This window comes from Meriones unguiculatus, chromosome 8 (genome assembly GCF_030254825.1).
Source record: "Meriones unguiculatus strain TT.TT164.6M chromosome 8, Bangor_MerUng_6.1, whole genome shotgun sequence".
NCBI lineage: Eukaryota > Metazoa > Chordata > Mammalia > Rodentia > Muridae > Meriones > Meriones unguiculatus.
In genome coordinates, this window is record NC_083356.1 from 19,276,299 (window position 1) to 19,343,440 (window position 67,142).

Here is a 67,142-nt window from a genome sequence, read left to right on the forward strand (position 1 = left end):
GCTTGAGGGTGAGGCCAGCAGCTTTCCTAGGGGTGAGAGCCCTCGAAACCGTCGTGGCACCACAGGGTCTTAAGGACCTATCTCAACACCTGTCACCAAAGCAAGAATTGTCTGACTTGCTGCACAAGCCAGTCACACTTTCCTCACAGAAACCAAAGAGTCTTGACTCCTGTCTGCAGTTTGTCGCCAACCCAGCGGTTGTGGAGGGCTCTTCACCTGTGATGCAGGGTTAATCACAGAGCAACTACCTCTCTTCTTACCTCGTCTCTACTCTTCCATCTTTCCTCCCTTTCATCCTCTCCTCTTTCCCTTCATCACCCAGCCACCACCCACCCATCGTTTAGAGAAAGGGTCTCATTAAGTAGTCCAGGCTCTATAGACCATGCTGGCCTTGAATTGCAGTCTTCCTGCCTCATCCTCCAATGTGCCATGCTGACAGAGATGTTCTTGTCCCAATAGATTCTTCTCATTAAGGTTCCTCATAGGTTGGGCTGAAGCAGAGGGAGGGAAAAGACTAATTGTAGACTGTTGACCTGGGACACAGCTGAGACTAGGATGGAGATTGGACCAGAGTCTGAGTTGAGGCTACAGAACTTGTTTATTGAACATGAATCAGCCCAATCTGGGGGCAGGAGGGAGCTACTGGCCCTGCTAGCGCACGACTGCACAGAGTTGGTAGGGCTTTGGAGTAACTGGCAATGTGAAGATGCCATAATCACTGGGCTGGGGCTGTCCCTCAGGCACCGAGAAGCTAAAGCGCTGCAGGAGGCAGGTGAAGAACAGGAAGAGCTCCATGCGGGCCAGGGGCTCCCCCAGGCATACTCGGCGGCCTGTGGGTGGGAGAGGGGCTCTGTCAGCCTGGGACCTCCATCCTCCATGGCACCCTGGGAAGACACAGGGAGCCAGGCACCCCACAGGCACCTGCTGAGAATGGCATGAAGGCCTCATGCTTCACAAAGTGGCCCTGAGCATCCAGGAAGTGTTCAGGATGGAACTGGAGAGGCTTCTCCCACACAGTCTCGTCCTTCAGCACGGAGGACAGGTTGGGGATGAGGGTGGTCCCCTGGCAGGAGACACATGGTGTGGACATGGACTGGGGCTGAGATGTGGAGACCCTGGCCACCATGATCACATTCGAAGTCTCTACCTCACACACTGGCTCCTTTCACTCACCCTCAACCCCGGAGCTTCTCACCACCTTTTCCGGTACCATTCAAGGCCCTGAATGACAAAGCCCCCTGTGTGCTGTGCTTCCTAAGATCCCTGAGGCTCACTTCCTTGGGCATCCCTCTTCCCTGGGATTCTTGGGCAATGGCTGCAGTGTACTCACAACCAGGTTGGTCCTGTCACCATGTGGAAATCCAGGATGTTGGTCTTGTTCTTTGCTGCCCTTGTTTGCCTAGAGCGATCCTGGAACAAGGGTGCCCATCCCTACCTTGGGGATGCGGAAGCCCTGCACTTCGATGTCACGAGAGGTCAGGTGTGGCAAATTCATTGGGGCGATGTCCGCAAAGCGCTGCACCTCATGGACCACAGCATTGGTGTAGGGCATGTGGGCCTGGTCAGCCATCTCTGGACGCCGCGCCTGCCCTATGACTTCATCGATCTCCTGTTGCACTCGACCTGGATGGACAGCTGCCCCTCAGTGAAGGGGCAGCTGTCCTTGACCTTGCACTACTGGGTGAATAGGTGGGCTAATATTCCCATCAGACTGAGTGCATGTGGGTCAAGCCAACGCTGGAGCCACTCGTTTCTCAAGTATGTCTATCTTTCTTCCCTCACCCTCCCTCACAAGCCAGCCAGGCTCACGCTGCACATCCGGGTGCAGGATCATGAGCAGCAGGGCCCAGGACAGTGTGGTTGACGTGGTCACCATCCCCGCCGTGAACAGGTCGGCCACCACTATGCGCAGGTTCCTTTCATTGAAGCTGCTCTCAGGATTCCCCTTGGCCTGGGCCAGGCAGAAAGGGTGGGCTCAGTGGGGAGAGGAAGTCCCACAATGGCCCCCCATTGTTCCCAGGCAGCCCAGGTGCAGAGTCAATATGGTGATACACAGGACCCCACCCATCTGGCCTTACAGCTCACAGGACCTCAGCCCACAGCCCCTGGTCCCATCTTTTGGAGTTGCCAATCACCTTCTCCACCTCAGCCAGGAAGGCATCAGTCAAATCTCGGGGTGGCTTGGTAGGATCCCAGGTTGTCTTGTGCTCAGTCAACATTGTATCCAGTGAGGCTATGAATGAATTCACCTTGGGGAAAGCTTTTTGAGGCAGCCCAGGGATTCGAAGGAGCATTGGGAGTGCATTCAGCACCTGGGAAAGAAACAGAAGAGGTCTAGTTGCTTTTATTTCTAATTAAAAACTTATTCTCTGCCAGAGAAACCCTGTCTCAAAAAAATCCACTGTTTCACGTGGGTGTGTGCCCAGCCTGTGTGTATTATCCCATGTGCTCATGTTGGTGGTCAGACAACAATGAAGAGAGGAAGTTCTGTCCTTCATATGGGTCCCAGGATCCAGCTCAGGTCTCCAGCCTTGCTTGAGAAGCTCCTTCACCCACTGACCATCTATCTCTCTTGTCCCTGTTTCTGCTCAGTTTTCCCTTGGACCAGTCTCAACTCCCAGCCTCTGCCACAACAGGCTCAGGCTTTGACTGTCCCCACCATCACCTGCCTCCTCCTCAGCTGCAGCCTGTAGGCTCTCTTGTAGCCAAGGTGAAAGAAATGTTCTACCCTGCAAACCTAACAGGCTTGTGTGGTTTGCTTGTAGACAGAGGGCAGAGGCTCACACCTTTCTAGAGCCCTTGACCTTTGTCCCCTCCAGCTCTCTCAGGTTGGTCAAGGTCCAGGACTCTCTCCCTGCCTTTGCCTATCACGCAAGGCCCTCCCCTCATTCACCCTGAATGCTTGCTTACTTTGACAAGATTTACAGCATGAAAGTGGCCATGCCCACTGCCCTGAGCCTCATACCTCGCCAATGAAGCCAGTGTCCTCTCCAAAACTTTCCTTCAGGGTTTTGAGCATCCAGTTGAAGAAAGGGTCTTCATAGTCATAGCGACGGGCATAAACGAGGGACGCAATCACATTGCTCACAGCTTTACTCAGCAGGGTGCTGGGGTTGAAGGGGTGTTCTGGGGACAGAGATGTAAGCAAGTCATGCGTGCTCATAAGTCCCTGCCCACACCTTGACCCCTCAGCCATCACCCACCAGCCTCCTGGATGAAGGCGTCACAGAGGTGGCCAGCCTCCTCTGTCACCCACTGCTCCAGAGACTTCCTGCCCAGGCCGAAGTCACGCAGGGTGGACACAGAGAATCTCCGCTGCTCTCGCCACTCGGGCCCATACGGTGCAAAAACGACACCTGCAGACATATCTGTGTGTGACCAAGCACACCTGGCCATGCTGTCTCCTCAGTTCCCAAAGCTCCCTGAGGTCAGTCCTAGCTACCAGATACAACCAGCTGCCACCCTGGAGGCTCTTCCCTCCATTTCCATGAGAGTCCCTTACATTGCCTGACCACATCTCCTCCATCAGAACATCTGCTCACTGCTCCTCACGCCCTAGTCTGTCTGCCCTGTCCCCTCTTTAGCTCTTTGCCTTTTGATTTGGGCCCATAGCCCAGGTGATTGTAGATGGGCACTGGAGGGCGGTCAGAAGTGTCCTCTCCACAGGTCACCAGCACTTCCCGCACGGCCTTCAGTCCATTGATCACAACCACAGGCTTCCAGGCCATCTGCAGGCTGAACACGTCACCATAGCGCTGTCGAAGCTGAAACAGAGAGGCAGAGTACGAGGACTAGTAGAGGTCCCAGCAGAGTGGAAGATCAAAGCTCCCCACACAAATCTCTGCCTCTGTTTGTGTGTATGTTTTTGTATGTATGTGTATGTGTATTTGTCTGGTACTCATTGAACCTTGGTCCCAACCCATGCTGGGCAACTCTCTATCACTGACCTACATGCCCCATCTGTGCTATGACATCTTGTGGCCTAGGTGGCCATATCTTCTAAATTCAGCTAAGGTCTCACAGTTGACGTGGACATTCAGCTGTGACCCTGTAAGGTCCTTGGAGCCCTTCCTACCCCAACCCCCACAAGAGGAGAGTCAGGTTCCTGAGATGGGCAGCCAGGCCTGAGACCACACAGCAGCCAGAGATGATAGCAGGCACAGCCCCTCCCCACTTTGTTTTCCCAATAAGCCTTCTGCCTCTTGGGGGCCATCTTCCTGTCTACCTGTGTCTCCAGCACCACTCTGTGTGCTTAGGGGCAGCATGGCCTCTACTGCACTCCAGCACCATCTCTCTCACCTTGGACATGGTATATGGCATGTTCTCGAAGTCCAGCTGAAGCAGGTTTCCCAGCCCAGGGAGTGGCATGGGGCCTGGAGGGTAGCGGGAGGTCCAGAACTTGGGCCGGTGCATCAGGTCCAGCAGAAGCAGGAAGATGGCCGTGAAGATGAGCGCAGGCCACAGGTTCTCTCCAGCCAGCAGACCCATGGCCGCTTCACTGCCTCCCAGACTCTTCTGGAAACACCTTCCTCAGACACCTAGAATCAGGACAGCTCCTCTCAGATGGATCCGACAGACAGACGGAGGACCTGGTCCTTTATAAAGGGCTTAAAGCTGCCCTGTGTCCTCTGCCTTGAGCCATGTAGCTGTGTTTACTCTTCAAACAGAGCCTCTATGAGGGGTGAGAAAAGTCCAGGGAAAGTCAACCTCGGCGTTGCTGCCCTTTCCTCTCTCCTCAGGTGCCTATCCAGGAGAGTGGCATCAGTAAAGGAGTGGCTTAGTCAGGACTCCTAAGCCTCCTAACAAGTGTACTTGTGGGCCTGGCACTGTTGGTCACACTGCACATGCCAACTTGTCACTCACTAGGGTCAGCAAAGGCTCTGACCCTGTCCTCGCTGGAGATCCAGACCTCTGAAGACCAGAGGCTCAGAAGTCCCAGTGGAATGGAGGGAGGTGCTCTCTGCTGCACCCTTCAGTGTGGCCAAGGAGGCAGGAGGTGAGTTAGAGGAGAGAAGCTGAGTCGGCAGCACGCAGCATGCATTGGTTAGGGTTGGTGAAGTTTCATCCCAGGAGGGTTACTGTGGCCCTCATGGTGTGAGACCACATTGGGACCATGGTTAGTCATAATGGATGTGACTTAAGCAATCACAGACCACAGAACCAGTGCTTGAAACGGCACAAGCTTGTTATCTAAAGAAATGTAATGCGTCGAGAACCAATCTCATATGTTAACTCCTGGAGGAGTGTTCTGTTTATTCCCGAAGCGGGAACTGAGCAGACTGCTGAGCTAGCCCATGACGCTGAACCAAGCTCAATTCTACCTTCCCAGGTTTCAGAAGTAGCTGCAGAGGGTGAAACTGTTCTGGGACCCAGATAGAACCTGAGACTTGCGGTGACAAAGAACATAGTCCGAGGGGCACAAGCATCAAAGGACTCAAGACAAACCGGGGTCTTTAGTAGCTAAAACCGTCTGTGTCTCACAGGTTACCGCCTGGGCTGCTGAGACACTTGGGGGTGGGGGATGAGGAGGTAAACCCCTGACACCCAGGCCACAGCCTGAGTGCGGTTCTGAGGCCTCATTGCGGAAGGAGGGTCCTACTCCTCCCACTTAAACGGACTTCCTCTTCCCTCGACACGCACGTGTGCAGGCCCTCCACACACACTTAGTTGAGAAAAAAAAAAAGTTCTTAAAAAGGTCACTGGCGAAAGAGGGGGAGGAGAAACCAAACCAGGAGAGAGGAAAATGACAGTCCACGGGCCCGACAAGACAGGAACAACCGGAAAGAGAGAAAAAAGGACACACGTGTCATGTCTGAAGCAAAACTCAGCCACAGGCTTGCGTTCGTAGATGTCTCTGCCAACAGAGAAACAGCCAACAAGCACAGAAGCGGCACCCACTGTCACTCTTCTTAGGACAAGGAGGCCACAAGCACGGTCACCCTCATTGGTGTCACGTCTATGGAAATAACCCCAGGCGACACGGGCTCCCGGGAGGCGGAGCCTGCACACCCATTGTCAAAGGAGCAAGCGTCAGCTGGCACAATCGGACAGCAATTCCTCAACAAGACGCCTCGGGTGCCATCACCCAGGAGTGGCCCTCTGAGAATCCACACAGGAGGAAAAGGAGGCTCCCCAAAGAGTCCTTAGACATCCGTGCCCACAGCTCCACGGTTTACAAGTGTCACCACCGGATGAGGGGACAGAACGCCAAGAGCCACTTAGGGCAGTAGGTAGCAGACCCCCTTCTTCGTGGCACTGCGCTCCCAGACCCCCCTAAAGTGGCCCGATGGAGGCAAACTCTGCCACATGCCATGGCTTGCCTCTGCGTGCACGGCTGTAAGAAAGAATAAGAGCCTCTTCAGTGCCATAAGGGCACCATGGCGTCCATAGACAGGGGTGGCAGTAGAGACAGTGGAGATTCTGAACGTGTCTCTCAAGCGTGTGCCGCACACGCTTCTTACAGGACGACGGGAGCTGACGCACTCGATTCTAGTTCCCTCTTGGTCACTGCCATCAAACACTGCGACCAAAAGAACTTGAGGGAGCACGGGGCTTACTTGCTCTGCACTCCCATCACTGAAGGAAGTCGGGCCAAGGCACTGCTCCAGCTGGACCGTGAAACAGAAATGGTGGAGGAATGTGGTTCACTGGCCACTCTCAGGCTCATGCCCGGCTAGCTTTCCGAGACACCCAAGACCACCCGCCTAAGGGTTGGTGCCACCCGCGGTGGCTGGGTCCTCCTGTATCAATTAAATAGTCAAGACCACTCTCCACTGGCATGGCCACAGGCCTCTCTGACCTCGGGGATCCCTCAGATGGAGTTTTCCTCTCAGAGGACGCTAGCCTGTGACAGGTCAGCAATTAAAGTCAACCAGCTCTCTCTACCCCTTGTCAACTCAGCGCATAAACACGAGTTTAAAGCCATAACCTTCCCTTTCCTGTTCACTAGGATCTTATGATCACATCATAATACGAACTACGGTCCACAGGCTGGAGAGGTGGCTCTGTGTCTAAGAAAGAGCAATGGCTGCAATTCCAGCAGAGCCAAGTTCAGCTCCTAGCACCCACATATGCACGGGGCCGCTCACAAGCACGTGGAACTCCAGTTTTAGGGAGTCCCTGGCCTTTGGCGGCATTGCATACATGAGGCACACAGACATTCGTGCGAGGAAAACATCAATACCCATAAAATAAAAATAAATATTGGAAACAAAAATTCCACAGTCTTTTTACCACAGTGCTTTAAAAGTTTCACGCTTCATTAAAAACACAAAGCCCCATAATCCAGTGTCCCATAAAAAACCAAATTGTGTAATTTCTTTAAAACAAAGATTATGCTTTGAATTATGTACCTGTGTGGCTGTCTGTTTGGGGTATGTGCCCATGAGTGGAGGTGCTCACGGGAGCCAGATGTGTCAGATTCCCCAACAGATGAAATTATAGGTGCTCTTTAGCCACCTGACATGGGGTTGGGACCTGAACCCAGGTCCTCTGGAAAAGCAAAACTTACTCTCTTCACCGCTGAGCCATCTCTCCAGTCCAAAGTTCTACATTTTCTTATTTCAATAGGAAAGAATCAGGGCATAAGAAAGACCAAACCAAAGCAAGCCCCAGATCCAGCGGTGGAAATACAGATTCTGTAGCTTAGTGCCTAACATGTGACCCTTACTCACGGAGTATTCTTCTGGGTCCCAAGGCTGTCCACTCCCACTTGCTCAGCCCTGCCACCCACAACACACACACTGTGTCTCACAGGCTTGGGCTGGCTCCACCCCCAGCTGCTCTTGTCCTTGCTGGACTCCACAGACTCTGACATCTCCAGCAGCCTGGGGTCTCCCCTGTAACTGAGCCTGCATCTTCAGCAGTGGCTTCTCCTGTCTCTCCTCAGAGACTCTGACTAAGCCACAGGGTGCCAGCCAAGCTGCTCCCATGAGCCCTTCAATCTTACATGACTAGGACCGCATGGGAACCTCTCACCTTGCCCTGGACGTTTGTGCTGACCATAGGATTTGCTTTCCTTTGTCCTTATTTCACCTCAGTGCCTTGGAGGAATGGCTAGTGTATTCATTGTTGCCACAAAGATGGCTCCTCAGGAGCTCACAGACTAGCTCCAGTTGAACACACCTCCCTCCGCCTGAGTTCCCTGTCAGCAGCAGCCTTAGCTGAGGCCTCGGGTGCTGCGGCTTTCTCTGTGGCTTCAGCTTCTCAGTTTCTCCAGGGGTCTGATCTCAGGTCCCAGGGCTGTGGAGATTTAGCCTCAGCTCCTCTGGAGTCCTGAGGTGTTGCTTTCAGGAGGTGTAGAGAGGCCAGCAGCACAGCCTAAAAACCCGAAAACCCCTTTCAGGGAACAGAGGGTGTGGCACCCAGGGGAGATGAAGAGCTGAAAAGGGGCCACCCAGGGAAAGATGCAGGGGAGGCCCAGAGGCAGAACTTGAAGCTGCCCAGCCTGGCTGCTGGACCTGCTCAGCAGGGGCGGGGCTGCTTTCCTGCAAAGTATACCAAGTTTGCAAAGTATGCAAAGTACGAGAGAGAAGGCTTTCCCTGATGTGAACAGCCAACAATTGTGACACGCCACTTCCCTATTGTTGTGTTATCCCTTTTATCACACGCAATAAACTCACACAATATTTAATGTGATCACAGAGTCCTCCACAAAGTGATTGCCTGCAAAGTGACCAACAGAGTCTGTCACTACACAGCTTTAGTATGGAGGGAAAGGCATCATTCGTATCCACAGGTGGGAAGGAGGCTTGAGCTAGACTCTGTCAAGGAGAAAAGAGGAGAGGAGAGGAGGGGAGGGAAAGAGAGGGGAGGGGAGAAGAGAGGAGGGGAGGGGAGGGAAGAGGAGGGGAGAGGAGGGGAGGGGAGGGGAGGGGAGGGGAAGGGAGAGGAGGGGAGGGGAGGGGAGGGGAGGGGAGGGAAAGAGAGGGGAGGGGAGGGGAGGGGAGAGGAGGGAAGGGGAGAGGAAGGGAGGGGAGGGGAGGGGAAGGGAGAGGAGGGGAGGGGAGGGGAGGGGAGGGGAGGGGAGGGGAGGGGAGGGAAAGAGAGGGGAGGGGAGAGGAGAGGAGGGGAGGGGAGGGGAAGGGAGAGGAGGGGAGGGGAGGGGAGGGGAGGGGAGGGAAAGAGAGGGGAGGGGAGGGGAGGGGAGGGGAGGGGAGGGGAAGGGAGAGGAGGGGAGGGGAGGGGAGGGGAGGGGAGGGAAAGAGAGGGGAGGGGAGGGGAGGGGAGGGGAGGGGAGAGGAGGGGAGGGGAGGGGAGGGGAGGGGAGAGGAGGAGAGAGGGGAGAGGAGGGGAGGGGAGAGGAGGGGAGGGGAGGGGAGGGGAGGGAAGGGGAGGGGAGGGGAGGGGAGGGGAGAGGAGGAGAGAGGGGAGAGGAGGGGAGGGGAGGAGAGGGGAGGGGAGAGGAGGGGAGGGAAGGGAGGGGAGGGGAGAGGAGGGGAGGGGAGGGGAGGGGAGAGGAGGGGAGGGAAGGGAGGGGAGGAGAGAGAAGGGGAGGGAAAAAGAGGGGAGGGGAGGGGAAGGGAGAGGAAGGGAAGGGATGGGAGGGGAAAGGAGGAGAAGAGAGGACAGAAGAGAGGAGAGGGAAGGGGAAGGGAGAGGGGAGAAGAGGAGAGGAGGAAGGGGGAGGGGAGGGAAGGAGAGAGAAGATTGAAGAAGAGAAGAGAAGGAAAGGGAAGGGAAGAAAAAAGAGGAGAGGGGAGGGGAGGGAGGGGAAGAGGAGAGGAGAGGTAGGAATTCAGCTCACTGAGAGAGCACTTGCCTGGCACATTCCCGGGGGCTCTGCTCTATGACATGGGCCTTGGTAGTCTGGAGACTGACCAAGAAATGTCTTGGACCTAAGGATGACCTGGTGGGGTGCCATGTATTACCAGAATAGACTTCCTAGTGTGCTCACCAAAACTTTTGAAGACTCCGTGGTAATTAAGCCTCCCCCTATGGTCATTTATCAACTGCACCTGTCCCGCTTGGTTCCTGGGGGCACTCTCTCCCCTGACTGGACAGCTTCCCACAGGCAAGACTCTGGGGCATCATGCCCTTCTTCTTGGACGCTGGCCTATCACCTGTCTCTACTGCTGTTTTCCCTTGTGATCCAGCAATAGAAACAGGGCTGAGCTCTGAGGACAGCAGCTTTTTCTGTGTGAGGCATATCAGCAATTTGTGGCAGGGTTTTAGGGACCTTCATCTGTCCCCAAACAGAAACTGTGCTGATCCACAGTAGACTCCATTCACAAACCCTTCCCACTCTGGCAGTCAGAGATGCCACCAATCAGTCACCAAACCAGTACCCACTGATGGACCTTTATGTGTGATCGGGTAAGCTGTTGTCATTCGCTGGACGCATTCACCCTTTCCCTTCTTTCTTAGTTTCCCTCTGTCCTTTCCTTTCTCTCCCATCCCTCCAGCCTTCCTTCCTTCTCTTCCTTCTTCCCAACCCCTCCCTCTTGCCGTGGTATTTTCTCTCTCCTGTTTTTCTGCTTTTCTTCTTTCTTTGTTTTGAGTGTCTTTTGTTAATCTAGGCTACTTTGGTTCTCTCAGTCTCTCTTGCCCACACTAGCTTAAAGCTCACAATCCTCCTGCCTCAGCAGGTCAACTGCACAGACTAAAGGCCTTTGCCAACGCTCTGTCTCAGCACACTTGGTTATGTTTTCTCTCAAGCTACGAGGTCCCCCCCGAGAAAGGATGAGACACTTGGTGAGGGGGTGAGCATTGACAGCTGGCTGAGAGCCCAACACAGACAGGAAGAATCAGGGCTTTTCTGAGTGACCCACACCCATCGCTGTCCACGCCGGCCCCGCTAGAGTGAGGATCACAGTTCTAGAAACCATCTGTGCAAGTTTGGGAGTCAAATGACTTTACCATCAGCTTCTTATACTACTCCTAACCTAAAAACCCCAGAGCCTCCGAGTTGACAGCCTATGGCTGTCTGCAGCCAACGTACATTCCACTCCCATTTCATGGAAACGCCTTTGTTTGTGGGCAAAGATCCAAACAGGAAAAAAACTTCCTCAGTTGAATTGCATTCAAAATCACTGAGTAGCAATCACTGTGCCATGGGAGAGCTCAGTCTCCCTCCCTGTTCTGTCTCCACCCCCTCCTCAGTTGTTTCCAGACAGCTGCATTATTTGGCAGCCCTGAGAAAGTCACTTAGGAACTCTGGCTGCTCCCATAGCTGAGAGAACCACGTCCGAGCTGCTGTCTGCCTGGATGACAAGGGGACATGGCCGAGTAGGTACAGGGCACGCATGCGCTGCACACAGATCTCATTCTGTCCACAAATGGTCAGGCTGTTGTTCTTAACTCTCTTCCCCCTGAAATAACCATAGATTAGAATTCTCCTGAAACCCGAATCAAGGTGACCCTGTATTCTAGTTTATCTGTGTCACCCACCCTGGCCTCTTTCTCTTGAAGAAAAAATTCAAACACAGGAACGAGATCTGGACTCAGAGGAGATTAACATGTCTGGAACACATCACTTGACACACACAAAAACGGTGTTGGCCAAAGACTCATGACGCCTCGTTGTAGAAGCAATGCCTGCTGTGCACCACCAATGGACACAGCAAACAGGAGGCTCATAGCACTCACAAGCCAGAAACCCCAAGAGGGCGGCAAGAAATGTGTTTGGGAAGACGATCCAGTATTGCCAAAATGCAGCACCACTGCGCTCGCGAGAGACGTCGGAATGTGGTTGACCTGTTTGCCACACTGCCTGGTTTGCCGTTGCTGTCTCTATGTCTGGAGCCTGGAGAAATGAATGCAGAGCACACACCAAGCACAGGGCACAGGTGTGGCCAGCGAGGCTCTGGGAAGACGTCTGCTCTGCCAGCCAGCTTCAAAGTGCAGAGTGGACCTCAAGTGTGGTCCGTCCAGCCTGAATCTGGGCAGCGCGGTCCCCGGATCCTACGCTTCAACACCAGGGTGTTGCCTGATGAGATTCAGAACAGGACAGGCAGGGGCATGACCCAGGGGTGGGCTGTGAGTGTCCTCCCTGAGTGAGCAGCCCTGCTGGAGGAGAGGGGAGCCAGGTGCTCCAGCTGCTGGGCAGCACTGCACTCCACAGCCCCTCCCCTCTGAGAGAGAGACTGCATCTGGAGAACTCTGACAGGGCAGAGGAGGGACAGAAGCCTGGGTGCTGTCCTAGACTCAGGAACCCTTCCTTCCTGACAGTACTTCCAAGCACCTTTCTGGGGACACAAGAGACTTCCCAGCAGACCCTCTTCTCCTCACCTAGTAGGACCACAGTCTTGCACTGAGCGTCTCACAGCCTGTCAGGACACAGGCAGCAGCATAAACTGCTCAAAACGCCAAGTGCCGCATCCCCGAACTGTATCTTCTATGAATCAAAGTATGACCCTGCCCTTCCAACAGCATTTCTGACAGAGCAGACAAATTTCACAGGGTATGTTTCTTCTCTCACGTCAGACACCTGAACAGGAGGAGGGGTCGGTTGCTTGCAGCTGAGCAAAAATGTGCTTGCAACCCAACAGTCTCAAAGCCATGACCTCTAATTCATCACCAGCAGGAACTCGCCAACTGTGCCCCAGAGCTTAGAAATCACACGTGGAAACAGCAGGTTCCCACCGGACAAGCCAATGGCATAAAGGCCTAACAAAGAGCACGCAGCCTGGGCCCCGCTCCCGTCACTGCCAGCGTGGTCCGCTCAGGCTTTTGGAAACAGTTCAATTTTCCCTCCCCTGAAACGTTTGGCTCCATAACAATTATCCCAACACGTTTTGTTCTTTGCGGTGTTTGCACGCTCCCTCTGTGTCTGACTTAGGCTCAAGCTAACTGGTGGACAGCTGCTTTGATGTCCTCCTCGGGGACCCAGTGCCCCTCTCTCAGATCCCGCAGACGTCCCTGCAGGAAAAGCCTCCAACCCCTCACAGCTTCCGAGCGGGAGGTAGAACAGCTTTCAGAACTCCAGGCTACGCAGGCATGGTAGCTTACTGTCATCCCCGCAGCTGGGAGGAAGAGGCAGGAGGATTGCAGGAGTTTGAGGCCAGCCTGGGCTCCAGTATGAAATCTGTCTCAAAAACACAAAACACACAACTGGCAAGGAAGCCAAACCTCTAGGACTTCTGCTACTTGACACGGGCAAGGGTTGTAGGAGTCTCGCTGATGGGGTCCATGCTTGGCTGTCTCAGAGGGGAGACTCCAGTGTCTGCTGCTGCCCAGACACACGCAGAACAGGCGGGCTGCTGGGGCAGAGACGACAAGCATGGAGGACAAGCTGTCACCGGGACATTCTAGTTGGTGGTCTGTGGGTGTTGACTGCAAAGCTCCTTGCATGTTCAGTGTAGGAATTCTTTTTTTCCCTTCCTGCCTTCCTCTTTTTATTTCTTTTCTTGTGTTTTGAGAGAGAGAGTCTCATGTTACTCTGGCTGTCATGGAACCCACAGAGTTCCTCCTGCCCCTGCCACCCCGGTGCTGGGATTTTATGCCCTGCTTAGGGTAGACTTTGTGTCCTTTTGTTTTTCCTACTTAAATGGGGTGAGTCCTCTAAGATAGCCAGAAGCTGACAGCAACATCCCAACTCCAGAGAGCCGCAAGCAGGGCTGGTTCTGGCGAGGGTCCACCCACCAGCCCCATCCTTCCTCCCACCCTCAGTGAGCCCCAAAGGGTAAGAAGCAGGGTCCGCAGAGAGAGGTCTGGATTGCTTAGGTACTGCCTGTACCCACGAGGCCCAGAATACACTCCAAAGGGCAAGTTATGCAAAGGGCCAAGGTCAGGTTCCACCCTGCTCTCTGGGACAATGGTCCTCAACCCTTAACTCTGGCTGCAGGCAGGTTCACCAGCTCTTTAGGCTTCCGGGGTGAGCACAAGCAACTGCCCTCCAAGACACTCAAGGTGGTTCTGGCATTCTAGCTCAGCCTGGGACAGTGAAAACAGCTTACTCCATCCTCCCTCAGGCTACAAGAGGCCCTGGGCCCCCCTCTGCCCACTCCAATGGGGGAGAAGCACTCTGCCCAGAAGGAAAGACTGCCAAGCTCTGGCGGCACCAAGGTCACCCAGCTCAGGGGCTGGGCTGGGAGCCCGTCTAGCACACTTTCGGCAACGAATGGGCAAACTTGCACACACACCACCCCCACCCCACCCCCGGCTTTACCGACGCCGATGCGATGCGTTCTGAAGCCCAGCAGAGGAGACAAGAGGTGTCCGGAGCCCCACGAGGATAGGAGGCAAAGGAGCTCAGAGGAAGAGCTGAGGAGGATCCACTCTGAGGAGGAGGGGGAGCTGTGAGGAGCCTCAACTCCGAAGGAGGGCACTTTGTGAGGAGGAGAAAGAGGAGGTAGGGGAGGAGAAGGAGGAGGAGCAACTCTGAGGAGGCGGATCCGCTCCCAGTAGTGTTGGGGACACTCTTAGAAGGAGGGGGGACAGGCACTTTAAAGAAGCAGGGGATCTCTGAGAAAGAGGCCTCAGCCTGACAGGAACTGGGTCAGAGCCTTGAAATCTCTCCAAGCCCACTGGGACTTAAACTTAGTTGTGCTCCCGGAGGGGTCAGAGCTTACAGTGGGCCACAGATGATTCTTGGGGACACTGAAGACAGAGGGAACTGCAGAGAGCATCTAAAAAGCAGTATAGAAAAGCATTCATCCTTCACACACACGGGAACCATGCAGAAATAAAGAGTTGACTTCCTATCAGAGACCATGGACAGTGGAAGGCAACAGGATAAGACACCCACATCCTGAAGAATGTCATCCAAATTTTCCTTGTCAAGAAAAAAAAAATCATCCTTCAGGAATTAAGCAGAAATTAGAACATCTCCAGATAAAAGTTGAAGGAAATCGTTAGCAGAGGACTTGCCTTACAAGGCGCGGTAGAGGGGGTTCTCCAGGCTGAAATGAAACGGTACAAGCCAGTTACCTCAAAACCACGAGAAGAGCACAGGTCAGGTAACAACACAGTGCGTTAAAGTGTCGGCAGGCGTCAGGGTTGTGACCCCTCTGCTTTTGCCCGGATGCCTGAGCGCATCAGTGCACAGACACCAATTACAAAGCTGTGTTCACGAGGAGAAGATGTGTAATGTGCCAACGGTGGCAAGAACAGTCTGGCGGGGAAGGGACAGAGAGGAAACGCTCTCTCTGTGAACCAGAGAGTGAGAGTTGTTGTTCATGTGAGGATTTTGCAGGTGCGAGGCCTTGGGGACCCCTGGGAGCGATCCTGGAGAGTGCAGTGTGGCAGAGGCAGCCGGGAGGACCCGGGCTCAGCACGGAGGAAGATGAGGACTGAATCCCAGGAGCTGTCCTCTGACCTCTACATGGGCTGTGCGCATGTCCCCAACATGTACACACCCTAATAATGAGCCTTAAAGGATGCTGACTTAGTCCCCAAGGTAAATAATGAGAAACATTTAAAAAATGGACAAAAATGAAAAGAGAAGCAAAGAAGAACACTGAGAATATCAAAAAGTGTGGAAAAGGCAAGGAGGAGGGATTATGGTGAAGATGAAAGGAATGCAGAAATTGAAGCAAGTCAAATGGAAGACACAAGTGTCTGCTTTCTCTTGCTGTGGTGCAAACACCTGGACCAAAAGTGACTCTTGGGAGGAAAGGGTTGATTCCAGCTTACACTTCCAGGTCATGGTTCATCTTTGAGGACAGCCAGGGCAGAAGCTGAGGCCAGAACCATGGAGGATGTAGCTAGCTTTCTTCTACAGCCCGGGAGCCCCTGCTCAGGGAACGACACCACCTAGAGTTGAGTGGGCCTTCATATGCCAGCTAACAATTAAGACAGGGCTGGAGAGATGGCTCAGAGGGTAAGAACACTGGCTGTTTCTTCCAAATGGTCCTGGGTTCAATTCCCATCAACCACATGGTGGCTCATAACCAGCTATATGAGATCTGGTGCCCTCTTCTGGCCTTCAGGCACACATTCAGTCAGAATACTATATAAATATTAAAGAAATAGATCTTTTAAAAAAGCAACTCCAAATGGGACTGGAGAGATAGCCCACTGGTTAAGAGCACTGGCTATCTTCTAGAGGACTCAGGTTCAATTCCCAGCACCCACATAGCAGCTCACACCTGTCTGTAACTCTGTCTAGGAAACCTGGCATCCTCACACAGACATAAATGCGGGCAAACCAGCAATGCACATAAAAATAAATAAATCTTTAAAAAAAAAAAAAGATAATCCCCAAACAAATGCAAGCAGGTCAATACGATCCAGACTTCTCTCAACTGAGACTCCCCACTCAGGTGACCCTAGACTGTCACATTGACAGCTAAAGCTAAGAGAGCAAGTATTTCCCGTCAGTAAATAGTTGAAGTGCAACTTTTATTGAGAGCAGTGACGATAAGTTGGTTAAGAAATGAGATTCAAAAAAAAAAAAGAAGAAATGAGATCCCTGTGCATGATGGTTTCAAGAGGTCATCAACTAAAATGAAATTTAAAAGTTGAAATTAAGTCTGGAAAGATGGCTCAGAGGCTAAGAGCACTGGCTGTTCTTCCAAAGGTCCTGAGTTCAATTCCCAGAAACCACATGGTGGCTCACAACCATCTATAATGAGATCTGGTGCTCTCTTCTGGCCTGCAGATGTGCATGCAGACAGAACACTGTATACATAATAAATCAATCAATCAATTTTTTTAAAGTTGAAACTAGAAAGATAGGAAAAGATATCTATGTGAAAGGTAACCAAGTTCAGGTGGCTGTGTTGCAGTCTGCGTAGATGACTAAAAGTTTAGGCCAGGAAGAAACTATGAAAATTGCAAATGCACTCTCTCAGCACATAAAGACGATGTTAGTCAAGGAGAGACGGTAAAGACATTCCCATCACAGTCAGCTTAGATCCTGCAATGCCCACAGTGTTTGCCCAGGAATGCGACAGGAAGATCACGGGGTTCTCATACCTACTGCATCCTGAAGTGACACCTGCCTGTGTGTGGGAACAGGAGACACCAAACTGGAGGGGGCAAAAGGGAAAGGTCGGAAGGAAGAAACAGCAGCACAGCAGCAGCTGAGGGCTTGACACCTGTCAACAGTGGGTAGGAAAAGCACTCAGAGGCTCCTCAAGGAAATTCTGGATTCGAACCAGTTAGTGCAGAACTGAGAGTCAGTTGGACCTGGTACACCCAGCAGGCCTCAACAGCCTCAGTGTGGGCACACTGCCAAGAGCACAGGGTCACTCTCTCGGATGGACAAGTGCTCCGCCAAACTCACTTTCAATGCCATTTAAAAGCTGGAGTCTTCTGCTGAGCATGGTGGCACAGGCCTGAGAGCCCAGCAGCAGGAAGGCTGCAGCAGGAGGATTGCTGCAAGTCTGGGGCATCCAAGGCCAGCCTGGGCTACATAGTGAGACCCTGTGTCAAACATTTTTTTCTTTTGTTTTATATTAATTACAGTTTATTCACTTTGTATCCCAGCTGTCGCCCCCTCCCTCATCAAACATTTTTTTTAAAGTTCACAACCAGGATCTTTTCTGCCTTTGTAGAATTTGGGTATAAATGTACAGTTCAGGACAAGCTTGTGAAAATGAGCAACAACATTCTCAAACAACCAGAGGGTCAATATGCAAATGAAATCAGGTCACAATCTGAGGTGAGTGAAAACAACACGATTTGCAAAAGCAAACACACCCTTCCCCCTAAACACACACACACACACACACTAAAGGTTGGAGTGTGGCTCAGAGGTAGAGCACATGCCTAGGAAGCAACAGACCCTGGTTCAAACATTAACACAGCAAAAAATAAAGAATTAAAGTCAGAGGAGAACTGGGTAGAGACTAGGGAGGAAGAGAGAGAGGAAAGAGGAAAGGATGGAGGGAGGGAGGGCAGAAGAAAGAAGTGAGGGAGGGAGATGGGAAAGGAAGTAAGAGAAAGGGAGGAAGGGAAGGAGAGAGAAGGGAGGGAGGGAGCTCCCAGGCCAACAGCTGTATCTGTGATGGAGAAGATGGCTACTGAGTAGAGACAGAGCTCCTGTAAAGCACTTATTCATTGTGCTTGAGCCAGAGTTCAAAGGTGTCACCTCTACATATTAGGATTTCCATCCCACTCAGCCAAGTAGAGCACACCTTCTCTCGTCACTCAGGGCTGTGGGTCTTTGACCGCTGGATGGTCAGAGGAGCCTGGCTGGAGCCATGGTATGTCCAAGAGGACCACAGGTAAGGTAAAGGAAGGCCTCTATCTTTGAGCAAATGTGTGGGTGCCCCGTGGTTCCCTCCCTCCTCCTTTCCCAATCCCTCCCTTCCTCTACCCTCTGCATGCATGCCCCTCCCCAAGTCCACTGATAGGGGAGGACTTCTTTTCCTTCCTTCTGATCCTAGTCAATTAGGTCTCATTAGGAGTGGCTGCATTGTCTTTATCTGTGGCCTGGTAATGCTGCTTCCCCCTCGGGGGAGGTAATTAAAGAGCAGGCCAATCAGTTCATGTCAGAGACAGTCCCTGTTCCTATTACAATAGAACCCACTTGGATACTGAACTGCCATGGGCTACATCTGTGCAGGGGTCTTAGGTTATCTCCATGCATAGTCCTTGATTGGAGTATCAGTCTCAGGAAAGACCCCTGTGCTCATATTTTTTGGGTCTGTTGCTCTCCTTGTGGAGTTCCTGTCCTCTCCAGATCTTACTGTTTCCCACTTCTTTCCTAAGATTCCCTGCACTCTGCCCAAAGGTTGCCCATAAGTCTCAGCATCTACATTGATAGTCTGCAGGGCAGAGCCTTTCAGAGGTCCTCTGTGTCAGGCTCCTGACTTGTTCCCTCTTTTTTCCTTCTTCTGATGTCCAGCCTCTTTGCCTTTCTGGATAGGAATTGAGCATTTTAGCAAGAGTCCTCCCTCTTGATTAGTTTCTTTAGGTGTAGAGATTTTAGTAGGTTTATCCTATATTATATGTCTATATGAGTGAGTATATGCCATGTACATCTTTCTGCTTCTGGGTATGGGGTTGGAGAGATGGCTCAGAGGTTAAGAGCACTGCTTCCTCTTCCAGAGGTCACAAGTTCACATTCCCAGCAACCACATGGTGGCTCATAACCATCTATAATCTGATGCCCTCTTCTGGCATGCAGGCGTATATGCAAGCATAACATTGTATACATAATAAATGAATAAATCTTAAAAAAAAAACAAAACTCTGACTATATTTGTTTTGTTTTGTTTTGTTTTCTGACAGCTTTCAGGAACTTTATTTTCCTTCCACCTTCTCCCCCTTTGCTCAGGTGTCTGCAGAGCTCAGGACCACTCTGTGGTGGCCCCAACCCACTCGGCAGCCTGTGCCGTGGGAGCTGCTGACCAGTCCTCAGCGGCTGGCTGAGCACTCCAGTCCTCAGGAGGGAACTGCTGGATGGGCACAGGGGGCGCCTGCACACCCTCAGGCCAGGCTGCCACCTCGGGCTGAGCGGCAGTGAACTCAGCAGCTGGCACAGTCCATTCGCCCTGGAATTCCTCGTTGGTCACGGCCTTCTCAGCAGCAGCCTGCTCCTCCTTCTCAGTCTCCTCCAGGTCTCTGCAGAAGTAAAGATCAGGCATAACCTCCCACGGGGGCTCACGGGAGATAGTGCCACGCATGTGCAGCACTTCCTGGGCAGCATCCGCCACATCAGACCCCCTGGGTGAGTGCCCTTGTTGTACAGGATGGCAATGTCCACATAGCGCAGAGGGGAATCTGTTGCACAGAGCAATGGTGGGCAGGTTGACCTAAGAGGCCTCTGTGAGGGGCTGGTGGTCAGCCCTGGGATCAGTCACCACCAGAAGCCATGGTTCCCTGAAGGCCACTTGGATCTGGTTAGTGAAGGTCCCGGGTGTGAAGCGGCCAGCAATTGGAGTGGCTCCAGTGGCAGCGGCAAACTTCAGCAGAGCTCTCTGGCCAGTGTTCCTGGAGGAGATGACGCTAACATCGGCAGGGTCCTCAATGGCAACAATAGCCCGAGCAGCAAGCCAACAGCGTCTCCCAGGTCCTCTTCAGATTTATGATGTAGATACCATCACTCTTCCTTTTGTAGATGTATTGCTCCATCTGAAAGTCAAGGTTGGTGCCATCTAAGTGGGTCCCTGTGGTGAGGAATTTGAGGACATCCTCCTCCTTCATCTGCAGGACATCAAGGGCTCTGGACATTGTGAAAGTTTTCCCTTTAAGTTACGCTGGGAATCAAAAACAATGTCGTATGGACCCGTCCCTGGGCAGCGCGGGGGGGGGGGGGGAAGCTTATTCCTCATGTATCTTAGTTTAATTTGTGTATGACCGCCAGACGTGTGTGGGTGCCCAGTGCCCCCGAGGCCAGAAAAGGATGTTGGATACACTGGCACTGTGGTCTTGTGCCCATGAACCTCCAGTGCGGGTGTAGGAGATGGAACTTGGATGCTCAGTAATGGCGATCATCTGAGCCATCTCCCCAGGCTCTAGTGTTTGTAAAGATGTATACACACCTGAGGTGTCCGTTATAACTCAGGCAAGGTAAGAGATTAATGTTGATAACTAGTGACAATTATCACAAACAAAAGACCCATGAAAGTTCTTCAGATGGAACTATCTCTCAGCTATCTCACCGTGCCCTCACAATCCTACGTGACATGCCTCAGGGTGACACAAGGCCTGCAGATGAGCTGGACCAAGGAGAAGGAGCACCGTGCGCACTGTGACACAGCGTGAGGACTTTGTCACCTTCTGCCCTGAACACGAGGACTGAGACACTACAGAGGCAGGCCCAGTAACTCAGACTCCTCCATGTCCCTAGTAGCATGAACAAGTGGCTCAAGGACCCCCCTCGTGTCCCCAGCATGAGTGCGACGGGGAAGAAGACAGGAGCTTTAGTGAGACTCCCTCAAACAGTGCACAGCTCAAGATCTGCAAATGGCTCGTTTCTGGAAGTTTCCGTGGATTGCTTTGGACCGTGGTGATCACTGTAATTGAAACCAGGGAAAGGCGAGCGAGCTCTGGCCGAGCAGGGTTCATTCCCACAGTTGGGCTTTAGAGAGCCAGTGTGATGCCTGCTGGACACGAAGGAGGCTTGACGACTTAAGTCAGTCACAGAGAGACAGTGCGTGAGCGCACTCTGTCAGCTCACAGAAACTGAGGCAGAAGGATGGGCGCCAGAGTTGTGCAGAGGAGAGCGAGGACAGCTGCTGTTGTGGGGTGCAGGGCTTCATGTCAGCAGATGAAGGGGTCTGGGGAGGCGCTGCAGGGGGCCGAGCACTGGGAATGACTTGTACCACTGAGCTGTATGCTGCAAATGGAGAGGACGCGCTGGGGGAGGCGCCCTGGAGTGTGCATGGTTCCCAGCACCATGAGAAATAAAACAGTCAGGCTGGCAAATATTCGTAAATGTTTTTATTTCCTCAGATTTGGGGTGGGAGGGGGTGAGATGAGAGTCAAAACCAAGTTTTAGTAATACATGGCTTGGGGTGAGCCCAGAGTACGTCTAACTATCCCTAGACCTAGGCCTGGAAGCTTCTAGCTTTTGTACAGCCTAATTTTCTGCAAGCCCAGACCTTGAAGGCTTCAGCTTCCAGGCTCTGCCTGCCAACCTAGGCCAAGAGTGTTATAGCCTCGGAGACTTACTGCTGAATTAACTCGCCCTTTCTAGTTCTTTCTGAACTCTGGCTGGTGGTTCAACTCAGCTGTTCTGGCTCTAAACTCCTCTCCAAGCTGACTGACTCAAATTGGCTTCTCTCGGTTCCTGACTGAATTGCTCTGTTTGGAAAAACTGCCTCTGAACTTCACCAGCCGATGCATGGACTCAGCCACGCTCAGCTGAACTGCACAGAACTGAGTTTTGCCGATGACACCAGAAGTTCTACAACCCTGAACTCTACTGTTCTCCTGTACGGCACACCCCTCCACTGTGCTGCCCATTCTAAACGCCTAACGTTTTCTCTGCGCTGCTCTTAAGCTCTCCGTTTGTCTGTCTGTCTCTCTGTCTCTCTGTCTGTCTGTCTGTTGGGCATATCCTCTTTCTGACTCATCCTGCCAAATCAGTGTCTGATGCAACCCTTTCTACCTTCCAATTTCAGGTCAATGTTTGGGATTAAAGGCGTGTACTGAAGGTATGTCTGTATTCCAGCCAGAGGGATTAAAGTTGAGTACCAAGGGCGTGTCTGTATTCAGCGGGATCCCACAGACCTAGGTCTTTGGATAGGATCCCTTGCCAGAATAGACATGCTCCTGGATTAAAATTCCTCTACAAATGTTAGTGAGGCCTACCCAAAATGGAAGTGAAATCTGCTCTGACAAGCATGTGGATTTGCTTTGTATGGTGAGGAGCATGGCCTGGGCAGTAGAGTGACCTCAGCTTGGGGAGTTCTGTCCTGCACATTCCAGGTCAAGTGCTTGAATCCCATCAGGCAGTGAGAGACCTTGCCTGAGAGGCTGGAACATGCCAAAAGCAGCATCTCTGCTCTTCTGGGATGAGGCCATGTGGAACCTTTGATACCACAACAGGGTTTAGGCAAGTGGCTCTGTATGTATGAGTCTGACTTGGAGGGTGTGGAGACTGGGGTCAGCCATGTGGGTGCTCCGTGTCTATGGGACCCATCAAGCCCCTGGACAGTGAGGCTCGGTGACCTTCCCTGTGAGCAATGTCCTCAACCTGAGTCACACTTCGTCCTGCCTTCTGACACATCTGGCAGACAGCTGGGAGTGTGCCAGCCTCCCTGAGCTCTGCTGTCACTTTAGCTGCTGCAGCTTTTCTTCTCTGTCATTTCTCTGCAGTCACCACTGTGAGGACAGCAGCCTTCCCAGCTCTGGGAGCCTTCCCAGGCACTCATGGTGTCTCAGGTCTTGGGGACCCCTCTGCCTGTGTCCCCGGACAGGAGTAGCGGTGATTCTTAGTAGAAGCCTTTACTCTGTCCCTGAGACCCACAGAGTCCTGACCTCTGGAGGTGCCAGCGTTGTCACCACCTGTGACCCTCCCTGCCTTCAGGAATCATCTGCTGATATTGGTTCAAGAGGGCAAAGAAGGCAGGTGTGATGGATGGGGAGTTCAGAAGCCCTGAGAGTATGGACAGAAATGATTCATCCAGGATCAACTTTATTCAAGGTGGAGAAGGGTTACATAGAATACTGGGGAGAAGGTAGGGATATCCAGGGCAGGTGGAGATCATTGGCTGGAGAGCTAAGGTTCTGAAATGCCCTGTGTACATGGAGAGGCATTCCAGGAATCACAGGTGCTTGCTGGGCCGTTTCTTATCAAGAGAAAGGGAGACCTGTACATTTTCTAAGGACTATGTGACATTCCTCAGGTAAAGGGTCTGGGGATCTGGGATCCCTGGGCAGAGAGGAGAAGCCCTGCTGACAAAGAGAGTCCTCCATGTTGCACCTAGTTCAGGGCTTGCCAGTCATATTGGACTCAGGCCTCAGCAGCAGGTTTCCCAACAACCACCCAGTCACCACTGATGGAACTATCCGTGGTGCAGGGTCAGCTGCCACCTGAACCTCAGTGTTCATTTTCTCCCTCCTCCTCCCTCCTTCCCTCTCTCCCTGCCTTTCTTTCCCTCCCTTGTACATTCTTTTCCTTCTCCTCAACCTTTAGCGCTGCTTTAGTTTTACCAGGCAGAGTCTCCTTGCTTGTATAGTCCAGGCTGACATAGGTCCTGCTGTCTATCCCAGGATAACTTCACACCCATGGTCCCCCTTTTTAAGCTTCCACATTCTGAAACGGCAGCCCCGTGCCAATGCTCCAGGCTCAGCACACTCTTTTCTCCCAGCATTTAGGTTGTCCCTTGGGAGGGTCGGGTACGAATGGGGCAGGCGGTAGAGATTGGTTGGAGACAGTTGTGTGAGGACCCAGCACAGACAGGGATTGAGGAAACAGCAGCAGCCACGAGACTGGTTCATTGTGCATAGCTCAGCGTGTGCTGCAGAGCAGGACTAAGATTAGTGTCCCTGATGGCGCATTACAGCACAGAGCTGATAGGGAGAGGGGGCAACTGGAAGAGCAGAGGTGCCATGGTCACTGGGCCGGGGCTGTCCCTCGGGCACTGAGAAGCTAAAGCGCTGCAGGAGGCAGGTGAAGAACAGGAAGAGCTCCATGCGGGCCAGGGGCTCCCCCAGGCATACTCAGCGGCCTGTGGGTGGGAGAGGGGCTCAGTCAGCCTGGGACCTCATTCACGCTCCACCCTCCACGGCACCCTGGGAAGACACAGGGAGCCAGGCACCCCACAGGCACCTGCTGAGAATGGCATGAAGGCCTCATGCTTCACAAAGTGGCCCTGGGCATCCAGGAAGTGTTCAGGATGGAACTGGAGGGGCTTCTCCCACACAGTAGTCTCGTCCTTCAGCACGGAGGACAGGTTGGGGATGAGGGTGGTCCCCTGGCAGGAGACACACGGTGTGGACATGGACTGGGGCAGAGATGTGGAGACCCTGGCCACCATGATCACATTCGAAGTCTCCACCTCACACACTGGCTCCTTTCACTCACCCTCAACCCCGGAGCCTCTCAGCACAGTGGAAAGCCCTGTAACAGATCTCCCGAGGGTGCCCAAATCAACACATACCCTTGTGTGTAATGTTTCCTACCTTCTCCTTGGGTCATTTTCATTTGACATTTCTCTGCTCTATCTACGCCAGTGTTGCCATAGTAGCATGTGCTACAGGGCGGGGGATACGCTTTCTTCGGAAATTCGCTCCCTGAAAGGTCCTTGGCAGACTCATCCCACTTGGAAAAGAGACGTGTTCTGAGATTTCTACGCTTTTTCAGTTGTGGCTCTGGGGCTGGATTAATGAGTTTTTTTATCTTTCTCTGTGACTCCTAAAACAGCACAACTAATTTTATAAAAAAAATTTATTATTAATAGATTATCAAAAGCTTTAATAAAAATAATATGTAAAAAAATAAGTTTAAAAAAAGGAATGAATTAGATTTTGTATTAATAGGCATTAAGAATAGTAAAAAATTAATAGGTTCCTTCTTAAGAAAAAATAACATGAGAAGTACAGCTGGCACGAGTTTACCCCTCCCTTCAGCGTCTTGTTCCTAGGGAAGGTCATAAAGCTTTAGCAGGACATAAGGGAGGATGGTTGACAAAGGTGTGTTGAGACTTTGGCAGGTATTCGACTTGGCTCTGAGGACTATTACAGCTCCTGACTTTCCTCTTCACTAGTCAGTGCTAATGAAACCACAGTTTGAGGTTTTTGTTTCTTGTTTGTGTTGATCAGAAAGTTTCTAGGCAGAGATTTCTTGTGGGCACTGCCCTATGTTAAAACATAAACTTTGTATCCTTGGTAAAAGTCTGAATGTTCTGGAAAGCATGCCAATTTTAAGGTGCTTCCTTGTGAGATCACTATAAAAATACTAGCTTGACTTCAGTAAAATTGCAGCAGAGCCAAAACCATCAAGGTGTCTCTGTCTGTCAATTCTTCACCGAAACCGTGTCTTCCTGTCCAAAGCCTTGTTCTCCCACAGACGCCGGGAGCCCGACTGGGCCAGTCCGTGGCATTTCTCTTTCCTGAGGACTCTCTATAGCTGCAGTGTAGACAGCCAGGTTGGTCCTATCAGCATGCTGGAAATCTAGGCTGCAGTGGTCTTGGTTTGTTTTTTTTTGTTTGTTTGTTTGTTTTTTGGTTCTGTCCTTGCTTATTAGCCTTCATGATGTATTAGTAGGAGGGCCCCTGTCTATCTTGGGGATGCGGAAGCCCTGCACTTCAATGTCACGAGAGGCCAGGCGTGGCAAATTCAATGGGACGATGTCCGCAAAGCGCTGCACCTCATGGACCACAGCATTGGTGTAGGGCATGCGGGCCTGGTCTGCCATCTCTGGACACCGCGCCTGCCCGATGACTTCATCGATTTCCTGCTGGACGCGGCCTGGATGGACAGCACCCCTCAGGGAAGGAGCCCCAGGGGAATGCCCCTTGTCCCTCTACTATACGTAAGGTAAGGGCTAGGTCCATGGGAGAAAGATGGCTTCACCCTTGAGGAGTCTGGGTCAAGCCAGTGCTGGGAGCCACAAGTGTCCCCGGTAAGCTTGAGGAGTGTGTCTCTACCCTCCTTCTTTATTCTCAGCCCCATCCAGGCTCACGATGCACATCCAGGTGCAGGATCATGAGCAACAGGGCCCAGGACAGTGTGGTTGACATGGTCACCATCCCCGCCATGAACAGGTCAATGACCACCATGCGCAGGTTCTCATCATTGAAGCTGCTCTCAGGATTCCCCTTGGCCTGGGCCAGGCAGAAAGGATGGGCTCAGTGGGGAGAGGAGGTCCCACAATATCCTCCCACTGTCCCCAGGCAGCCCAGGTGCTGAGTCACTAACATAGGACCTCACCCATGTGGCCTCACAGCTCACAGGACCTCAGCTCACAGCCTCTGGCTCCATCCCTCACTTTCTCCACCTCAGCCAGGAAGGCATCAGTCAGGTCCCGGGGTGGCTGGGCAGGGTCCCAGGTGATTCTGTTTTCAGTCAACAGTTTATCCACCATGGCCATGAAGGTCTTCTGACCTTGTAAGGCCTTGTCAGCCAGCCCTGGGACACGCAGGAGCATCGGGAACGCATTTAGAGCCTGTGACAGCACAGAGGGAGTCTCAGGGCTTCCTCTTTGTAAAATTAATTAATTATTAATTAATCACTATTGTGGACGGGGCTCATGTACCAAGGTGTGTGTGAGCAAGTGACAGGATCAATTGTCTCTACCCTGCAGGGGTCCCAGGCCTCAAACTCAGGTCTCTGGGCTGCTTAGAAAGCTTCTTACCCGTTCTGCATTTGGCTGGCCCTCGGGGCTAGCTATGCTCAGTGTCCATGTAGACCAGTCTTATCCGTCAGCCTCCCTCACAATGGACCTGGGCCATCACCTGCCTCCTCCTAGTCACAGCCTTGAGGCTCTTGCAGCCCCAGGTGAACAAAAGAAATATTTTACCCTGGAAACCACAGCCATATGTGGCTTCCGTGTCAACAGAGGGCACAGGTCCTCTCGCTCTCTAGAAACCCTGAGCTGGGTCCACTTCTCCCCTCCTGTTGTCACAGGTTTGTCAACAGGCCTATCCTCCTGCAGTTGACTCCCAGAAGGCTTCTCCCCTGGCCTTGGTACACAGCTTCCTCTGGGAGGATGGGCCACACAGAAGTGGCTCTGCGGGCTGCCCTGGGCCTCCTACCTCAAGAATGAAGCCAGAGACCTCTGTCAGACATTCCTCCAATAATTTCAGCATCCTGATGAGAAAAGGGTCTCCATACTCGAAGCAGTGGGCAAAAATGAGAGATGTGATCATGTTGCACACAGCTTTGTTCAGAAGGGTTTTTGAATTGAAGGGGCTCCCTGGGAGTGGAGATGCAAGCATGTCAAGACACTGTTTCTGTCTCCCTGTGCCCGTCTGCATCCCTCAGCCATCACCCACCAGCCTGGTGGCTGAAGGCGTCACAGAGGTGGCCAGCCTCCTCTGTCACCCACTGCTCCTGAGATTTCCTGCCCAGGCCGAAGTTGTGCAGGGTGGACACACAGAATCGCCGCTGCTCTCGCCACTCGGGCCCGTAAGGTGCAAAAACCACACCTGCAGACACACCTGTGTGTGACCAAAGACACCTACCTGTGCTGTCCTCTGCTCCCGTCATTTCCCTTCTCCTCTGGGTTCAGTCCTAACCATGAGCATCTCAAAACCTTGAAACTACAATCCAGCACATGCCTCCTGGGTAGTCTCCACCCTGGATCTCAGTCGCTTCTTGTTGAATTGCTTGGCCACGCTTGCACCCGCATGCATGCCCTGTGCCTCCTTTGCACATCACCATATCTCCAAAGCCTCCACACAGCAGTTTACCTAGGTATTTGGGCCTCAAACCCAGGTACTCAAAGATGGGCACTGGAGGGCACTCAGCAGTGTCCTTTCCACAGGTCACCAGCACTTCCCGCACAGCCTTCAGTCCATTGATCACAACCACAGGCTTCCAGGCCATCTGCAGGCTGAACACGTCACCATAGCGGTTTTGGAGCTGTAGCAGAGGGACAGAGCGTTAAGGAAGCAGAGGCCCCACACACAGACACCAATTCTAGAACCTGGTTCATTGTACAAGCCCTGGCATACTGTGAGTGTGGGCACAGGGTTCCTGTGTATGTGTGTGCCTGTGTTAGTATTACTTTGACCCTTGTTCTTCAAATATCCTGGGAAAACAGTATTTCAGTGGTTCATCAGATCCGCCAGTCATATGAAGATGACTGTGAATATTGCCACATTTGTGAGCTGCCATGCAGGAGCTGGGAACTGAACAGGGGTCCTTTGGAAGATCAGTCAGTGTTCTTAAAAGCTGAGCCATCTCTCCAGCCCAAGATATCATGTTTGACAGACAGGATGCTAAGGGACTTGGGACCTTTATGGCTGCTCTCTGTTTAACCAGTCCTGAACCCTGAGGGCAAATCCAGCCGGGACTTTGCCCCCTAAAAAAACTTTTGCCCTAGAAAGTACCAGGGACCACCCCCAGAAAGCTGTGGTCTCTCGTGGGGGCCCAGCTCCCACTGTAACCTGTGGCCTCACCCCCACAATATGTTACTATGGACACTGGAACTTCTGTCACCTCCCAGCACTAACTGCTCACTCACCTTGTACAAGCTGTATGGCATGTTCTCTAAGTCCACCTGCAGCAGGTTACCTAGGACAGGCCATGGCACAGGGCCTGGTGGGTAGCCCGCAGTCCAGTGCTGGCGCCGATGCATCAGGTCTACCAGCAATATGAAGATGACCGTGAAGATGGCCACAGGCCACAGGCCAGTCCCGCCCAGCAGCTCCATGGCTGCCCCACTGCTCCCCAGGCTTCCTAGAGAACAGTGGACCACACTCACTACAGCCCCCTTATAAAGTAATGCCAGGCTTGCCCTTTGTCCCCGCCTACAGCCACATGTCTATATGATGTTTGGCCAGGGGCAGGGAGGGGCCAGAGATGTTCAGTCCCTCCCAAGGGCTGAGCATAATGGTTCTTCTGGCTGAGCACAGTAGAGGGATGTCTAGTGGACTCAGTGGGTGACCATGGTGTGCAGAAGAATCATCTGGCATGTCACCATGCAAAGCTTGGTGGCTTGAGGACATTGCCTCAAGGGAGATCAGACCTCCCTGGACCTTCATGGAACATGTCAGGAAATGAGGTGTGACCTCACTACCAGGCAATGGCTTCTGTGTGAGTGTGTGTGAGTGTGTGTGGGTATGTGTGTGTGTGTGTGTGTGTGTGTGTGTGTGTATGTGTGTGTGAAGCAGCGGGAGGATGTCTTCTACAGCTGAGAGAAAGCGGGTGCAGCAACTGTGGGTGAAGGAGGGGTGCTGGGGGAAAGGCTGTAGAACCTGTGTCATCTTCAGTACACATCTAGGGTCACTCAGGTGATCAGGAAAGCAAGACACACCACTTGGGAATCTTTCAGCTCTAGTTTGAGAAAGCTGAGAAATGGTCTGCGAATCATAGGGAGACTACAATATGGGTCGGGTACTTGTATCTACGTGGCCTCTGTCTTTTATTCACCCATTTTTTTCTTGGTGGTTGAAGCTCTCCCCCAACAGCCTTCTATATGGACATAGGTAGGGCAGGGGCCCATGGTTAGGGTGGGTATCCATGAGGAAAAGAGAAAAATAACACTCAAGCTTTCCTTAAATGGCACTTGTGGGCCTGGCACTGCTGGTCACACTGCACATGCCAACTTGTCACACACTAGGGTCAGCAAAGGCTATGACCCTGTCCTCACTGGAGATCCAGACCTCTGAAGACCAGAGGCTCAGAAGTCCCAGTGGAATGGAGACAGGTGCTCTCTGCTGCATCAGTTAGTGTGGCAAAGGAGGCAGGAGGTGAGTTGGAGTAGATGACCTGAGACCACAGCAAGGACTGGACACTGCTCTCCTCTCCACTGCCCATGCCACCTCCTCCTTAGTTGACCTCTATGTCACCAGAGCCTGTGGGTGGCTACATGCTTGTTGCTGGCCTGAAGACCCAAGTATGCTCTCTGTTCCTGTCCAGGGCTCTTGCCCTGCCCAACTCAGTTACATAGAATGGCTCCCTTGGTTGGGACACAGGAAGGCTCTTTCTCTAGCCCCAACTTTCTTAAAAGGAGGCCTGCATGAGAGTCAGGACTGGGAGGAGGAGTCGACTGTGCTCAGGTCCCTGCTAATCTCAGGCTGCTGGCTTCCTGCTGGTTTGCTCCAGGACCCTCCCAGGGTAACTGCAGGTGACTGGGTAAACCTGGTGTCAGAATGAGACAACACATTCTGCCTCTTTTCAGGTCTCCACCTGTCCATGTGTCCAACATGACATTATGAAAGGCACCCAGTGGTGCTCACTGAGGACTGGCCCCTGGGTGGGGTAAACTGACCCAGGCCCGATTTTCCTGCTTCAGGTAGTGAACCCCTGTGAGGTAAGTACACAGACAGGTGAGGGATGTCACACACTCTGTGTTGTGAAGGGTCTCTGGTCTGTCACCAGCTCTTGGGAGGTGGCCTGGATGCTCTGATAAACGTTCATACTGGCACTGTTTGCTTCCTCCACCCTCAGTCCATGGCCTCTCAGCCATGTGAATCATGTGTCTGTCAGGATCATGTGACTCCGGGGGACTGGGGTCCTGTGTTCAAGGCAGATGCACGGGTGTGCCATGTCTGCAACAGGAAGCTGGAACTGAGTCCTGGACCCCAGGGGTCAGCAGGGGGCTCAGATTTGCAATTCTGTGTGCACATGTCAACAGGTACCTTATCACTGTCCTCTGGACTCCCCTGCAAGGGACAACCACAACCTGGGCACAGCTCTCCTGGACTCTGTCCTGTGGGCCATTCCCCTTTGCTGGCTCCATTCTGCCTTGTCATTGATGTGAGATCAACCCTTAGTCTTAGAACCATTGGTAGGTCTTCTTCCCTAGGCATGATGGGAAGTGCTAACAAAGTTGGCTTGGGAAGTGATGTCACTTGCTCACTGGGATGACAGTCACTCTTGAGTGCTTCCTTGGGAAAGTTCATTTTGGACAAAAGATGGTGGAGGTTGGTTAGGGTTGTTGCAGCTTTCATCCCCGGAAGGTTACTGTGGCTCTCATGGTGTGAGGCCACAGTGAGACTGTGGCTAGTTCTGATGGGATGTGACCTATGGAATCACAAACCACAGAACCAACGTTTGAGATGGTGCTAATTGTTATGGAAAGAAATGCAGAATTTGTAAACATTTTGATTTTAACTATTTTGAAAACTGTCAAAAGACAGAAATGAAAGGGAAAGTGAATCAAAGTACAACAGCAGAATGTCAGTCAGGTACCAGAGAGAAATTGACTTGGAAGAGCCAAGAGTCCCTTCTGAGAAAGAAGGGCCATGATCCCAACAGTCCACAGCCACTGTGCACGGGTGATCTGAGCTTCAACACTCCTCAGGCTAGTTAGAAGAACAAGCTGAGATGTTAGACACACTTGACAGGTGGTGCAGTGAGAAGAAACCCCCCCAGGAAAGTGTTCCAGGGGCTTTGGTAGTGTGACTTCCTGTTGTGTTGAAGTGGTTCATGCTGGGGTGTGTGCTGGACCACACGAGGCTGATGGACATGTGGAACCCACAAGAGCTGCTCCTGCAGAGGAGTCTGTACAAACTGCTGCACATGCACACAAACCTACAGCATACCACACACACGCCTACATATCATATACATGCCTACACACCATACACATGCCTACATCACACACACATGTGCCTATATAATAGACAAATGAACACACATACACACACACACTGGAGTGTGGTGCACCAGAAAGTTCTGAGTGAACACTGAGTGTGTGAAAGGCCTTGGGATCAATTCCCAACACACACACAAAAAAGTAAGGCTGGTTAATATTAGTGATGTCTGACAAAAATAAAAGCCCAAAATATGTTCAGACAAATGCCTGAATTTGCCTTGTATAGTCAGGAGTATGGCCAGGGCAATAGAGTGACCTCAGCTGTGGATTTCTGTGTGCACATTCCAGGACAAGTACCTGAGTCCCATTATGCTTGAGGGAGACCTTGCCTTGTTCCCCATCATACCCTAAGCCTGAGAAGCATACTTCTCTTTTGCCCAGTTACAGGCTTCTAGTTATTTTTATTAACCAACCAACTATATAGTAGGGAGAAAGGTTTACCCAACATTGTTTGTATATGTGAGAATGTGCTCCTCTGTGTAGTAAGCAGATCTTGGGAGCTAGTATTTAGCATTTCAATACAAGGCACCAGACAAACCTCCAACATAACACAGTAGTCATTCATAGGTCTTTACCTTTGACATAGGGTCAATCACTAAACATTGGCACAACTACCTCTCTTCTTACCTCATCTCTACTCTTCCATCTTTCCTCCCTTTCATCCCCTCCTCCTTCCCTTCATCACCCCCTTGAGACTGTCATCCATCCCATAGTTTAGAGAAAAAAAGTCTCATTAAGTAATCCAGGCTACAAAGACCATACTGGCCTTGAATTGCTGTCTTCCTGCCTCATCCTTCCATGTGCTATGCTGACAGAACTATTCTTGGCTCAATAGACTCTTCTCATTAAGATTCTTCATAGGTTGGGCTGAGGCAGAAGGAGGGGCAAGACTGATTGTAGACTGTTGACCTAGGACACAACTGAGACTAGGATGGGGATTGGATCAGGAGTCTGAGTTGAGGCTACAGAACTTGTTTATTGAACATGAATCAGCCCAAGCTGGGGGCAGAAGGGATCTACTGGGCCTGCTAGCACACAACTACACAGAGTTGGTAGGGCTTTGGAGTAACTGGCAAAGCCTTCATATTGCCATAATCACTGGGCCGGGGTTGTCCCTCAGGCACCGAAAAGCTAAAGCGCTACAGGAGGCAGGTGAAGAACAGGAAGAGCTCCATGCGGGCCAGGGGCTCCCCCAGGCATGCTCGGCGGCCTGTGGGTGAAAAAGGGGATCAGTCAGTTTGGGTCTTGATTGGATCTCTATCCTCCACAGCACCCTGGGTAGACACAGGGAGCCAGGCACCCCACAGGCACCTGCTGAGAATGGCATGAAGGCCTCATGCTTCACAAACTGGCCCTGGGCATCCAGGAAGTGCTCAGGATGGAACTGGAGGGGCTTCTCCCAGACAGTCTCGTCCTTCAGCACGGAGGACAGGTTGGGGATGAGCATCGTCCCCTGAAAGGAGACACATGGAGTGAACATGGACTGGGGTGGGGATGCCCAGAACCTTGCCCCAAATTCCACACGCCATCTTCTTCTACACACACTGGACCCCTTCCCCACAGTATCTGTGCCCCTTCACTACTGATTAGCACCATGTCCCAGTGTGCAGAGTTTCCTGAACTGCTCTATGTCTAAACTCACCGCGCTTCCTGCTTCCATAGAGATTCCCAGGCAATAGCTACATTGTGTTCCCACCCAGGACAGTTCTATCCCCATTTGCAAATCCATGATGTATGTCAGTCTTGGTCTTTCCTGCCTGTGTTGCCATTGACCATGTGAGGTCAGAAGGACCCCTGTCTACCTTAGGGATGCAGAAGCCCTTCACTTGGATGTCACGAGAGGTCTGGTGTGCCACATTCATTGGTGCGATGTCCGCAAAGCGCTGCACCTCATGGACCACAGCATTGGTGTAGGGCATGCGGGCCTGGTCTGCCATCTCTGGACGCCGCGCCTGCCCTATGACTTCATCGATCTCCTGCTGGACTCGGCCTGGATGGACAGCACCCCTCAGTGAAGGAGCCCCAGGGGAATGCCCCTTGTAACCTGTACTATTCGAAAGGGAAGGCCTGGGTCCATGGGAGAAAGATGGCTTCACACTTGAGGAGTCTGGGTCAAGCCAGTGCTGGGAGCCACAAGAGTCCCCAGTAAGCTTGAAGAGTGTGTCTCTATCCTCTGTCTTCTTCCCCCCCAGCCCAGGCAGGCTCACGCTGCACATCCGGGTACAGGATCATGAGCAGCAGGGCCCAGGTCAGGGTGACTGATGTGGTCACAATTCCAGCTCCAAACAGGTCAGCAGCAACCAGTCGTAGATTTGCGTCATTGAAGCTGCTCTCAGGGTTCCCATTGGCCTGGGCCAGAGAGAGAGACAGTGGACTCAGGGCAGATAGGGAAAAGCAAATAATCCCTTCACAATGTGTCCAAAAGGACACACTTGGGGTCACTGGGTTATTTACAGTGCACTAGACACCATATCCCATAGTCTCTCACCTTTTTCATCTCAGCCAGGAAGGAGTCAGTCAGGTCTCGAGCTGGCTGGTCAGGGTCCCAAGTCCTCTTGTGCTCAGTTATCAGCTTGTCCACCATGCTCATGAATGACTTTTGCCCAGGGAAAACCTTGTCGAACAGCCCTGGGATGCGCAGGAGAACTGGGAACGTGTTCAGAAGCTGTGACAGCCACAGAAATCATTAGGAAGTCCTGCTCCTCCCGTATACATTAATGTGTTAAGTAAGATTTCTAATCATTATCATCCCGGTTCAGTGTGTGTGTGTTTGTGTGTGTGTGTGTATGATGTGGGGATGCTGTGGACTCACAAGGATGGTGAGGTCAGGACAAACATACAGAGTCAGCAGGGCCTGCTGGAACTTCATGGCCTGCGGGAACTCAAGTGCCATGCCTGCTCAGCGAGGTCCTTCACCCTCTGACCATCTCTTTGGCAACCACCTGGGTACTTCAGCTCATTGTTGATCTCAACCATCTCAGTTTTCAGTCTCTTCCACAATAGACCCAGGCCCTGGGTCTCTTGTTTGTTTGCACTCATCACCTGCCTCTGTCTAGTTCCCACCTTGGGGCTCTTGTAGACCCGTGGTGAGCAGAAGGGCTATTCTAAACTGCAATCTCTCTGGCTTTTGTAGCTACCATATACACAGACGGCCCCGGGTCTCATCTTCTTAGAAACCATGACCTTGGTCCACTTGACCCTCCTGTGGTCACAGGATTGTCAGGCTCTAGGCTTCTATTCCAGTGGCTGACATGTCATATCTGCTCTCAAATGCCCTGCTACGGGAAGATGGATGGCACAGCAGCAGAACTGCAGGCTCCCCTGAGCCTCCTACCTCAGGAAGCAAGCCTGTATTCTCGCCAATACTGTCTTCCATTATTTTTAGCATCTTGATGAAGTAAGGGTCACCATAGTCAAAGCGATGGGCATAAATGAGAGATGCGATCACGTTGCACACAGCTTTGTTCAGGAGCTTGTAGGGACTTACAGGGCTCCCTGGGAGTGGAGATGCAAGCATGTCAAGACATTGTTTCTGTCTCCCTGTGCCCGTCTGCCTCCCTCAGGCATCACCCACCTGCATGGTCGCTGAAGGCCTCACAGAGGTGGCCAGCCTCTTCTGTCACCCATTGCTCCAGAGATTTCCTGCCCAGGCCAAAGTTGCGCAGGGTGGACACAGAGAATCTCCGCTGCTCTCGCCACTCGGACCCGTAAGGTGCAAAAACCAAACCTGCAGACACATCTGTGTGTGACCAAATCACCTGGACATGCTGTCCTCTGCTGTCATTCACTGGAAGGAATGTCACTCATAACCATGTTCCTTCCCCTCCAAACACATGTCTATCACACATCCACACAATGCTCTGTAGGCTCTAGGGTAGACCTCAGGGGCTTTTTGGTGAATTGCTTAACTGTGTGTCCATCAGCCTGTCCCCTGTACCCAACATCTGGCTCTGATCCCATCTCTCCCCCCACAGAGCCTTTTGCCTTTAGCTTTGGGTCCATAGCCATTTTGCTGAAAGATGGGCAGCTCAGGGCGGTCAGCAGTGTCCTCTCCACAGGTCACCAACACTTCCTTCACGGCCTTCAGTCCATTGACCACAACCATTGGCCTCCAGGCCATCTGCAGGCTGAACACTTCACCATAGCGGTTTTGAAGCTGAAAGAGCAGGACACAGCACTTATGAAGTAGAGTCCCCCGCAGGTCCTAGAACCAGGAACACTGCACTAGCATTGGCATAGTTTGTGTGTGAGTATGTATGTGTGTTCTCTAGCACACACATATGTTTGTGTATGTGCACATGTATGTGTTTATGTGTGAGCACATGTGTGAGTATTACTTGGGATTGAACCTCTGTCCTCACCTATCCTGGCAAATACCCTCTTCCACTGAGCTCCATCCTCTGAATACAAATTTTAGTGTACTAGTTTGCAGCTCTAATACTTTTATACCTTATGTTGGGATGCCGTGTGCTTTCCTTTGGCCATAGTAACTAGGATGCCTCGCTTTATTCTGCTTCCTGTGGAGTCTTCTTCTAGTATGAAGCGAGATTTTGGCATTATGGCTGCCATTATTGCTGCTGTGCTGTTTCCATTGCTGCAGTCGACACTACTGTCTCTGCGGTGGCCATGGCTAGCAAGGTATAGACTGCAGAGGCGTTAAGTAACCTCTCTGCTAATGTCGCTCATGCCCTGGATCTTGTCCAAGAGCAAGTTGACACGCTCTGGCAATTGGCTCAGTTGGGGTGCGAATGGAAGATGCAAGGTCTCTGCATTACCTCTGTACAATATCAGAATTTTACTAGTGCAGCTAATCTATCAAAAGCTTTGTCGAAATATCTTACAGGGAATTTGAGACTACCATGCGGGAGTTGAGACTGGCTATAGTCCATGTGAAGTCCCCTAGATTCGATCTTTCGTTGGCTACAGGATGGACATCGTGGATCCTCCCTGCAATCAATCATCTCAAGGAGTGGGCGGGCATTGGGGCGGTAGCATGCCTTCTGGGGCTGGCCTCCCTGGTGGGCCTGTGGGTTTTGTGTCAGATGAGGATTACACACAATAGAGACAAGGCCATGATTATTCAAGCATTCACAGCAATTGAAGCTGGACAATGCCCTCAAGCATGGCTTGCCGCCATGAAATTTTAAAGCGTCATGTTAAATTTTAAGGCTGCACAGCTGAGCGCTGCATGTGAGGTTCACTGACTGCTGATAGTGATCTCATGGAGAGCATGTCTGATAGCATGCGGGTTTGTACCACCCTTCCCCAGTCAATTCCCACTCTACCTCCCGCCCCCGAAAAAACTGGTACTGGAAGGGTTGGGATAGGTTTGGGCTGAGAGGACTGATGCAGAGTCCCTACAAGGTCCTGAGTTGGTTGCCGGAGATCAGACCTCTACTCTCGCCTGTTTGGTTAAAAAAACAAAAAGGGGGAACTGTGGAGAGCTGCATGTGCTGCGCCCTAATGAGGGTACCGGTTTCTGCCTTCCACCATCCCAAGGGCGAGTGCTCTCGTGATAAACAACTCCTTATTGGCTGTGGTGTGTCTGATGATCTGCTGTCTACCTATCTGCACTTCCCACGTGGCTTCCTGGGATTGGTTGGCCCCAGAGTTTTTATTACTGGGGAGGGCTCTCCTGGGGGAAGAAGATTGCTCGAACTTCCTGAATAAACTACTTGGAGAAGAGTTCGTGAGCCGCGCCTTCCTTGCTGGTCAAGGTGGTCTCGACAGTGAAGGGTCACTTGTCTGTCACCAGTTCTTGGGAGGTGGCCTGGATGCTCTGATAAACGTTTATACTGGCACTGTTTGCTTACTCCATCCTCAGTCCATGGCCTCTCAGACAAGTGACCATGTGTCTGTCAGGATCATGTGACTATTGGGGGACTGGATCCTGTGTTCAAGGCAGGTGCACAGGTATGCCAAGTCTGCAACAGGAAGCCACAACTGAGTCCTGGCCACCAGGGGTCAGCAGGGGGCTCAGATTTGGATTCTGGGTGCACATGTCAACAGGTACCTTATCATTCTCCTCTGGACACCACGGCAAGGGACAAACAGAACCTGGGCACAGCTCTCCTGGACTCTGTCCTGAGGGCCATTCCCCTTGGCTGGCTCCATTCTGCCTTGTCATTGATGTGAGATCAACACTGAGTCTTAGAGCCATTGCTAGTTCCTCCTTCTTCCCTTGCATGATGGGAAGTGCTAACACAGTGGGCTTGGGAAGTGATGTCACTCACTCACTGGGATGACAGTCACTCTTGAGTGCTGCCTTGAGAAAGCTTAGATTGGGCAAAAGATGGTGGAGGTTGGTTAGGGTTGGTGAAGCTTTCATCCCTGGATGGTTACTGCAGCTCTCATGGTTTGAGACCTCAGTGAGACTGTGGTTAGTTCTGATGGGATGTGACCTATGGAATCACAACAACAGAATCAACGCTTGAGATGGTGCTAATTGTTATGGAAAGAAATGCAGAATTTGTAAACATTTTGATTTTAACTATTTTAAAAATTCTCAAAAGACAGAAATGAAAGGGAAAGAGAATCAAAGTACAAGAGCACAATATCAGTCAGATCCCAGAGAGAAATTGACTTGGAAGAGCCAAGAGTCCCTTCTGAGAAAGGAGGGCCATGATTCCAACAGTCCACAGCCACTGAGCAGCTGTGCACGGGTGATCAGAGCTTCAACATTCCTCAGGCTAGTTAGGAGAACAAGCTGAGACGTTGGACACACTTCACAGGTAGTGCAGTGATGAGAGATCCCCCAGGAAAGCATTCCAGGGGCTTTGGTAGTGTGACTTCATGTTGTGTTAAAGAGGTAGATGCTGGGGTGTGTGCTGGACCACACAAGGCTGATGGACATGTGGAACCCGGAAGAGCTGCTCATGCAGAGGAGTCTGTACAACCTGCTGGCCATTCAACAAACCTACATCATACCACACACATGCCTTCATATCATATACATGCCTACACACCACACACATCCCTACATCACACACATGTGCCTATATAATACACACATGAATACACACACATACACACTGGACTGTGGTGCACCAGAAAGTTCTGAGTGAACACTGAGTGTGTGAAAGGCTTTGGGATCAATTCCCAACACACACACACAAAAAATAGTAAGGCTGGTTAATATTAGTGATGTCTGACAAAAATAAAACCCAAAAGATGTTCAACAAATGCCTGAATTTGCCTTGTATATCAAGGAGTATGGCCAGGACAGTAGAGTGACCTCAGCGTGTGGATTTCTGTCCTGTACAGTCCAGGACAAATACTTGAGTGCCCTTATGCTTGAGTGAGACCTTGCCTTATCCCCCATCATACCCTAAGTCTGAGAAGCATACTTCTCTTCTGCCCAGTCACAGGCTTCTAGTTATTTTTATTAACCAACTTACTATATAGTGGAGAGCAAGGTTTACACAACATTGCTTGGTACATGTGAGAATATGCTCCTCTGTGTAGCAAACAGATCTTGGGGACTAGTATTTAGCATTTCAATACAAGCACCTGATAAACCTCCAACACAACACAGTAGTCATTGATGGGTCTTTACCTTTGATATAGGGTCAATCACTAAATATAGGCACAAGTACCTCTCTTCATCTCTACTCTTCCATCTTTCCTCCCTTTCATATCCTCCTCCTTCCCTTCATCACCTCATTGAGACTATCACCCATTCCATTGTTTAGACAAAAAAAAGTCTCATTAAGTAGTCTAGGCTATAAAGACCATGCTGGCCTTGAATTGCTGTCTTCCTGCCTCATCCTACCATGTGCTATGCTGACAGAACTGTTCTTGGCTGAATAGACTCTTCTCATTAAGGTTCTTCATAGGTTGGGCTGAGGCAGAGGGAGGGGCAAGACTAATTGTAGACTGTTGACCTAGGACACTGCTGAGACTAGGATGGGGATTGGATCAGGAGTCTGAGTTGAGGCTAAAGAAGTTGTTTATTGAGCATGAATCAGCCCAATCTGGGGGCAGGAGGGAGCTACTGGCTATGCTAGCGCACAACTGCACAGAGTTGGTAGGGCATTGGAGTAACTGGCAAAGCCTTCATATTGCCATAATCACTGGGCCGAGGCTGTCCCTCGGGAACCAAGAAGCTAAAGTGCTGCAGGAGGCAGGTGAAGAACAGGAAGAGCTCCATGCGGGCCAGGGGCTCCCCCAGGCATGCTCGACGGCCTGTGGGTAGGAGAGGGGATCAGTGAATCTGGGTCGTGGATCGCTATCCTCCACAGCACCCTGGGAAGACACAGGGAGAAAGGGACCCCACAGGCACCTGCTGAGAATGGCATGAAGGCCTCATGCTTCACAAAGTGGCCCTGGGCATCCAGGAAGTGTTCAGGATAGAACTGGAGGGGCTTTTCCCACACAGTCTCGTCCTTCAGCACGGAGGACAGGTTGGGGATGAGCATCGTCCCCTGAAAGGAGACACATGGTGTTAACATGGACTGGGGTGGGGATGCCCAGAACCTTGCCCCAATTTCCACACACCATCTTCTTCCTGCACACACTGGATCCCTTCCCCACAGTATCTGTGCCCCTTCATTACTGATTAGCACCATGTCCCAGGTCGCAGGCTTTCCTGAATTGCACTATGTCTAAACTCACCGCACTTCCTGCCTCCCTGGAGACTCCCAGGCAATGGATGCAGTGTGTTCCCAAGCAGGACAGATCCCTCCCCATGTGCAAATCCAGGGTGTATATCAGTCTTGGTCTTCCCTGCCCCTGTTCCAGTGACCATTTGAGGTCAGAAGGGGCCCTGGCTACCTTGGGGATGCGGAAGCCCTGCACTTCGACGTCACGAGAGGTCAGATGTGGCGCATTCATTGGGGCAATGTCTGCAAAGCGCTGCACCTCATGGACCACAGCATTGGTGTAGGGCATGCGGGCCTGGTCTGCCATCTCTGGATGCCGCACCTGCCCTATGACTTCATCGATCTCATGTTGCACTCGACCTGGAGAGACAGCACCCCTCAGTGAAGGATCCCAGGGGAATGCCCCTTGTCCCTCTACTATTAGTAAGGTAAGGCCTGAGACCATGGGAGATAGATGGCTTCACACTTGAGGAGTCTGTGTCAAGCCAGTGCTGGGAGCCACAAGTGTCCCCAGTAGCTTGAGGAGTGTGCCTCTACCCTCTTTCCTCTTCCCCCCCAGCCCAGGCAGGCTCACGCTGCACATCCGGGTGCAGGATCATGAGCAGCAGGGCCCAGGTCAGGGTGACTGATGTGGTCACAATTCCAGCTCCAAACAGGTCAGCGACAACCAGTCGTAAATTTGTGTCATTGAAGCTGCTCTCAGGGTTCCCATTGGCCTAGGCAGGAGAGAGACAGTGGACTGAAGGCAGAGAGAGAAAGGCCAATAATCCTTTCTCAATGTGTCCAAAAGGACACGCTTCTGGGTCACTGGTTTATTCATAGCACACTAGACACCATATCCCATAGTCTCTCACCTTTTCCATTTCAGCCAGGAAGGCGTCAGTCAGGTCTCGAGCTGGCTGGTCAGGGTCCCAAGTCCTCTTGTGTTCAGTTATCAGCTTGTCCACCATGCTCATGAATGACTTTTGCCCAGGGAAGACCTTGTCGAACAGCCCTGGGATGCGCAGGAGAACTGGGAACGTGTTCAGAACCTGTGACAGCCACAGAAAGCATTAGGAAGTCCTGCTGCTCCTGTATACATTAATGTGTTAAATAAGATTTCTAATCATCATCATCCCGGTTCTGTGTGTGTGTGTGTGTGTGTATTTCTGTGTGTGTGAGTGTGTGTGTATGTATGATGATGTGGGGATGCTGTGACCACACAAGGATATTGAGGTCAGGACAAACATACAGAGTCAGCTCTGCCCTTACACTATGGCCTGCAGGAAGCCTTACTGCCATGACTGCTTGGCGAGGTCCTTCACCCTCTGACCATCTCTTGGGCAACCACCTGGGTACTTCAGCTCATTTTTGATCTCAACCATCTCAGTTTTTAGTCTCTTCCACAATAGACCCAGGCCCGGTTTCTTTGCACTCATCACCTGCCTCCTGTCCAGTTCCCACCTTCGGGCTCTTGTAGACCCACGGTGAGCAGAAGGGCTATTCTAAACTGCAATCTCTCTGGCTTTTGTAGCTACCATATACACAGACGGCCCCGGGTCTCATCTTCTTAGAAACCCTAAACTTGGTCCACTTGTCCCTCCTGTGCTCACAGGATTGTCAGGCTCTAGGCTTCTATTCCAGTGGCTGACATTTCTACAAGATCTGCTCTCAAATGCCCTGCTTCAGGAGGATGGATGGCACAGCAGTAGATCTGCAGGCTCCCCTGAGCCTCCTACCTCAGGAAGCAAGCCCTTACTCTCTTCCATACTGTCTTCCATTATTTTCAGCATCTTGATGAAGTAAGGGTCTCCATAGTCAAAGCGATGGGCATAAATGAGGGATGCGATCACGTTGCACACAGCTTTGTTCAGGAGCTTGTAGGGACTGACAGGGCTCCCTGGGAGTGGAGATGCAAAGCATGTCAAGACATTGTTTCTGTCTCCCTGTGCCCGTCTGCATCCCTCAGCCATCACCCACCAGCATGGTCGCTGAAGGCGTCACAGAGGTGGCCAGCCTCCTCAGTCACCCACTGCTCCAGAGATTTCCTGCCCAGGCCGAAGTTGCGCAGGGTGGACACAGAGAATCTCCGCTGCTCTCGCCACTCGGGCCCGTAAGGTGCAAAAACCACACCTGCAGACACATTTGTGTGTGACCAAAACACCTGGCCATGCTGTCCTCTGCTGTCATTCCCAGGAAGGAATTTCACTCATAACCATTCTCCTTCCCCCCAAAATACATCTCTATCACACATCCACAGTAAGCTCTGTAGTCTCCATGGTGGACCTCAGGTGCTTTTTGGTGAATTGCTTAAATGCGTATCCCTGAGCCTGTCCCCTGTACCCCATGTCTGGCTCTGATCCCATCTCTGCCCCCACACAGCCTTTTGCCTTTAGCTTTGGGTCCATAGCCATTTTGCTGAAAGATGGGCAGCTCAGGGCGGTCAGCAGTGTCCTCTCCACAGGTCACCAACACTTCCTTCACGGCCTTCAGTCCATTGACCACAACCATTGGCCTCCAGGCCATCTGCAGGCTGAACACTTCACCATAGCGGTTTTGAAGCTGAAAGAGCAGGACACAGCACTTATGAAGTAGAGTCCCCCGCAGGTCCTAGAACCAGGAACACTGCACTAGCATTGGCATAGTTTGTGTGTGAGTATGTATGTGTGTTCTCTAGCACACACATATGTTTGTGTATGTGCACATGTATGTGTTTATGTGTGAGCACATGTGTGATTGTTACTTGTGATTGAACCTCTGGCCTCACGATTCCTGGAAAAATACCCTCTTCCACTGAGCTCCATCGTCTGCCTGAGACTTGATGCCTTGGCCCTGGGGCATCTCCTCTTCTAAGTTCAGCAAAGGACTCCTGGAAGGTGACCACACAGCTGTCCCCTTTCCAGAGCCAGAAAATGTCCTGGGGCTCCTAGCATCTTCACACAGGAAGAAACTCTGGTTCCTTGACTTGGGCAATGAGGCCAGACAGCACACAGCACGAAGACATTCAAGCAGCCACAGCCCCTCTTGGTGACCTTACAGACAAGCTGCACTAGGCCTGCCAGCTCCCACCACGCTAAGGCCTCATCTCTGACAGGATCAGAGGAGACTTGGGACGTCCATGCCTGCTGTCCTGTCCAACCAGCCTGCACACTGACAGCAAAACCTGCCTCACCTCCTGGACTTTGCACTCCAAAACTTTTGCCCTAGAAAGTCCCAGTGCCAACCCCAGGAAGCTGTGGTCTCTCTTGGGGGCCCAGCTCCAACTGTAACCTGTGGCCTCACCCCCACAATGTGTTACTATGGACACTGGAACCTCTGTCACCTCCCAGCACTAACTCGCTCACTCATCTTGTACACGCTGTATGGCATGTTCTCTAAGTCCACCTGCAGCAGGTTACCTAGGACAGGCCATGGCACAGGGCCTGGTGGGTAGCCCGCAGTCCAGCGCTGGCGCCAATGCATCAGGTCTACCAGCAATATGAAGATGACCGTGAAGATGGCCACAGGCCACAGGCCAGTCCCACCCAGCAGCTCCATGGCTGCCCCACTGCTCCCCAGGCTTCCTAGAGAACAGTGGACCACACTCACTACAGCCACATTATGAAGGAGTGCCAGGCTTGCCCTTTGCCCCCGCCTCCAGCCACATGTCTGTGTGGTGTTTGTCCAGGGACAGGGAGGGGCCAGAGATGTTCAGTCCCTCCCAAGGGCTAAGCATAATGGTTCTTCTGGCTGAGCACAGTGGAGGGATGTCTAGTGGACCCCGTGCGTGACCATGGTGTGCAGAAGAACCATCTGGCATGCCACCGTGCAAAACTTTGGTGGCTTGAGGACACTGCCTCAGAGAGAGATCAGACCTCCCTGGACCATCATGGAACATGTCAGGAAATGAGGTGTGACCTTCACTACCAGGCAATGGCTTCTGTGTGAGTGTGTGTGTGTGTGTGTGTGTGTGTGTGTGTGTGTGTGTGTGTGTGTGTGTGAAGCAGCGGGAGGATGTCTTCTAGAGATGAGACAAAGAGGGTGCAGCAACTGTGGGTGACAGAGGGGCTGTTCGGGGGAACGGCTGTAGGACGTGTGTCATCTTCATTACAGATCTGGCATCACTCAGGTGATCAGGAAAGCAAGACACACCACTTGGGAATGTTTCAGCTCTAGTTTTCAGAAAGCTGAGAAATGGTCTGAGAATCATAGGGATACTACAATATGGGTCGGGTACTTGTATCTACGTGGCCTCTGTATTTTATTCACCCATTTTTTTTTCTTGGTGGTTGAAGCTCTCCCCCAACAACCTTCTATATGGACATAGGTAGGGCAGGGGCCCATGGTTTTGGTGGGTATCCATGAGGAAAAGAGAAAAATAACACTCAAGGTTTCCTCAAATGGCACTTGTGGGCCTGGCACTGCTGGTTACACTGCACATGCCAAGCAGTGTCCTCTCTACAGGTCACCAACACTTCCCTCAAAGCCTTCAGTCCATTGACCACAACCATTGGCCTCCAGGCCATCTGCAGGATGAACATGTCACCATAGCGGTTTCAAAGATGAAACAGCAGGACACAGCACTTAGGGAGTCCCCCACAGGTCCTAGAACCAGGAACACTGCACTAGCATTGGCATAGTTTGTGTATGAGTATGTATGTGTGTTCTCTAGCACACACATATGTTTGTGTATGTGCACATGTATGTGTTTATGTGTGAGCACATGCATGTTTGCATGTGTGCACATGTGTGATTGTTACTTGTGATTGAACCTCTGGCCTCACAATTCCTGGGAAAATACCCTCTTCCACTGAGCTCCATCATCTGCCTGAGACCTGATGCCTTGGCCCTGGGGCATCTCCTCTTCTAAGTTCAGCAAAGGACTCCGGGAAGGTGACCACACAGCTGTCCCCTATCCAGAGCCAGACAATGTCCTGGGGCTCCTAGCATCTTCACACAGGAAGAAACTCTGGTTCCTTGACATGAGCAGTGAGGCCAGACAGCACACAGCTCCAAGACATTCAAGCAGCCACAGCCCCTCTTGGTGACCTTACAGACAAGCTGCACTAGGCCTGCCAGCTCCCACCACGCTAAGGCCTCATCTCTGACAGGATCAGAGGAGACTTGGGACGTCCATGCCTGCTGTCCTGTCCAACCAGCCTGCACACTGACAGCAAAACCTGCCTCACCTCCTGGACTTTGCACTCCAAAACTTTTGCCCTAGAAAGTCCCAGTGCCAACCCCAGGAAACTGTGGTCTCTCTTGGGGGCCCAGCTCCCTCTGTAACCTGTGGCCCCAACCCACAATGTGTTACTATGGACACTGGAACCTCTGTCACCTCCCAGCACTAACTCGCTCACTCACCTTGTACAAGCTGTATGGCATGTTCTCTAAGTCCACCTGCAGCAGGTTACCTAGGACAGGCCATGGCACAGGGCCTGGTGGGTAGCCCGCAGTCCAGCGCTGGCGCCGATGCATCAGGTCTACCAGCAATATGAAGATGACCGTGAAGATGGCCACAGGCCACAGGCCAGTCCCACCCAGCAGCTCCATGGCTGCCCCACTGCTCCCCAGGCTTCCTAGAGAACAGTGGACCACACTCACTACAGCCGCTTTATGAAGGAGTGCCAGGCTTGCCCTTTGTCCCCACCTCCAGCCACATGTCTGTGTGGTGTTTGGCCAGGGGCAGGGAGGGGCCAGAGATGTTCAGTCCCTCCCAAGGGCTGAGCATAATGGTTCTTCTGGCTGAGCACAGTAGAGGGATGTCTAGTGGACCCCATGCAAGACCATAGTGTGCAGAAAAATCATCTGGCATGCCACCATGCAAAGCTTTGGTGGCTTGAGGACATTGCCTCAGAGGGAGATCAGACCTCCCTACACCTTCACGGAACATGTTGTCAGGAAATGAGGTGTGACTTTCACTACCAGGCAATGGCTTCTGTGTGAGTGTGTGTGAGGGTGTGTGTGTGTGTGTGTGTGTGTGTGTGTGTGTGTGTGTGTGTACCAGTGGGAGGATGTCTTCTACAGCTTAGAGAAAGCAGGTGCAGCAACTGTGGGTGGCAGAGGGGCGGTGGAGGTAGGAAGGGCTGTAGAACCTGTGTCATCTTCACTACAGGTCTGGGTAGTGTATTCTTGGCTGTCCTGGACTCACGTTGTAGACCAGGCTGGCCTTGAACTCACAGAGATCCACATGCCTCTGCCTCCCCAAGTGCTGGGATTAAAGACGTGTGCTACCTGGCTCTCCCACATCACTCATCAAGAAGATGCACTACAGACCTGCTCACAGGCCAGTCTGGTGGGGGCATTTTCTCCATCAAGGCTCCCTCTTCCCAGATGACTGTCACTGTGTCAAGCTTATGGCAGTTAACAGGGACCTTAAAATGAGAAGGTCACTCTGGTTATCAGGAAAGCAAACAATGGGAATGTTTCAGCTCTAGTTTGAGAAAGCTGAGAAATGGTCTGAGAATCATAGGGAGACTAAGGAGGTGGGTCAGGTACTTTTGTCTTGGTGTGCTCTGTCTCTTGTTCATTTTTTATCCTGGTGTGTGAATCTCTTCCCAACAGACTTCTACATGGAGCTAGGGAGGGCAGTGTCCTCCTCATGCCAGGTGTCTGTGGTTAGGGTGGGCAGCCATGAAAAATGACTCTGGAGCCTTTCCTCAAACAGCACTTGTGGGCCTGGCACTGCTGGTCACACTGCACATGCCATCTTGTTACTCACTAGCGTCAGCAAAGGATCTGACACTGTCCTCACTGGAGATCCAGACCTCTGAAGACCAGAGACTCAGAAGTCCCAGTGGAATGGAGGCAGGTGCTCTCTGCTGCATCAGTTAGTGTGGCAAAGGAGGCAGGAGGTGAGTTGGAGTAGATGACCTGAGACCACAGCAAGGACGGGACACTGCTGTCCTCTCCACTGCCCATGCCACCCGTTCCTTAGTTGACCTCTATGTCACTAGAGTCTGTGGGTGGCTCCATGCTTGGCTAGCCTAAAGCCCCAAGTATGCTCTCTGTTCCTGTCCAGGGCTCTTGCCCTGCCCAACTCAGTTACACACAATGGCACCCTTGGTTGCGACACAGAAAGGCTCTCTCTCTAGCCCCAACTTTGTTAATCGGAGGCCTGTATGAGAGTCAGGATGCCAGCAAGGTTCACAGTCAGGAGTGGGAGGAGGAGTCAACTGTGCTCAGGACACTGCTAGGCTCAGGCTGCGGGCTTCCTGCTGGTTTGCTCCAGGACCCTCCCAGGGTAACTACAGGTGACTGGGTAAACCTGGTGTCAAAATGAGACAACACATTTTGCCTCTTTTCAGGTCTCCACCTCTCCATGTGTCCAACATGACATTATGAAAGGGACTCAGTGGTGCTGACTGGGGACTGGCCCCAGGTTAGCGCAAACTGACCCAGGCCTGATTTTCCTACTTCAAGTAAGTGAACCCCTGTGAGCTAAGTACTCGGACAGGTGAGGGATGTCACACACTCTGTGTTGTGAAGGGTCTCTGGTCTGTCACCAGCTCTTGGGAGGTTGCCTGGATGCTCTGGTAAACAATCCTACTGGCACTGTTGCTTCCTCCATCCTCAGTTCATGGCCTCTCAGCCAAGTGAACCATGTGTGTCAGGGTCATGTGACTCCTTGGGGACTGGGGTCCTGTGTTCAAGGCAGGTGCACAGGTGTGCCATGTCTGCAACAGTAAGCTGGACCAGAGTCCTGGCCAGCAGGGGTCAGCAGTGGGCTCAGATTTGGATTCTGTGTGCACATGTCAACAGGTACCTTATCACTGTCCTCTGGACTCCACTGCAAGGGACAACCAGAACCTGGGCACAGCTCTCCTGGACTCTGTCCTGTGGGCCATTCCCCTTTGCTGGCTCCATTCTGCCTTGTCATTGATGTGAGATTAACATTGAATCTTAGAGCCATTGCTCTAAGATTTCTCCTTATTCCCTAGGCATGATGGGAAGTACGAACACAGTGGGTTGGGAAGTGATGTCACTTGCTCACTGGGATGACAGTCACTCTTGAGTGCTGCCTTGAGAAAGCTCAGTTTGAGCAAAGATGGTGGAGGCTGGTTAGGGTTGTTGCCGCTTTCATCCCTGGATAGTTACTATGGCTCTCATGGTGTGAGGCCACAGTGAGACTGTGATTAGTTCTGATGGGATGTGACCTATGGAATCACAAACCACAGAACCAACGCTTCAGATGGTGCTAATTGTTATGGAAAGAAATGCAGAATTTGTAAATATTTTGATTTTAACTATTTTGAAAATTGTCAAAAGACAGAAATGAAAGGGAAAGAGAATCAAAGTACAACAGCAGAATATCAGTCAGATCCCAGAGAGAATTTGACTTGGAAGAGCCAAGAGTCCCTTCTGAGAAAGGAGGGCCATGATCCCAACAGTCCCCAGCCACTGAGCAGCTGTGCGTGGGTGATCTGAGCTTCAACACTCCTCAGGCTAGTTAGGAGAACAAGCTGAGACGTTGGACACACTTGACAGGTGGTGCAGTGAGGAGAGACCCCCCAGGAAAGCGTTCCAGGGGCTTTGGTAGTGTGACTTCCTGCTGTTTTGATGTGGTTCATGCTGGGGTGTGTGCTGGACCACACGAGGCTGATGGACATGTGGAACCCGAAAGAGCTGCTCCTGCAGAGCAGAGAGAATGTCTGTGGATAGGGTTATAGAAGACACTAGAGAAACACAGATTTGCCAGACTGGGACTACGGAGGCTGAAGAAGACAGAGTGGAAAGGAGAGTTCGCTGCTCCAGCTTGTGATGAACGTGCCGCATTTGAGAAAATTGTTGAGAAGTATCACAAGCAAAGGGCATCACTCTGGGCTGAACAGGCCCTGCCCAAACGGGAAACATAGTCTGCTTGGCCACAGAGAGTTCTGGCAGGGAGATCTGGCCACCTGATGAGCTCTGGGGCAGAATCTGGAAGTGGTTTTGGTGATTTGGGATACAATGGTTATAGCGGCCTCATGGTGGTGTCCTGGATATAGTGGTGGAGAAGGTTGCGGTGATGATGCACCAGGCTAGGGGAAGCAAGGTGGTGGATATGACGCAGGCAGAAGAAGATACGATGGCTGAAATGAAGCAGGAGATACTGCTGTCGGTATCTGTGGTGGGGTGGGAAACTATAAAAGTTTTGAAAATATTAGTGGATAACAGCAATGGAATTATGGACCCATGAAGGGGGCAGTGTACTCAGGCAATGCCTATCTATGGTGGTGGCTGTGGATCTGGAGTTCCAATGGTGGCAGAAGCAGTAGAAGGTGGATATCTGCGTTCAAGGCCAGCCTGGTCTACCTAAAGGGTTCCAAGACAACCTGGGCTACATAGGGAGACCCAGTCTCAAACAAAAAAAAGTTATAAGCACCCTTTCCTGCCACTGTGGAATGAGCCTTTAACTCCACATGCCAGCAGCGAAATAGAACCCAGACAAGCATGTAGAAATTAGCAACAACATCTCAAACAACTGGAGGGTTAAAGCACAGATGAAAGCAGACAACACCCTGAGGTCAATGAAAAAAAACACAATATTCAAAATACAACAACCACAAAACAAACTATCCACTCCCCCAACCCCACACTAAAGGCTAGGGGTGTGGCTGTCTGCTCCAAAACCTGAGTTCAACCCACAGTGTTACAAAAACACAGAAATAAAAATAATAATAATAAAAAAATAAACTAGATCTTGACCACCATCTTTGGGTTTCTATTGCTGTGATCCAACTCAGCTGTTGGACTAAAGGGTTTATTTCATCTTGTAGTTCTTATGTCCGTCTTTGAAGGAAGTCAGGGCAGGAGCTAATGCAGAGACCATAGAGGAGTGCTGCCTACTCTCCTGTCAGCCTTTGCTCCTTTATCATTCTGGATTACCTGCACAGGGGGGTCATCACCACAGGGAGCTGGGCCCTCCCATGTGTGTGTGTGTGTGTGTGTGTGTGTGTGTGTGTGTGTGTGTGTCTGTCTCTCTGTCTCTGTCCCTCTCTGTTTGAGATAGGGTTTCCCTGTGTAGTCTTGGCTGTCCTGGACTCACTTTGTAGACCTGGCTGGCCTTGAACTCACAGAGATCCACTTGCCTCTGCCTCCCCAAGTGCTGGGATTAAAGGCGTGTGCTGCCATACCCTGGCTCTCCCACTTCACTCATCAAGAAGATACACTACAGACTTGCTCACAGGCCAGTCTGGTGGGGGCATTTTCTCCATCAAGGCTCCCTCTTCCCAGATGACTGTCGCTGTGTCAAGCTTATGGCAGTTAACAGGGACCTTAAAATGAGAAACATTGGGGGTGGGGAGACACAGGGTGTGTGTGTGAGAGAGCGACCCAGGAGGAGTGGGCTGAGTGAAAGATAGGTCAAAATACATTGTATGAAAAAAATAAATTTAAAGCATAGGGGGAAAAATCTGCTTAAAACAGGAATGGGGGGAAGCCCCACAGCTACAAGGATATAGCTCAGTGGTAAAGCACTTGTTTAGAGCAACTTTGAGGCCAGGGGGATGAAAGAAATCATCTCTATTCTTTTGGGTCTCTGCTCCACGGATAGGCACATGATAGCTTCTTTCACCATTCAGGGACAGGTCAGGGTGCCAGGGTGGGGCCAGGTAGGGGCAGGGGAGAGGGACCCTCCAACCTTGCTCCCCTTCGGTCACTGCTAAGTTCCCTGTCCTCTCTTGGCTACTGAGAGAGCTCGGCCCCTAGGTGTGTGACCATCACTAACCACAGACATTTCTGGAAGGACTGAGGACCCCGAAGCTAGAAACTCTGTGACTTCTGGAGTGCTGCAGGGAGGCCGAGGCCGCCAGCCCTGTACTCTCCTGGTTCTCTCGATGCGAGGCCAGAGGGTAGGGCACTTGTGCAAAGCAGTATAGTGGATCCAGGACACAAAGACGAAAGGAAGAATCAAAACTCCAGACAAACAAACCATGTAAGTAACTGATGCTGAAAACCAATGCTAAAAAGAAATAGCATGTGCTCCAGGGAACCTGCTTCTGAGGCCACATCCAGGAGAAGGGCCGGGGCGTGGCCTGGAGTCTGCTCAGGGGCAAAGGACTTGCTGTGGAGGCAGAGAGACCTGAGTTCACAGCCTAGCAGCCAGGCAGCCCGGGGCCTGCTGATGTGTGTCAGTGACCACAGCGCTGGGGACAGGGACTGGAGCAGCCTGGGAGCTCCCTGGACAACCAGCCTCCATAGAGGAATGAGCTCCACGTTCCCGAAAACGTAAGGTGAAGGGGGAAGGCACTTGACATTGACCTCTGGTCTTCACGCACACACGGACAGGCAGGAAACCAGCATGCACGCACGCACATACACACACAGACGTGTATGTACACACAGATACACACACATACACATACAGAGACATACACACACAGACTTGCACACACGCATAAGCCTACACCACACACTCAGGCCCATACACCACACACATGCTTGCAAACAAATGTACCTATACCACACACATGTGCTTATGTAATGCACATATGAACACACACATACACTCTGGGGTGTGATGCCCTGGACTGTGCTAGCTGAATGTGCTTAAGGACTTGGGGTCAGTTACCAGCACCACAAGAAATAAAATGGTAAGACCGGTGAATATTAGTGATGCCTGGCCAAAATACAACCAAAAGCTTGTTCAAAGGCATCAGTTTGCCTTGCATGCTAAGGAGCATGGCCAGGGCAGTAGAGTGACCTCAGCTTGGGGAGTTCTGTCCTGCACATTCCAGGTCAAGTGCTTGAATCCCATCAGGCAGTGGGAGACCTTGCCTGAGAGGCTGGAACATGCCAAAAGCAGCATCTCTGCTCTGCTGGGATGAGGCCATGTGGAACCTTTGATACCACAACAGGGGTTAGGCAAGTGGCTCTGTATGTGTGAGTCTGACTCGGAGGATGTGGAGACTGGGGACAGCCGTGTGGGTGCCCCGTGTCTATGAGACCCACCAAGCCCCTGGACAGTGAGGCTCGGTGACCTTCCCTGTGAGCAATGTCCTCAACTTTAGTCACACTTGGTCCTGCCCTCTGACACATCTGGCAGACAGCTGGGAGTGTGCCAGCCTCCCGAGCTCTGCTGTCACTTTAGCTGCTGCAGCTTTTCTTCTCTGTCATTTCTCTGCAGTCACCACTGTGAGGACAGCAGCCTTCCCAGCTCTGGGAGCCTTTCCAGGCACTCATGGCTCCTTAGTCTGGGGGACCACCATGACTCTGTCCCCAGACAGAAGTGCTGGCATTTAGCACAAGCCTGTTACTTGTGTCCCTGAGAACAACCGAATCCTGCCCTCTGCCTGCAGTTTGTTGTCACTGATGGGTCTATATGGGTGGTGTGGGGTCAGCCATCACTCCTGAACAACAGTGCCTTCCTTATTTGGTTTTCCATTTTTTTTCTCTCTCTTCCTTTGTTTTGTGATTGTGAGATCATCTCTCCTTATTATGTACTCCAGCGGTCCTTAACCTTGCTTTATAGCCCAGGCTAGCCCCAAACCTTCTATTTTGTTATCTCAGACTCCCAAGTGTTGAAACTCAGGTTCCTGGGCCACTGCAGTAGGCTGAAGTTCCCCTTTCTCATAACATTCAAGGTGTCCACTAAGGAAGGATCAGGTGGAAGGGAAGGGGTGATTGTAGATGGTTCTCTGAGGACCAGACACAGACAAGGATGACGAGTTTGAAAGAGAAAACAAATGGCAGCCACAAAAAGCTTTTTATTCTGTGTAGAACAGCCTAAGCTTGAGGCCAGACTGGAATTTGATTCATGCTAACGAGGGACTGCACAGAGCTGGTAGGGCAATGGGAATACCAGAAACATAAAGATGCCATGGTCACTGGGCCTGGGCTGTCCCTTGGGCACCAAGAAGCTAAAGCGCTGCAGGAGGCAGGTGAAGAACAGGAAGAGCTCCATGCGGGCCAGGGGCTCCCCCAGGCATGCTCGGCGGCCTGTGGGTGGGAAAGGGGATCAGTCAGTCTGGGTCTTGATTGGATCTCTATCCTCCACAGCACCCTGGGAAGACAGAGGGAGCCAGGCACCCCACAGGCACCTGCTGAGAATGGCATGAAGGCCTCATGCTTCACAAAGTGGCCCTGGGCATCCAGGAAGTGTTCAGGATGGAACTGGAGGGGCTTCTCCCACACAGTCTCATCCTTCAGCACGGAGGACAGGTTGGGGATGAGCATTGTCCCCTGAAAGGAGACACATGGTTTGAACATGGACTGGGGTGGGGATGCCCAGACCCTGGCCCCAATTTCCACATGCCCATCTTCTTCTACACACACTGGATCCCTTCCCCACAGTATCTGTGCCCCTTCACTACTGATTAGCACCATGTCCCAGTGCGCAGGCTTTCCTGAACTGTTATGTCTAAACTCACCGCACTTCCTGCCTCCCTGGAGACTCCCAGGTAATGGCTGCATTGTGTTCCCACCCAAGACAGCTCTGTCCCAAGTGGAAATCCAGAGTATATGTCAGTCTTGGTCTTCCCTGTCCCTGTTCCAGTGACCATGTGAGGTCAGAAGGGCCCCTGTCTACCTTGGGGATGCGGAAGCCCTGCACTTCGATGTCACAAGAGGCCAGGTGTGGCAAATTCAGTGGGACGATGTCTGCAAAGCGCTGCACCTCATGGACCACAGCATTGGTGTAGGGCATGCGGGCCTGGTCAGCCATCTCTGGACGCCGCGCCTGCCCTATGACTTCATCAATCTCCTGCTGGACTCGGCCTGGAAAGACAGCACCCCTCAGTGAAGGAGCCCCAGTGGAATGCCCCTTGTCCCTGTACTATACTTAAGGTAAGGCCTGGGACCATGGGAGATAGATGGCTTCACCCGTTAGGACTCTGGGTCAAGCCAGTGCTGGGAGCCACAAGAGTCCCCAGTAAGATTTGAGGAGTGTGTCTCTACCCTCTTTTCTCTTCCCTCCCAGCCCTAGGCAGGCTCACGCTGCACATCCGGGTGCAGGATCATGAGCAGCAGGGCCCAGGTTAGCGTGACTGATGTGGTCACAATTCCAGCACCAAACAGGTCAGCAGCAACCAGTCGTAGATTTGCATCATTGAAGGTGCTCTCAGGGTTCCCCTTTGCCTGGGCCAGACAGAGACAGTGGATTAAGGGCAGACAGGGAAAAGCAAATAATCCCTTCACAATGTGTCCAAATGGACACACTTGGGGTCACTGGGTTATTCACAGCGCACTAGACACCATATCCCATAATCTCTCACATTTTCCATCTCAGCCAGGAAGGAGTCAGTCAGGTCTCGAGCTGGCTGGTCAGGGTCCCAAGTCCTCTTGTGCTCAGTTATCAGCTTGTCCACCATGCTCATGAATGACTTTTGCCCAGGGAAAACCTTGTCGAACAGCCCTGGGATGCGCAGGAGAACTGGGAACATGTTCAGAACCTGTGACAGCCACAGAAATTGCTAGGAAGCCCGGCTGCCTTCCAATTTAATGTGTTTATTAAAATTTCTAATAATAATCATCATCCTGCTTCAGTGTGTGTGTGTGTGTGTGTGTGTGTTTGTGAGTGTGTGTGTGTGTCTGTGTGTGTGTGTGTGATGTGGGGATGCTGTGGCCACACAAGGATGTTGAGGTCAGGACAAACATACAGAGTCAGCTCTGCCCTTACTTCATGGCCTGCAGGAACTCAAGTGCCATGGTTGCTCAGCGAGGTCCTTCACCCACTGACCACCTCTTTGGCAACCACCTGGTTACTTTGGCTCCTTGTAGAACTCAACCATCTTAGTATTTAGTCTCTTCCACAATAGACCCAGGCCCGGTTTGTTTGCACTCATCACCTGCCTCCTATCTAGTTCCCACCTACGGGCTCTTGTAGACCCATGGAGAGCAGAAGGGCTACTCTAAACTGGAATCTCTCCGGCTTTTGTAGCTACCATATACACAGAGGGCCCTGGGTCTCATCTTCTTAGAAACCCTGACCTTGGTCCACTTGTCCCTCCTGTGGTCACAGGACTGTCAGGCTCTAGGCTTCTATTCCAGTGGCTGACATTTCTACAAGATCTGTTCTCAAATGCCCTGCTTTGAGAGGATGGATGGCACAGCAGTAGATCAGCAGGCTCCCCTGAGCCTCCTACCTCAGGAAGCAAGCCTGTATTCTCTCCCATATTTTCTTCCATTATTTTTAGCATCTTGATGAAGTAAGGGTCTCCATAGTCAAAGCGATGGGCATAAATGAGGGATGCGATCACATTGCACACAGCTTTGTTCAGGAGCATGTAGGGACTGACGGGTCTCCCTGGGAGGAGAGATGCAAGCATGTCAAGAAATTGTTTCTGTCTCCCTGTGCCCGTCTGCATCCCTCAGCCATCACCCACCAGCATGGTCGCTGAAGGCCTCACAGAGGTGGCCAGCCTCCTCTGTCACCCACTGCTCCAGAGATTTCCTGCCCAGGCCGAAGTTGCGCAGGGTGGACACAGAGAATCTCCGCTGCTCTCGCCACTCGGGCCCGTAAGGTGCAAAAACCACACCTGCAGACACATTTGTGTGTGACCAAAACACCTGGCCATGCTGTCCTCTGCTGTCATTCCCAGGAAGGAATTTCATTCATAACCATGCTCCTTCCCCCCAAAATACATCTCTATCACACATCCACAGCAAGCTCTGTAGTCTCCATGGTGGACCTCAGGTGCTTTTTGGTGAATTGCTTAAATGCGTATCCCTGAGCCTGTCCCCTGTACCCCATGTCTAGCTCTGATCCCATCTCTGCCCCCACACAGCCTTTTGCCTTTAGCTTTGGGTCCATAGCCATTTTGCTGAAAGATGGGCAGCTCAGGGCGGTCAGCAGTGTCCTCTCCACAGGTCACCAACACTTCCTTCACGGCTTTCAGTCCATTGACCACAACCATTGGCCTCCAGGCCATCTGCAGGCTGAACACGTCACCATAGCGGTTTCGAAGCTGAAATAGTAGGACACAGCACTTAAGGAGTAGAGTCCCCCACAGGTCCTAGAACCAGGAACACGGCACTAGCATTGGCATAGTTTGTGTGTGAGTATGTATGTGTGTTCTCTAGCACACACATATGTTTGTGTATGTGCACATGTATGTGTTTATGTGTGAGCACATGGGTGTTTGCATGTGTGTACATGTGTGTTACTTGGAATTGAACCTTTATCCTCATGTATCCTGGGCAAATACCCTCTTCCACTGAGCTCCATCCTCTGCCTGAGACCTGATGCCTTGGCCCTGGGGCATCTCCTCTTCTAAGTTCAGCAAAGGACTCCTGGCAGTTGACCACGCAGCTGTCCCCTTTCCAGAGCCAGACAATGTCCTGGGGCTCCTAGCATCTTCACACAGCAAGAAACTCTGGTTCCTTGACTTGGGCAGTGAGGTCAGAGAGCACACAGCAGCAAGACATTCAAGCAGCCACAGCTCCTCTTGGTGACCTTACAGACAAGCTGCACTAGGCCTGCCAGCTCCCACCACGCTAAGGCCTCATCTCTGACAGGATCAGAGGAGACTTGGGACTTCCATGCCTGCTGTCCTGTCCAACCAGCCTGCACCCTGACAGCACAACCTGCCTCACCTCCTGGACTTTGCCCTCCAAAACTTTTGCCCTAGAAAGTCCCAGTGCCAACCCCAGGAAGCTGTGGTCTCTCGTGGGGGCCCAGCTTCCTCTGTAACCTGTGGCCCCACCCCACAATGTGTTACTATGGACACTGGAATCTCTGTCACCTCCCAGCACTAACTGCTCACTCACCTTGTACAAGCTGTATGGCATGTTCTCTAAGTCCACCTGCAGCAGGTTACCTAGGACAGGCCATGGCACAGGGCCTGGTGGGTAGCCCGCAGTCCAGCGCCGGCGCCTATGCATCAGGTCTACCAGCAATATGAAGATGACCGTGAAGATGGCCACAGGCCACAGGCCAGTCCCGCCCAGCAGCTCCATGGCTGCCCCACTGCTCCCCAGGCTTCCTAGAGAACAGTGGATCACACTCACTACAGCTACTTTATGAAGGAGTGCCAGGCTTGCCCTTTGCCCCGCCTCCAGCCACATGTCTGTGTGGTGTTTGGCCAGGGGCAGGGAGGGGCCAAAGATGTTCAGTCCCTCCCAAGGGCTGAGCATAATGATTCTTCTGGCTGAGCACAGTAGAGGGATGTCTAGTGGACCCCGTGCGTGACCATGGTGTGCAGAAGAATCATCTGGCATGTCACCATGCAAAGCTTTGGTGGCTTGAGGACATTGCCTCAAGGGAGATCAGACCTCCCTGGACCTTCTCGGAACATGTTGTCAGGAGAAGAGGTGTGACCTTCACTACCAGGCAATGGCTTCTGTGTGAGTGTGTGAGTGGGGTGTGTGTGTGTGTGTGAAGCAGCGGGAGGATGTCTTCTACAGCTGAGAGAAAGCAGGTGCAGCAACTGTGGATGAAGGAGGGGTTTGGGGGGATAAGCTGTAGAACCTGTGTCATCTTCAGTACAGGTCTAGAGTCACTCAGGTGATCAGGAAAGCAAGACACACCACTTGGGAATGTTTCATCTCTAGTTTGAGAAAGCTGAGAAATGGTCTGCGAATCATAGGGAGACTAAGGAGGTGGGTCAGGTACTTTTGTCTTGGTGTCCTCTGTCTCTTGTTCCTTTTTTATCTTGGCTTGTGAATATCTCCCCAATAGCCTTCTACATGGAGCTAGAGAGGGCAGTGTCCTCCTCATGCCAGGGGTCTGTGGTTAGGGTGGGCAGCCATGAAAAATGACTCTGGAGCCTTTCCTCAAATGGCACTTGTGGGCCTGGCACTGCTGGTCACACTGCACATGCCATCTTGTCACTCACTAGGATCAGCAAAGGCTCTGACCCTGTCCTCACTGGAGATCCAGACCTCTGAAGACCAGAGACTCAGAAGTCCCAGTAGAATAGAGGCAGGTGCTCTCTGCTGCACCCTTCAGTGTGGCAAAGGAGGCAGGAGGTGAGTTGGAGTAGATGCCCTGAGACCACACCAAGTACTGGACACTGCTCTCCTCTCCACTGCCCATGCCACCTCCTCCTTAGTTGACCTCTATGTCACTAGAGTCTGTGGGTGGCTCCATGCTTGTTGCTGGCCTGAAGCCCCAAGTATGCTCTCTGTTCCTGTCCAGGGCTCTTGCCCTGCCCAACTCAGTTACACAGAATGGTGCCCTAGGTTGGGACACAGAAAGGCTCTTTCTCTAGCTACAACTTTGTCAATGGAGGCCTGTATGATAGTCAGGATGCCAGCAAGGGTCACAGTCACGAGTGGGAGGAGGGGTCAACTGTGCTCAGGTCCCTGCTAGGCTCAGGCTGCTGGCTTCCTGCTGGTTTGCTCCAGGACCCTCCCAGGGTAACTGCAGGTGACTGGGCAAACCTGGTGTCAGTGCTGAGACAACACATTCTGCCTCCTTTCAGGTCTCCACCTCTCCGTGTGTCCAACATGACATGAAAGGGACCAAGTGGTGCTGACTGGGGACTGGCCCCAGGGTGGGGCAAACTAACCCAGGCCCGATTTTCCTGCTTCAGGTAAGTGAGCCCCTGTGAGGTAAGTGCATGGACAGGTGAGGGATGTCACACACTCTGTGTTGTGAAGGGTCTCTGGTCTGTCACCAGCTCTTGGGAGGTGGCCTGGATGCTCTGGTAAACATGTCTGCTGGCACTGTTTACTTCTCTCTATCCTTAGTCCATGGCCTCTCAGCCAAGTGAACCATGTGTCTGTCAGGATCATTTGACTCCTGCGGGACTCGGGTCCTGTGTTCAAGGCAGGTGCACAGGTGTGCCATGTCTACAACAGGAAGCTGGACCTGAGTCCTGGCCACCAGGGGTCAGCAGTGGGCTCAGATTTGCAATTCTCTGTACACATGTCAACAGGTACCTTATCACTGTCCTCTGGACTCCACTGCAAAGCACAACTGGAACCTGGGCACAGCTCTCCTGGACTCTGTCCTATGGGCCATTCCCCTTGGCTGGCTCCATTCTGCCTTGTCATTGATGTGAGATCAACACTGAGTCTTAGAGCCATTGCTAGTTCCTCTTTCTTCCCTAGGCATGATGGGAAGTGCTAACACACTGGGCTTAGGAAGTGATGTCACTCACTCACTGGGATGACAGTCACTCTTGAGTGCTGCCTTGGGAAAGCTCAGTTTGGGCAAAAGATGGTGGAGGTTGGTTAGGGTTGGTGAAGCTTTCATCCCTGGGTAGTTACTATGGCTCTCATGGTGTGAGGCCACAGTAAGACTGTGACTAGTTCTGATAGGATGTGACCTATGGAATCACAACCACAGAACCAAAGGTTGAAATGGCGCTACTTGTTTTGGAAAGAAATGCAGAATTTGTCAATATTTTGATTTAAACTTTAAGGTCAGCAGTAAGAAAATAGTCAAAAGTCAGAAATGAAAGGAAAAGAGAATCAAAGTACAATAGCAGAATGTCAGTCAGGTCCCAGAAAGAAATTGACTTGGAAGAGCCAAGAGTCTCTTCTGAGAAAGGAGGGCCATGATCCCAACAGTCCACAGCCACTGAGCAGCTGTGCACGGGTGATCTGAGCTTCAACACTCCTCAGGCTAGTTAGGAGAACAAGCTGAGACTTGGACACACTTGACAGGTGGTGCAGTGAGGACAGATCCCCCAGGAAAGCGTTCCAGGGGCTTTGGTAGTGTAACTTCCTGCTGTTGAAGAGGTAGATGCTGGGGTGTGTGCTGGACCACACAAGGCTGATGGACATGTGGAACCCTCGAGAGCTGCTCCTGCAGAGGAGTCTGTACAACCTGCTGCCCATGCAACAAACCTACATCATACCACACACATGCGTACATCCAAATGGACTGCCACTATACACATATGCCTACTTAATACATATAACAGGTACACATAATGGGTTGTGGTGAGTGTGTTGAGTTTGTACCATGTGTGCAGTAGGTCTTGGGATCAATTCTTAACACACACACACACACACACACACACACACACAAAGTTAAGGCTGGTGCATATTAGTGATATCTGACTAAAAGTGTGTTCAAACAAATGGATTGATTTGCATTCCAAGGAGGGTTACCAGGGCAGTAGAGTGACCTGAGCTTGGGAAGTTCTGTCCTGCACATTCCAGGTCAAGTGCTTGAATCCCATCAGGCAGTGGGAGACCTTGCCTGAGAGGCTGGAACATGCCAATAGCAGCGTCTCTGCTCTGCTGGGATGAGGCCATGTGGAACCTTTGATACCACAACAGGGGTTAAGCAAGTGGCTCTGTATGTGTGAGTCTGACTCGGAGGATGTGGAGACTGGGGACAGCCGTGTGGGTGCCCCGTGTCTATGGGACCCACCAAGCCCTAAGGCCTACTCCACCATGATATAAGCAGGCAAAATCTATGGAGGAACACATCTCAGCTGAAACAGGGCTCAGGCCAGACTCTCTGATGCCTGCCAGGCATGACTGCACGCCTCAACCTGTTCCTTCCAAACTTGCCAGACTTGCAGTATGGTGCAAACAAGGAATGCCTGCATCCCTCCTTTCTTTCCATAACTCTATCTGGCTGAGAGGGCATGCCCAGTCGGAGAGGAAGCAGCAGATTCTGACCTTGGCTGGGCAGCCACAGTTGCTCATTTCATGTCTCCCAACACTCCTCCAAAGTCTCCTTGCTCTGGACTCAAGATCACATGACTAAGTTTGGAACTGACGTCTCCCAGCCAATCTGCTCTTCTGGAACACAGAGCGCATGTATACACACACACCCAGTTCCCAGGACTTGACCTCCCATGCTGCTCTCTCTCTCTCTCTCTCACACACACACACACATCCAGTTCCCAGGACTTGACCTCCCATGCTGCTCGCTCTCTCTCTCTCTCTCTCTCTCTCTCTCTCTCTCTCTCTCTCTCGTATCTGCTTCCTTCCTGACTTGGATCTGACTGTGAATTTCAGAAATTACACCACAAGAGTCAGTCAGGGGCTGGGGAAGAGAGAACACAGTTTTCTCTGCTTCTTAGGTCCAAGCAGGACTCTCTTGTCACTTAGGGAAGGTCACAGGGCCACATAAATTTACCTTTCTTTCTAGCAGCATTGACCAAACACCAGTTTCAGTCTCGGTAGAAGAGAGGGTCAACAGTCAGTGGAACATATAGGTCTGAGATCCTAGTGTTTCATCTGGTGTCTGGCAGGGAAAGCCACAGATTGCAGGGAGCACAAGGCAAGATTCTCTATGCAGAGACCAGGCAGGCATGGTTTACAGAACACAGCTGCAGACAAACTTATCAGGAGCTTGGACATGCTTAGGCATTTCTCCATGGGTCTGCCCCACCATCAGAAAACAAAATAAAACAAACAAACAAAAAAACAACACAAAACCTAAACTAGTTTCAATCACCCAGTGCTGAGGAGGTAGATCCTAATAAATTAAGATGGGGAGGGGGGCTTGGAAAGATTATAATTATTTTGTTTAATTTTTGAGACAAGGTTTCTCTGTGTAGCCTTGGCTGTCCCGGAACTCAGTCCAACTCAAAGAGATCTGCCTGCCTCAGTGTCTAGAGTGCTGGCACTAAAGGAGTATGCCACCACACCTGGCAGAGATGGGTTGCATTTGTCCTGTCCCAAACACAGGACAAATGAATGGCTTAGATGCCATTATCTTTTCCTTCTGGCTGGTGTACTACTGGGCTTCCTATCCTAAACTTCTCCAGCAGGGGCTGGGCTGCCCTTTCCTATATAATCCAGCCATTTGGCTGCACTGGTCCTTTTTTATCCTTTATCCTCCTGCCCTTTTGGTCTCCTGTCCCTTCCCTCTGAGCCCCTCCCAACTCTCCTCACCTGACCCAGCTCAGGGTCCACTCTGGACTCTCCCAGATGCCCCTGCCTCTACCTATACTCTCCCTCATATCTATAATAAACCTCCTCCACTATTACCTAAGAGCTGTCATGTCCTTCTTTTACGTATTTATTTTCCATTCAGCAATAAATTTTTAAAAAGCACAGGCCTATTAAACATATGGTATAAAATGTCCTTGGGAACAGGTATAACAGTAAATAAAAATGGTTAAAATTACCAACTAGGGGCTGGAGAGATGGCTCAGAGGTTAAGAGCACTGGTTGTTTTTCCAAAGGTCCTGAGTTCAATTCCCAGCAACCACATGGTTGCTCATACCCATCTCTAGTGAGATCTGGTGCCCTCCTGTAGCATGTAGGTACACATGCAGGCAGAGTACTATATAAATAATAAATAAATAAATCTAAAAAAAAAAAAAAACTACCTACCAAAAGCCAGGCAGTGGTGGCGTATGCCTTTGATCCTTCGGAGGAAGAGGCAGCTAGAGCTCTGTGAGTTTGAGGCCAGCCTGGTCCAGGACAGCCAAGGCTACACAGAGACACCCTGTCTCAAAAAAACAAAAATACCAACCAAGAGTTTAGCATGTTTCCAGTTTTATGTAGCCTTTAAAAATAATGTGGGTGTATGTACACACCTTTAATCTCAGCACTCAGGAGAAAGAGGAAGATGTGTCTTTATGAGGTGAAGGTAAGCCTGATCTACATAGCAAGTTCCAGGCTAGCCAAGGCTACAAAGCTACATAGTGAGACCCTGTCCCCAAAATAAAAATAAAAATAAAAACAACTTATCATCCTCATTATCTTCATCATGATTAAAGGCACAGTGAGGGTGATTTTCTGACCTCCTTAAGGGGGCTTTTGTCTGAAATCCCACATTAGCGTCACTAGATGCCACTGTAAAGTCTAGGTCTCCGATACTAGATGGACCCAGGGTCACCTGCCCGTATTCCAGAGATGATTTCAGATCCTCTCTGTAAACCTTCAGCCCCACCTCGGCTCCAGGTTTTCCGTGTCCCGAGAACACCATCAGCGAGCATCTTCCTTCGCTTTCCCACAGGCCCGCTCCTCTTCAGGTGACGGAAGTGACCCGCTAAGGCTCCTGCACCCCATTCTCTCTGGCCTTCTCTTCTCTCCCTTGCGTATTGTTGTATTGTTTCCCCCTCTCTCCTGGCTCATTTCCATCACCACTGAAACAACCACACATCCCTCCCGTGAAAGAAGTCTTCTCTTGAACCCAAGATCCTTTTCAGTTAGTGCCCTTAACGTCCCGCCCTACACAGCAAAAAGCTCAAACCAGCCAATCCGAGAGCCCCAATCCAGCCGACCCGCCTACTCGGATCTCGGAAGGCGCGGCGTCGCGTCCCGTAGCACGGCGCATGCGCGGGCCGAGGGGGGCGAGGCTTCCTCGGCAAGATGGCGGCCAGCGGCCTTCGTCAGGCCGCTGCCGCCAGTACTTCGGTGAAGCCCATTTTCAGTCGCGACCTGAACGAGGCCAAGCGAAGGGTGCGCGAGCTCTACCGCGCTTGGTATCGGGAGGTGCCGAACACCGGTGAGAAGCAGGGGTGCACTGAATGCCCCGGAGGCACCTGGCGTGCTGAGGTCACCGACTAGGGCAGAAACGACCCCTGGGTTCCGGGGAAGGGGGTCACGCAAGCCAGAAGTGCCCCACACCGGGCCAGAGCTTCTGAGCGCCTGGTCGCTTTGGAGGCCTCTGTGCCTGTATTTCTCACGGAGCCCCTGGGAGGGGAGAGCTGAGACTCTGAGAGACGAAGTGACGCGTCCGTGGTGCAGAGCTAGCCCCGGCTAGCTGGAAGCCAGGCTCAACCGTACAGTGCCAGAAAAAGTTCCAGATGCTCTTGGATTTTGTAACCAAAGTGGCGAAGGACTTGAGCAGTTAGCCATTCCCCACTCTGCGATACAAACCGCACCGTAAGAGGAAAACGACTTGGCCAAGGTCATCCAGTAGCCTCCAGGCGAAATGGCCTCTCAAGTCTCCCTAACCCGGTGTGCTCCAGTATTTTGAAGTCTAACCCCTACTGCTACAGAACACCTCTTTTCCCTTAGATGGTGGAGAAGCCAATCTGTTACCTGAGTACTGAGTCAGGAGGAAGATATCCTGATATCTTCCTCCCAGTACAGTGGATTTTAAAGGGGAGGGAAACCGAGTCGAGATGTCGTAAATCCAGGGGCGTATGTTGTTGAGTAGACATAACGTTTAACTTGGACCACCACAGTTGATCAGAAGGGGGAAGGCATTTCCCAGTGAGTGACAGCTCTATGGCACACCTCAGCGCTGCTGAGAAGGCAACAGCACTTTTCCTCGGGTTCTGCCTTTATTAGCTTCGTTAAGATTTATCATCAAGGCTGTTTGCTCATCTGTGGAATAGGCATGATACTGTCTTCTTCAGGGAGCCAGTGTATTAGATAGGTTATTATAGTAACTGACATAAAACTTGGGGGAGGCACTGATGAGAAGATTCCTCATAGTTCTTAGGCCCACGTTTACCCGAGAGCAGCTATACAAAAGTGAGCACTTCAGTCTCTAGGCCTGCTGCTTCCAGGTTCTGTATCAGTTTGCATTTGTTTTAGTACCTTTGCCATTTTATAGTTTCCTGAAATTCCTGTGTGTGGCTGACCTCGGTGACCAGCTGAGAACCTAAATTTGTAGTTTACCATTTCTGTGGTCAATGAATTTGAGTATAATGAAAAACTCAAACTTGATTTATACATGGTGTGTGTGTGTGTACTGTTTTTCTGAGACAGGGCTTCACTCTGTAGCCCTGGCTGGCCTGGAACTTGCTAAGTAGACCGGGCTGAACTCATAGAGATCCATCTGCCTTTGTGTGCCACCGTTCTGGGCTTGTTTTTGGTTTTGTTAGGATTTTGCCTCAAATCTTTGATCAATCAGCCTGAGTTCCCGATGCTGGGATTACAGGCATGTGCCACCGTGGCTGGCTGGTTGCAGTAGTTCTGTAGATCAGAGTGGACAAGTCACAAGGCTGGCTGAAGTGCAGGGCATCCCCATTAAATAAATACACTGATCTCTAACCAGGATGCCTATAAAGCCTCGATATTCTCTCTTAGCCTGTGTGTTTTGGTCACCTTTCCATTTAACCCCTACCGGTCCTTTTGTGTCCGTGATGTCATTAGCAAATCTGCTAAGGGCTGAGTGTCAGGGATAAAAATGGCTAAAGCCTGATTTTCTTTCTTTTGAAACAAGGTCTTGCCATACATCCATACTACCGTAACGCACCAGGCAGACCTCCAACTTGTAGGCTGGTTTACAGGCATGTTACCCTCACCAAGTCCAGTTTACAAACTAGTCTCCAGGGGACACCCATGTGTACATCAAGTTCAGTTTGTGCCACTGTTCTAGCCACTGATATAATGGATTGCTAGGTAGTGTGATTTTTTTTAATATATTTTATTACTTTTAATTTTGCGTGTGTGTCCAGGTAAATGCAAGTGTTGGCAGAGGCTATAGGCATGCATGGATTCCTGGAGCTGGAGTTACAGGTGTTTTTTAAGTTGCCTGGTGTGGGTGCTGGGAATTGGAACTGAGGGTCCTTTGGAAAAGCAGTATGTGCTCTTAACTGCTGAACCACCTTTGCAGACCTCCACCCCTTTTAAGGGAAGAAAACAAAATTTATTATGTTTGGTTTCAGGCCCTTATATGGGGGTTGGGAGGTCTTATGGTTCCATGATGGCAGCAGTGTGTCTTGTTTGCAGTCAGAGATGACTGTCTCAATCTCAATTAAGGCCTAGAGAGATGTGAAGCTAAATCTCAAATACCTCTCCTTCCCCCAGGTAGTCTGATTGATTAAAGCCTCACCATACAAACCATTAACAATACCCCTCAGCTCCCAAATTCCTATAATACTCACAAACCTATACTCTATTATTTTACACAACTTTTCCACTCTGGTGTCTTCTTTTGCTGGTTGTTCCATATAAAAATAATATGGCAGGGCTATTCATCAGTGATAGAAAGCCCTAGCTTCAACCTCAGCCCTTTTCTCCCAACTCAAAGTAGGTGGGCGCCCCTCTAGTACTAGTCTCCAGAGTCCCAGTAAAGAGACTTGAGCTCCAGGCTGGGCAAGAAAGTAAGACCTGTATCCAGGCTAAGGGTTGGTTGGGCTATGTGGCGTGAAGTAAGCGAGCCATTCGTACATGTTCAGTGAACACCCACTGCCATAAGCTTCCTAAAAGCGTGCGTAAATGGTCTAATTTCTACCGCGGTATTTTCTCTTTAGTGCACTCATTCCAGCTGGATATCACTGTGAAACAGGGACGGGATAAAGTCCGAGAAATGTTCAAGAAGAATGCCCATGTCACAGACCCCAGAGTGGTTGATCTCCTGGTCATTAAGGTAACTGACCCTCTCTGACAAACTTAAAAGATCTGCGAGCTTGTCCTGTGCTTCTGAGTCTTCAAGTAAATACCACCTCCATTAAAAGATGGCTGCTGACTCAGCAGCTGTTGCTGTTTCAACCTGGAGGACCCTATTTCTTTTATTTTTAAAGCCAAGGTCTTACTATGTAGTTCTGGCTGGCCTGGAACTTGCCATGTAAACCAGGCCAGCCCTGAGCTCCACCTTCCTCTGCTCCCAAGTGCCAGGATTAAAGGCGTGCACTACCATTCTCCACTTGGAGGGCTCTACTTTGAGACAGGGTCTCACAATGTAGCCTGGGCTGGAACTAGACATCCTCTTGCCTCAACCCCCAATAAGCTTACAAGATTACTGAAGGGGAAGCCTGTTGGGATCTGCATTCTGTAACTTTAACAACATAAAGCAGGAAGTTGGAGTGCTTGTGGGATGCCACCCTGGAAGTTGCCGTCTCACCTGTATGCTAACCACCAGAAGGCAGGATAGCTTGGGATATGGTACAAATGGGCTCAAATTGTGGCCCTTGTGTTTCCAAGGCCTGTTCTCTTCCATCATCAGTAGCTTCACAGCAGACCAGTAAATAACACAGAACTGTTAGGCAGAAACATGAAGTTAAACCAATCATGTTACACAGTCCTGGGACCTGTTGGTCAGTTCTGTTTGAAAGGCCTCAGGACATTTAGTCCCAGTACCTTCCAGACTCAGAAACTTGCCTCAGGAGAGTTCCTTATCCAGGGTCATTAACAAATCTATGCCACACACAACAGAATACTGAGCCTCAGCATTGTGTTCCTTTGATGGTTGGAACTGACCAGCTCTCCCTTCATGTACACAGGGAAAGATGGAGCTCCAGGAAACCATTAAAATATGGAAGCAGCGGACACACATTATGCGGTTCTTCCATGAAACAGA

At 51.5% G+C, this 67,142-nt stretch overlaps 6 protein-coding genes and 1 long non-coding RNA gene across 9 annotated transcripts in view; 2 read left to right on the forward strand and 5 right to left on the reverse strand.

Moving 5' to 3' along the window:
- Nucleotides 1–579: 579 nt before the first annotated feature.
- On the reverse strand, nucleotides 580–14,279 carry LOC110552077 (cytochrome P450 2D26). Of its 2 annotated transcripts, none has more exons than XM_060388975.1 (10): nucleotides 14,108–14,279; nucleotides 4,300–4,538; nucleotides 3,593–3,764; nucleotides 3,204–3,356; nucleotides 2,966–3,126; nucleotides 2,136–2,312; nucleotides 1,783–1,951; nucleotides 1,436–1,623; nucleotides 922–1,063; nucleotides 580–830 (listed from the first exon to the last, which is right to left on the reverse strand). In XM_060388975.1, exons 2-10 carry the CDS (start codon nucleotides 4,486–4,488, stop codon nucleotides 652–654), a joined length of 1,530 nt encoding a protein of 509 aa, XP_060244958.1. In that variant the 5' UTR covers nucleotides 4,489–4,538; nucleotides 14,108–14,279; the 3' UTR covers nucleotides 580–651. The 2 variants fall into 2 exon arrangements, with proteins under 2 accessions (XP_060244958.1, XP_060244959.1); XM_060388976.1 differs by having other exon boundaries at nucleotides 1,810–1,951; nucleotides 14,108–14,277.
- A 2,318-nt stretch (nucleotides 14,280–16,597) lies between these two features.
- Nucleotides 16,598–21,249, forward strand: LOC132655790 (uncharacterized). Its single transcript, XR_009593635.1, has 3 exons — nucleotides 16,598–18,110; nucleotides 19,120–19,558; nucleotides 19,949–21,249. It is a non-coding gene; the product is annotated as an uncharacterized LOC132655790 (long non-coding RNA).
- Nucleotides 21,250–23,758: 2,509 nt separating this feature from the next.
- On the reverse strand, nucleotides 23,759–28,732 carry LOC110554095 (cytochrome P450 2D9-like). Its single transcript, XM_021646497.2, is given in 9 exon segments — nucleotides 23,759–24,008; nucleotides 24,110–24,256; nucleotides 25,565–25,750; nucleotides 25,965–26,106; nucleotides 26,271–26,447; nucleotides 27,037–27,197; nucleotides 27,277–27,429; nucleotides 27,694–27,865; nucleotides 28,470–28,732. Coding segments are annotated over 9 exon segments (1,518 nt in total). The 5' UTR covers nucleotides 28,659–28,732; the 3' UTR covers nucleotides 23,759–23,817.
- A 3,771-nt stretch (nucleotides 28,733–32,503) lies between these two features.
- On the reverse strand, nucleotides 32,504–35,516 carry LOC110554122 (cytochrome P450 2D3-like). Its single transcript, XM_060388978.1, has 7 exons — nucleotides 35,122–35,516; nucleotides 34,882–35,042; nucleotides 34,036–34,212; nucleotides 33,755–33,896; nucleotides 33,350–33,537; nucleotides 32,859–33,000; nucleotides 32,504–32,757 (listed from the first exon to the last, which is right to left on the reverse strand). Exons 2-7 carry the CDS (start codon nucleotides 34,933–34,935, stop codon nucleotides 32,687–32,689), a joined length of 774 nt encoding a protein of 257 aa, XP_060244961.1. The 5' UTR covers nucleotides 34,936–35,042; nucleotides 35,122–35,516; the 3' UTR covers nucleotides 32,504–32,686.
- A 3,961-nt stretch (nucleotides 35,517–39,477) lies between these two features.
- On the reverse strand, nucleotides 39,478–45,724 carry LOC132646027 (cytochrome P450 2D3-like). The gene is made up of 9 exons (XM_060388977.1): nucleotides 45,470–45,724; nucleotides 42,517–42,688; nucleotides 42,107–42,259; nucleotides 41,866–42,026; nucleotides 41,002–41,178; nucleotides 40,722–40,863; nucleotides 40,320–40,507; nucleotides 39,829–39,970; nucleotides 39,478–39,731 (listed from the first exon to the last, which is right to left on the reverse strand). The coding sequence occupies exons 1-9, from the start codon at nucleotides 45,656–45,658 to the stop codon at nucleotides 39,550–39,552; spliced, it is 1,506 nt and encodes a 501-aa protein (XP_060244960.1). The 5' UTR covers nucleotides 45,659–45,724; the 3' UTR covers nucleotides 39,478–39,549.
- A 7,029-nt stretch (nucleotides 45,725–52,753) lies between these two features.
- On the reverse strand, nucleotides 52,754–57,048 carry LOC110554094 (cytochrome P450 2D3). Of its 2 annotated transcripts, XM_021646495.2 has the most exons (9): nucleotides 56,792–57,045; nucleotides 55,818–55,989; nucleotides 55,408–55,560; nucleotides 55,168–55,328; nucleotides 54,298–54,474; nucleotides 54,019–54,160; nucleotides 53,613–53,800; nucleotides 53,125–53,266; nucleotides 52,754–53,023 (listed from the first exon to the last, which is right to left on the reverse strand). In XM_021646495.2, the coding sequence occupies exons 1-9, from the start codon at nucleotides 56,978–56,980 to the stop codon at nucleotides 52,845–52,847; spliced, it is 1,503 nt and encodes a 500-aa protein (XP_021502170.1). In that variant the 5' UTR covers nucleotides 56,981–57,045; the 3' UTR covers nucleotides 52,754–52,844. The 2 variants fall into 2 exon arrangements, with proteins under 2 accessions (XP_021502170.1, XP_060244962.1); XM_060388979.1 differs by having other exon boundaries at nucleotides 52,754–53,266; nucleotides 56,792–57,048.
- Nucleotides 57,049–63,190: 6,142 nt separating this feature from the next.
- Ndufa6 (NADH:ubiquinone oxidoreductase subunit A6) overlaps nucleotides 63,191–67,142 on the forward strand; it is a 4,077-nt gene continuing 125 nt past the window's right edge. Inside the window, exons 1-3 of the mRNA XM_021646517.2 lie at nucleotides 63,191–63,392; nucleotides 66,097–66,212; nucleotides 67,066–67,142. The exon at nucleotides 67,066–67,142 is cut by the window's right edge and continues 125 nt beyond it. Coding sequence (XP_021502192.1) covers nucleotides 63,257–63,392; nucleotides 66,097–66,212; nucleotides 67,066–67,142 — 329 coding nt within the window. The 5' untranslated portion in view covers nucleotides 63,191–63,256. The remainder of the gene's footprint in view (nucleotides 63,393–66,096; nucleotides 66,213–67,065) is intronic.

Bases quoted from the DNA above. Each gene is read 5' to 3' on its own strand.
- LOC110554122 (XM_060388978.1), bottom strand. From the start codon at position 34,935: ATGCTAAAAATAATGGAAGACAGTATTGGCGAGAATACAGGCTTGCTT. The intron at 34,213-34,881 runs GTAGGAGGCTCA...TGGCTGTCACAG, and splicing joins ATACAGGCTTGCTTCCTGAG to CTTCTGAACACGTTCCCAGT. The intron at 33,897-34,035 runs GTGAGAGACTAT...TCTCTGGCCCAG, and splicing joins TCCTGGCTGAGATGAAAAAG to GCCAATGGGAACCCTGAGAG.
- LOC110554094 (XM_060388979.1), bottom strand. From the start codon at position 56,980: ATGGAGCTGCTGGGCGGGACTGGCCTGTGGCCTGTGGCCATCTTCACG. The intron at 54,475-55,167 runs GTAGGAGGCTCA...TGGCTGTCACAG, and splicing joins ATACAGGCTTGCTTCCTGAG to GTTCTGAACATGTTCCCAGT. The intron at 53,267-53,612 runs GTAGACAGGGGC...GTCTCCTTTCAG, and splicing joins AGGGCTTCCGCATCCCCAAG to GGGACAATGCTCATCCCCAA.
- LOC132646027 (XM_060388977.1), bottom strand. From the start codon at position 45,658: ATGGAGCTGCTGGGTGGGACTGGCCTGTGGCCTGTGGCCATCTTCACG. The intron at 41,179-41,865 runs GTAGGAGGCTCA...TGGCTGTCACAG, and splicing joins GTAAGGGCTTGCTTCCTGAG to GTTCTGAACACGTTCCCAGT. The intron at 39,971-40,319 runs GTAGCCAGGGCC...GTCTCCTTTCAG, and splicing joins AGGGCTTCCGCATCCCCAAG to GGGACGATGCTCATCCCCAA.
- LOC110552077 (XM_060388975.1), bottom strand. From the start codon at position 4,488: ATGGGTCTGCTGGCTGGAGAGAACCTGTGGCCTGCGCTCATCTTCACG. The intron at 1,952-2,135 runs GTGATTGGCAAC...TGCCTGGCCCAG, and splicing joins TCCTGGCTGAGGTGGAGAAG to GCCAAGGGGAATCCTGAGAG. The intron at 831-921 runs GTGCCTGTGGGG...TCCCACCCACAG, and splicing joins CTTCATGCCATTCTCAGCAG to GCCGCCGAGTATGCCTGGGG.